Below are 64,068 nucleotides of genomic sequence, written 5' to 3'. Positions count from 1 at the left end.
ATCCACGATAATTGAGAATTTCAATAAGCATTTTTCTACAGCTGGCCATGCTTTCCACCTGGCTACCCCTACCCCAGTCAACAGCCCTGCACCTCCCCACAGCAACTTGCCCAAGCCTCCCCCATTTCCCCTTCACCCAAATCCTGATAGCTGATGTTCTGAAAGAGTTGCAAAATCTGGACCCCTTACAAATCAGCTGGGATAGACAATCTGGACCCTCTCTTTCTAAAATTATCCACCGCAATTGTTGCAACCCATATTACTAGCTTGTTCAACCTCTCTTTTGTATCGCCTGAGATCCCCAAAGATTGGAAAGCTGCCGCGGTCATCCCCCTCTTCAAAGGGGGAGACACTCTGGACCCAAACTCTTACAGATCTATCCTAACCTGCCTTTCTAAGGTCTTCGAAAGCCAAGTTAACAAACAGATCACCGGCCATTTCGAATCCCACCCTACCTTCTCCACTATGCAATCTGGTTTCCGAGCTGGTCATGGGTGCACCTCAGCCACGCTCAAGGTCCTAAATTATATCATAACCACCATCTATAAAAGACAATACTGTGCAGCCATATTCATCGACCTGGCCAAGGCTTTCGACTCTGTCAATCACCACATTCTTATCGGCAGACTCAATGTGATTGGTTGTGTTACATCATGCCCAGTAGTGAGAGCCTATCACAGGCAGTACTTGGTTTCTCAAATGACTGCCTCGACTGGTTCACCAACTACTTCTCAGGCAGAGTTCAGAATGTCAAATCAGAAAGCTTCCATAGGTGCGAAAAGAGACGAGTTGACCTCAACTTGTCTCTTTTCTATCCATGTCTGCATCTCAATAGACCCCAAATAGCATCCTCTCCCAGTTTCCTCTTTTAAATTTTTTTAATCTGCACTACATCTGTATTGAGGTGTATATGTTATATATTACACAAGCTGTGTGTAGGGAAAGTGAAACAAACTAGGAAAGGAAGCTATTTATGATTGAGACACATCCTTGGCAGAGGCAGGTCTCAACTCTGGGTGTGTCCAAATCTATGGTGAGATCGTAACAGAACTTCGACCCATGGGTGTCTCTCTCAGGCTACAGGTGACTGAAACTTTTTTTTATCTCGTAATGAAATACAGGACACTCGGGTTTGTTATATTATTATGCTGTTCCCATGTTTGTCCACCAGAGAGGAAGACATCTCAATGAATCACATTACGTATACTGCTGGCTTCAGCCAAACTCCTTTAGAGAAGGGTCAGAGCCATCCACTCTCTGTCTGTCTGTATTGCTCTCTCCCTCGTTTTCCCATCCCAATCTTTCTCCTCTTTTGTCTCACATCTCTCTCTCTAGGTGTGGAGATGAGTGCAGGGGAGCGTTGCTGTTCGTATGATGGTGATGCTGATCGTATTGTTTATTACTACTGTGACTCAGCAGGGAGATTTCACCTGCTAGACGGGAGACAAGATTGCCACCCTCATCAGCACATACCTCAAAGAACTGCTTACACAGGTATACACCCACGCACTCGCTATACTCACCTGTGATGCTTAAACATGCCCCTACATAACACACCAACTCCTCCTCATTCAGAAGTGTGCACACACTGACATGTTCCCCTGTGTGTGTTTTGATTTGCGCAGGCTGGTCTTGACCTACAAATAGCCGTGGTACAGACGGCATACGCTAACGGCATCTCTACACGCTACCTGGAAGACACCATGAAGGTGAGGACACACAAACACGCACACACCTTAGTCGCTCCAACACACATGCGATCAGTGCTGACCTCTCCTCCCTCCAGGTGATAGTGCGGTGTACCAAGACCGGAGTGAAACACCTTCACCATGCAGCCCAGGAGTTTGACATTGGTGTTTACTTCGAGGCCAACGCCCACGGGACTGTGAGTAGGAAACCGACTTGCACATGCTTACACACTGATCTGTGATGGGTAGATTGCTTGAACGTGCCCGCTCAGTGACGGCCTGTCTGTATGATTGCGGTCCTGTCTCAGGTCTTATTCAGTAAAGAAGCAGAAGAGAATATCCAGCAGCTAGCCCGGGACTCCAACACCAACGACGAGAGGGAAAACGCTGCACTGCTACTGCAGAACACGGTCAACCTCCTCAACCAGGTATGACCACACACGGCCATGGCAACACAATCAATCGTTTTTAGCAATAGTGACTACACACGTTCGTTGCAATTTAAGGGTCCAATCCTGTATGCATAACTGAAATTTTCTCTCGCTCTCACTGTAGACCGTAGGAGATGCTATCTCTGACATGCTACTGATTGAGGCGGTGTTAACCATCAGAGGGATGACCGTACAACAATGGGACGCCATCTACACAGACCTGCCCAACAGACAGCTCAAAGTCAAGGTGTGTGTTTGTGTGGGTGGTTGCATCGTATGTTACTTTAAATGCCTGCATAATAAGGAAATCTTGTATATATGTTTTAACACTGTTTATCCCAGTGCCTCAGTTGCAGTGTTGTTGTGTGGCCTGTAGGTGGCAGACCGGCGTGTGATTGACACTACAGATGCAGAGAGGAGAACAGTGAGTCCAGCAGGTCTGCAGGAGGCCATAGACAGCCTGGTGCATAAGCACAGACAGGCACGCTCCTTTGTCCGCCCCTCAGGTACTGAGGATGTGGTCCGAGTGTACGCCGAGGCAGACACACAGGTGGGACTTAGACGCTGACACTCAAACCTACTTGAACAGAAAAAAACACTGAGCGATAGGGATTCACTCAATTCACATTTCTTTGTTCACTCACTATGCCTTTACCTTTCTTTACTCTTTATTTTTCTGTTCTCTCACTGTCTGAGGGTGATGTGTGTTTCAGGAGAGTGCTGATGCCCTGGCACATGAAGTTAGCCTGGCAGTGTACCGCATCGTAGGAGGAGTGGGAGAGGAGCCCAAACCTTTATAAACAGGCATTATGCAATGTCTGTCGAACACATTTTTTTAATCGTGCATCTAATGACAACTTCCTCAACCCATGATTCTACGTCAAATTTGTAGTCTTTATCAGGTGCCAAATCATTTTATAATGTGCACTGCATTTAATACTGTGTTATCACTTTTCTACGAGTCTGAACAATTTGATTTGTCAATGTGAATGAAAGGGAATCACTGTATTGGACAATGAAGGGAAAATATGCTAAATAAGGTTAGACTTGTAATCCTCTTCTTTTTTTTACCCAACCTTAATCCTCTGTCAATGTAGTGGTACATGTTTACATTAGCAGTTATTGTAGATCAATTTTGTATTACTGTTTTATAGTGGAGTAATTGCACTGCTTTGAACGGACCTCAACTACAAAGACTGCTGCTATGACTGTCGGCGTTACTCTGGACCCTGATCTCTCTTTTGAAGAACATATCAAGAGCTTTTTCCATCTACGTAACATTGCAAAAATCAGAAACTTTCTGTCCAAACATGATGCAGGAAAATTAATCCATGCTTTTGTCACTTCTAGGTTAGACTACTGCAATGCTCTACTTTCCGGCTACCCGGATAAAGCACTACTTCAGTTAGTGCTAAATACGGCTGCTAGAATCCTGACTAGAACCAAGAAATCTGATCATATTACTACAGTGCTAGCCTCAAGGGCTGTTTTCAAGGTTTTACTGCTAACCTACAAAGCATTACATGGGCTTTCTCATACCTATCTCTCTGATTTGGTCCTGCCGTACATACCTACACGTACGCTACGGTCACAAGACACAGGCCTCCTAACTGTCCCTAGAATTTCTAAGCAAACAGCTGGAGACAGGGCTTTCTCCTATAGAGCTCCATTTTTATGGAATGGTCTGCCTACCCATGTGAGAGACGCAAACTCAGTCTCAACCTCAAGTCTTTACTGAAGACTCATCTCTTCAGTGGGTCATATGATTGAGTGTAGTCTGGCCCAGGAGTGTGAAGGTGAACGGAAGGGTTCTCATCTTTCCACAGGGATTCTCTGAATCGAACACTATTACAGGGGCTGAGTCACTGGCTTACTAGGGCTCTTTCATACCGTCCCTGGGAGGGGTGCGTCACTTGAGTGGGTTGAGTCACTGATGTGATTTTCCTGTCTGGGTTAAACCCCCCCCCCCCCCTTGGGTTGTGCCGTGGCAGAGATCTTTGTGGGCTATACTCGGCCTTGTCTCAGGATGGTAAGTTTGTGGTTGAAGACATCCCTCTAGTGGTGTGGAGGCTGTGCTTTGGCAAAGTGGGTGGGGTTATATCCTTCCTGTTTGGCCCTGTCCGGGGGTGTCATCGGATGGGGCCACAGTGTCTCCTGACCGCTCCTGTCTCAGCCTCTAGTATTTATGCTGCAGTAGTTTGTGTCGGGGGGCTAGGGTCAGTTTGTTATATCTGGAGTACTTCTCCTGTCCTATCCGGTGTCCTGTGCGAATTTAAGTATGCTCTCTCTAATTATTTATTTCTCTCTCTCGGAGGACCTGAGCCCTAGGACCATGTCTCAGGACTACCTGACATGATGACTCCTTGCTGTCCCCAGTCCACCTGGCCGTGCTGCTGCTCCAGTTTCAACTGTTCTGGCTGTGATTATTATAATTTGACCATGCTGGTCATTTATGAACATTTGAACATCTTGGCCATGGTTATAATCTCCACCCGGCACAGCCAGAAGAGGACTGGCCACCCCACATAGCCTGATTCCTCTCTAGGTTTCTACCTAGGTTTTGGCCTTTCTAGGGAGTTTTTCCTAGCCACCATGCTTCTACACCTGCATTGCTTGCTGTTTGGGGTTTTAGGCTGGGTTTCTGTACAGCACTTTGTACATCAGCTGATATCTCGAAGGGCTATACAAATACATTTGATTTGATGTAATTGTTGAACACCAGGAGTAAAAATAGGAAATCAAATTTGTCAAATTTTTGTATTTTTTTTTGACCTAAATATGTTTGGAAATTACCACATAGAGCGAAAAATACTATAATTGCTTTGCTGTTTTTTATTTTATTTGTTGCTTGTAGAGCGATATGGTTCTCAGACACACACACACACACAGGGAGTTAAAGGCTAACAGAAAGGCAATGTGAGGCTAAGAGGGAGTTTAGTGTAGGCAGAGACACAGAGAAGAGGACCATAGGGATTCTGAAGACCACTATCCTAGGGGGTTGGTGTGGGTTACATTTTTGGGGGCAAGGGTGGAAGGGCTGGGGCTTAGGTCTCAAGGGGTCTAACATTCATTCGGTGGTGTAGGAGTTAGGAGCATGGACTTCCATCTCTAGTCCTCGTCTGTGTCGTCAGCAGCTCCAGAGATGGTAATGGTGCATTACCATTACTGTGTGTCGCTCTCATACATGTCATCTGTCTTAACTGTTCTGAGAGAAAATGGGAAAGGGCAGGGAAAAAAGGGTTTGAAAACAACACTGGGTGACAAATATATTTTATACAAATATATAAAAATGTCCTCAATCACTTATTCAGGTGGCAAAACAGACTACCGGTATGCCATATTTTATCCACAGATTATTGGTAAGATTATCTCCCAGTACGGTTTAAATTATGACCCAGGCTTGCTTTACCTGATGAGAAGAGTCTTCCGCTCAGTCATCTCCACTGACTGTTCCTCGAAGCTCTCCGTCTGGCTCTCTGGTAATATCACCGCCCCGCCAGGGGCCTCTTTGGTGCCTTCGTATCCAATACCAGAGGCTCTGTATCCGCTGACAGAGGCGGCACTAACCGAGGCAGAGGTGGAGCTAGCGCTGATGGCCACACCTCCTCTTCCTCCACCCAGGGACATGCTCTGTACCATGGTGCTGAGACGGGTGTCCTCGCCTTCAATCAGCGCCCTGCCAAATTCACAACCACAGAGAAGACACGCAAAATCACAGATTTACACTTAGCAACCATAAAGTAGGCTGCATATCAAAAGAGTTGTGTTGCTGCATGCCTCCTCTTTTTCATCTCTACAGATTTGACAGACCCAGGATAGCTGAAAGCAATATGGAGGACACCTACTTGGTGCAATCTGCATTTACCTGTCCAGTTATTTTCTCTTCAATGGGAAATGAGGAGCAGAAAAGGCCTGTTTAGACTATAGGAGAGTTATGATTGTCACCTGTAGGTGGTGATCTCAATCTCCAGGGCCATCTTGACGTTGAGCAGCTCCTGGTACTCTCTCAGCAGCAGAGCTATCTTCTCCTTCATCACCATCAGCTCCATCTTCAGCCCCTCAATACGCTCCTGTGGGAAACACACACAAGCTTTTAGGTCATAGGGAGCCAATTGTGACCGGCTGTTAGAGTCCATTTGAAAGTACTCTCACTTATTGCCCACTTTGTAGAGCAAATATCCATTATGATCTCCCATGCTTCTTTCTACAGTAAAGGTGTGTCGTGAGAGTAGTACAACTCACACGCAGTGTCTCCTCTTCTTTCTTGTGTCTCGCCACAGCATCACGAATCTGAACCTCCAGAGACTCATTTCTCGTTTTCATAGACTCCAACTCACGCTCCAGGTTTAAGCTCTACACACAAGAGACAAACACACACACACACGTGTGTTTTCAATCTGTTGCCTACTGTTGTCAATAACAGTATTATCGATTATAAGAAAAGAGGGTCCCACTTACATCTTTCTTGTAACTTGCGATTTCCTCCCTCACACTTCGAACGCTTTGAACGTGTTTGGTTGTCACATTGTTCAGGTCCTGGAACTTTGACTTGTACCAAGCGTCCATCTCCTGAGGAAGACCAGAAACAAAATGGATTCAGTTTTCTGTGTAATTATGTAATCAAGTATGAAGTGATGTGTAATAATATCTGCAATTGGTACCTGTAGGTTTCTGGCAGCGATGCTGTCGTACTGGGACTGGATTTGTTTGAGGGCGGGGGAGAGGTCAGGAAGGGCAAAGGTCATGTCCACCTTCGCCACCGCCACATAGATCTGCTGCATCAGTTCCTCAATTTCCTGACCGGGGCAAATACAATGGAGACTACTCATTCCTTCTGTGAATTTCGCTTTCATTCTTATCTGTGGAAACCCTAACTTCCTAACTCAGCCCGCCATGCAGTTTTCACAGTTAGTCGATGACAGTTTTGTGATGCAAACTTTAATCACTAGGCCCATGATACAAACTCTCCCACTTTAACTCATATACTGTCATATGTAATGTGTGAATCCAGCTGCATGCCTGTGATGGCCACAAATCATACTAAACAGATGCTGCTACAGACACAGTATGTAAGATACAGTATGTTACACAGATAGAAAAGGACTACCTCAATCTGAAAATAGATACAAAGGTATGTTGCCCCTCTGTGAATCAAGATAGTGAAAGACACTTATACCTGTGAATACAGCTACCTTCCTCGTTGAGAAAACAGACGTAGACACAGATATAGACCCAGACGTGTTACCTCTTTGTGAACTCTGGTCAGGAAGGCCAGCTCCACCTCCAGGTTCTCCAGCTGTTTCTCCAGGCCGATACGGGCCGAGGTGGCTCTATCCACATCCTGCCAGAAAGGTTAGAGGATGAATTATTATTGAGTTTATACACAGGAATAACTGAGAAGACAGTCAATTGTTTCATGACAGCCTGGTAAATGAGGTAGGTGATTCTGTGTGTACACAATTTGAGTTCATGTTGACATTGTTTAATGGTTATGTCTGCATCTGTGTTTGACTCACGGGGCGGAAGGCTTCGATCTCCAACTCTGCATTCTTCCTGGCCTCCAGAGCCTCCTCATATTTGACCTTGAGCACCTCCACCTGTCCTGCCATGGCCCCCTTGGCCGCTACAGCCAGGTCCTTAGGGTGGAGGAAACACAGTCAAACCCAATACCTGTCTGTCTCATCCCAGTCCACCATTGTAAAAGTAAATATCATGCATAGGCTATAGGTGGGCCATATTGGTGGTCATAAAGCTCACCCTCTGTACTCTCATCTGCTCCGCGATCCGGTGGAGCTCTCTCAGCTGTCCCTCGTAGAGCTGTCTCAGCCCAGACGGCTTCATATAGCGGTTCTTCAGAGCATCAATCTCAGCCTCCAGCAGCTTGTTCTGCCCCTCCAGAGTACGCACCTGGGACAGAACATGGGTTTGTGAGTGAGAAAGAGCGCAGAAAAGATAGGTTTGCATGAAAGTGTGACTGGGTGTGGCATAGAGTTTGAGTGAGAGAGAGGAGAGTATGAGTGACAGAATGTGTGAGGTGAGGCGTGGTCTTGCCTTCTCGATGTAGATAGCCAGGCGGTCGTTGAGGGCCACCATCTCCTGCCTCTCACCGGTGCGGGTGCTCATGAATTCTTGGTTCTCCGCTGCAGCTGCATCCAGGTCCAGGCTGGGCCCCAGGCCCATGTTTATTCCGAAGCACAGGGCCCCCATACTCACACTGCTGTGGTAAGGACAGGAGTGGACAAGGCCAGTCATCAACCATCCACTATATTTGACTTGGTCTGATACTCAAAGTGAAATATATTTTATCAATAGAAATAAGTGTCCCATTAGGAATAAATTCAGTGAGTATTAGGCTAAGCCTACAATTATAAATGAGTCAGTATTGCTGTGAAAGAACAAATGGATAGTTAATGCTGGTATTGCATTAAAACCTAAACTGTAGCCTATAATGGTCCTATCCATAGAGAATACAACTTCAAGAGAGTTGTTTTACCTGGTCATATGTGATTTGCGGCTGCTGGAGGGGTTCCTCCTCCCCATGGTTCCACCGTTGTGACTGTAGCTGGCAGAACGGTGACGTACATCCTTTCGGGTCGGTGAAGGGCTCGAAACCCGCACCTGGTAGGAAGCAGAGGAGGAGGCAAGGGCGCCCTCGAAGTGACGGCGGTAAGAAGACATCCTTTCTGGGCTGCGACTCATGATGACGGCCTGTAACTTGTCTTTACCTTCACTCGATACTGGAAACTGTTCACACTTCGTTGGAATGGGACAGTGGTGATTTTATACCTGGGCTCTCTTCTTCAGCCCTTCCCAGTTTCCACCACCAGGGCAAGACGCACCAGCGGCGAGGAATTTAGAACCTCCCCATTCCGAAGGCTGACTGTCCCTGCAAAAATCTATCATGGTTCCGTGAAGAGACTACAGTGGTAAAAATAGAGGGTTGAATGAGTCTTAATGCAATGACTGTTATTACACTGGAATGTTTACACTGGAACAAATTACACTGGAATGTTTGGGAGTCCCATAGTGTCGGCGCACAATTGGCCCAGCGTCGTCCGGATTTGGCCGGTGTAGGCCGTCATTATAAGTAAGAATTTGTTCTTAACTGACTTGCCTAGTTAAATAAAGGTTAAATAAAAATGTTGTTTCTGTCTTTTTTTAGTGTGGCCTATCCACAGCTTGGTTATTTATCCATGTAAGTATCCCATCTAAAGTTCATATGGGTTAGTGAGGATGAATAACAATTATAGTCAATTATTGTATTAAAAACATAGACGTGACAAATATTTAACCTCATTTGCATTACTCATTACCAACCTATTCATGGATAAGGTCGTAAAAAGATGGGGTGTGGACGGCTTCCTGATACTGTCATCTCTCCAAGACTGGAATCATAGGATCACTGTGAGGCTGCATAGCGCCATTCTTTCGGGCTTGCATGCATGTGGCAGGTGCACAAAGTCATAGTCTATTGGAGGTGTGAACAGAAACAAAGTAATTGTGCTTGAACCCTGGGCTTCCCTGCCCATTGTCCTTGCCTTACCGTGTGTGTCTTAGGGTAGACATGGAATTATAATTCCTTAGTAATAGTTTATATACAGTGCATTTGGAAAGTATTCAGACCCCTTGACTTTTCCACATTTTGTTACGTTACAGCCTTATTCTAGAATGGATGAAAAAAAAATGTGTCCTCATCAATCTACACACAATACCCCATAATGACAAAGTGAAAACATGTTTTTAGATAAAAACATGTTTTAAACTAATTGCACCACCAACTAACCCTACACTTATTTACCACTATTTAAAAATATGAATATCTCTAAACATCTTATAACTTTACTGCAGTAAAATCTCGTACACACAGGTACTGCTCTGCAGCTGCCACCTACAATCATTAAAAACCGACTACCCCATTCCACTATTTTGACCCTATCTGTTCCTGCACCATGCCAACAGCCTGGGAGAACAGGACACCAACCCTTCAACACACCCTGTAACTCTTCTTAAGTCAAATCTTGTATACCCAAATACTTCTCTGCAGCTACCACCACATCTATTTTCTGTGATTTACATTCCGTTTCTGTGTTACAGTTGATAACCATTGCTATGAACACTAAGAAGCCAACCTTACTGAAGCGTAAATCACTCGTTGGCCTATCCCTCTGTGCTGGCACAGATCTACTACTCATTGGGATCCTCTCATGATCCCTACCCCTTGACCCATCCTCCTCTACTTTCTTCACTGCCTCAGCATATGACACCTTCTGCACTATTTTGACTCTGGCCACTTCAACCTGCCATAATGCAATAATAGTGTTTAACATTATTTTTTATGACTACCTCATCTCTGTACCCCACACATACAATTATATGTAAGGTCCCTCAGTTGAGCAGTGAATTTCAAAGACAGATTCAACCACAAAGACCAGGGAGGTTTTCCAATGCATCGCAAAGAAGGGCACCTACTGGTGGATGGGTAAAAAATAAAATAAAATACAGACATTGAATATCCCTTTGAGCATGGTGAAGTTATTAATTACATTTTGGATGATGTATCAATATACCCAGTCACTACAAAGATATAGGCGTCCTTCCTAACTCAGTTGCCGGAGAGGAAGGAAACGGCTCAGGGATTTCGCAGTGAGGCCAATGGTGACTTTAAAACAGTTACAGAGTTTAATGGTGTGATAGGAGAAAACTGAGGATGGATCAATAACATTATAGTTACTACACAGTACTAACCTAATTGACAAAGGGAAAATAAGGAAGCCTATACAATGCATACCATGCATCCTGTTTGCAACAAGGAACTAAAATGATGGTGCAAACAAATGTGGTAAAGCAATTAACTTCTTGTCCTGAATACAACGTTTTTGTTAGGGGCAAATTCAATACAAAACATTTCTGAGTACCACTCTCCATATTTTCAAACATAGTGGTGGCTGCATCATGTTATTAGGTATTCTTGTAATCGTTAAGGACTAGGGAGTTTTTCAGGATAAAATAGAAATAGAATGGAGCTAAGCACAGGCAAAATCCTAGAGGAAAAACTGGTTCAGTCTGCTTTCCACCAGACACTTGGAGCTTAATTCACCTTTCAGCAGGACAATAACCTAAAACACAAGGCCAAATCTACGCTGGAGTTGTTTACCAAGAAGACAGTGAATGTTCCTGAGTGGCCAAGTTACAGTTTGACTTAAATCTACTTGAAAATCTATGGCAAGACCTGAAAATGGTTGTCTAGCAATGATCAACAACCAATTTGACAGAACTTGAAGAATTTTGAATTGGAATAATGGGCAAATGTTGTACAATCCAGGTGTGGAATGATCTTAGAGACTCACAGCTGTAATTGTGCTTTACATGCCTTTTTTGATTACATAAATGCATCAAAATTCACAAAAAGTGATCTTACCTCATATAACAAAACGTATGAGCTCTCTTAAGTCTGTGTTTACCACAGACCTCATTTTTGGCCTTCATCCAAAAACGACTATTGCCATTACTATTGCTCTCTATAGAGACACCACCACCCGGTTAAAGCCCAGTCGAAACAGTTTGCGCATAATGAATAATTACAAAATGTTTGTTCGTTTTGGCTGTTTGTGAGCGCAACATGTTTTCTTGGGGCTGTGATTGGTCAACAGCACTACTCCTAGTAGCAGTGGGAACTATGAACCTGATTCTTCAATGAAGCGTTTGTCATTCATCGAGCGACCGCTACTTTTCAAGCACATTTTTCCACTTGAGAAATACTGCACAAAACCTCTTAATTAGATGTAAAATTGCGAGTTTAAGACCTCTTCGGTAAAAATGACAACATTTATAACATATTTCTTGATTTATCTTAGATTAATTCAGACTATTTTGAGGAAGTGTATAGACGGGTTTGCAGATAACGTCACGAAAATGATGTAGGCAAACTCATATATACACTTCCTCAAAACAGTAGAGGGTGGCCATAAGCCATGCTTTGTTAATTCTGAATGCTCAGATAGCTAGCAACAATGACAAGAATATGCCATGTGTGGAATCGTAGGTGGCTCATTTTAGTTAGTTGTATCTTCCTCTTGATACCATGTCTTGTTTTGAGGTGTTTCGACTTATTTCATGGCAATGCTAATATGGCAGAAGATTTAATAGCTAGCTAACTAAAAATTGTAATGATGTACAAAAATTGTAATATTTGCACAGTAAGCACAACAAGTGTAAACATTTGGAGACTAAATGTAGTTTACATGTTGTCAAGAATCTAAGCCAACCCGGTCTGTTTTGCCCCGTATTTGCGCACATCTCGGTTTTGTTGCTAAACTACCAACACGTCTTGTTGCTACGCTCAAGAGGGATAAACGGTAATATTGTCAAAAACGGGGAGGGGGTTGGAGAAACCTTTCAGCATGTCCGCTGCTCTTTAAATACCTGTACATTTGAGTAATTTACCAGACCCCACCAAACGGAGCAAACATATATCAAAGTTTGTTCAAGAATGTTGAAGAACATTTTCGGGAAACGTGCCATTCAGTACAAACTGTTACACAACATAGCAAATGTTGGGTGGGGTCATTTGGGAATTTAATGCAATTTAAACAATGAATCTGAATTGGTCACCCAAGAAGGCAAAGGCCCTCCCCCGCACTCCTTTCGGCTTGCTCCCCCCTTCATATAGGCCAGTGGTTCTCAAGCCTGGTCCTGGGGACCCAAAGGGGTGCACATTTTTGTTTTTGCCATAGCACTACACACCTGATTCAAATAAACAACTCCCTGACGAAGGCCATGCTGCCGAAACTCATCGGTTTAAAAAATAACTTTGTTTCTATTGAACATGCCATACTAATAAAGGCATTTCAATGAATTATATGAAGAGTGCCTTGGTCCTCCTTTCTTTTTGATGACCAATTTACCCCTTTTACCAAAGAGAACCTTCTATCTACGAAAATGTACTATTGTGTACCTTAATAGCGCTTCCCTTCCTCCTCTTTCAACTCTTCATCAGGCTTTGATGTTTTGAATCAGCAGTGTAATGCTTGGGCAAAAACAAAAATGTGCACCCCTTTGGGTCCCCAGGTCCAGGATTGAGAACCACTGCTATTGTCAGAAACTCAAACAGGAAGTTACCCATGCTAAGAACTATACAACGCTGGTCTGACTAATCGGAATCCAAGCTTCAGGATTGTTTTGATCACGTGGACTGGGATATGTTCCGGCTATCTTGCGAAAATAATCTAGACGCATGCACGGATACGGCGACTGAGTTTATAAGGAAGTGTATAGGAGGTGTAGTACCCACTATGACCATTAAAATCTACTAAAATCTACCCTAACCAGGAACCGTGGATAGATGGTAGCATTCGCGCAAAACTGAAAGCACGAACCACCACATTTTCACTCCACAAGGCAATCAAACAAACTAAATGTCAGTATAGAGAGTCGCAATTCAACGGCACGAGACCTATGTGGCAGGGACTACAGACAATCACGGGAATACAAAAGGAAAACCAGTCACAACGCCGAGACTGACTTGCTTCCAGACAGGCTAAACATATTTTTCGCAACCTTTGAAGGACTGTGGGTTCTCCGTGGCCGATGAGAGTAAAACATTTAAACATTTTAACCCTCGCAAGGCTGTCGGCCCAGACATCATCCCTAGCCGCGTTCTCAGAACATGCGCAGACCAGCTGTCTGGTGTGTTTATGGGCATATTCAATCTCTCCCTATCCCAGTCTACCTTCCCCGCATGCTTCAAGATGTCCACCATTTTTCCTGTACCCAAGAAGCCAAAGGTAACTGAACTTGATGACTATTGCCGCGTAGCACTCAATTCTGTCATCATAAAGTACTTTGAGAGACTAGTCAAGGATCACATCACATTTACCTTAACTGTCACCCTAGACACACTTCAATTTGCTTACCTCACCAATAGATCCACAGATGATGCAATTGCCATCACTGCCCTTTCCCATCTGGACAAGAGGAATACCTATGTAAGAATGCTGTTTATTGACTATAGCTCAGCATTCACCACCAAAGTACCCTACAAGTTCATCATTAAGCTTGAGGCTCTGGATCTGAACACCGCCCTGTGCAACTGGGTCCTGGACTTCCTGACGGGCCACCCCCAGGTGGTGAAGGTAGGAAATATCACCTCCACTCCGCTAATCCTCAACACTGGGCCCCACAAGGGTGCATGCTCAGCCCCGTCCTGTACTCCCTGTTCATCCATGACTGCGTGGCCAATCATGCCCCCAACTCAATCATCAAGTTTGCAGACGACGCAACAGTAGTAGACTTGAATACCAATGATGACGAGACCACCTACAGGGAGGAGGTGAGGAATCTGGGAGTATGGTGCCTGGAAAACAACCTGTCACTCAACATCAACAAAACAAAGGAGATGTTCGTGGACAACCCTCTATTTACATCGACGGGACCACAGTCCCGAGGTCAGTACAGGTGCGTCAAAGCTGGGACCGAGAGACTGAAAAACAGCTTCTATCTCAAGGCCATCAAACTGTTAAACAGCCATCACTAGCACATTAGAGGCTGCTGCCTATAAGCACAGACTCACTGTGATTCACTGGCCACTTTAAGGAATGGAACACTAGTCACTTGTCTGGCATTACTCATCTCATATGTACAGTTGAAGTCGGAAGTTTACATACACCTTAGCCAAATACATATAAACTCAGTTTTCACAATTCCTGACATTTAACCCTAATAATAATTCCCTGTCTTAGGTCAGTTAGGATCACAACTTTATTTTAAGAATGTGAAATGTCAGAATAATAGTAGAGAGAATTATTTACTTTACAGCTTTTATTTCTTTCATCACATTCCCAGTGGTCAGAAGTTTACATACACTCAATTAGTATTTGGTAGCATTGCCTTTAAATTGTTTATCTTAGGTCAAACGTTTCAGGTAGCTTCCCACAAGCTTCCCACAATAAGTTGGAGGAATTCTGGCCCATTCCTCCTGACAGAGCTGGTGTACCTGAGTCAGGTTTGTAGGCCTCTTCTCTCACACACGCTTTTTCAGTTCTGCCCACACATTTTCTATAGGATTGAGGTCAGGGCTTTGTGATGGCCACTCCAATACCTTGACTTTGTTGTCCTTAAGCCATTTTGCCACAACTTTGGAAGTATACTTGGGGTCATTGTCCATTTAGAAGACCCATTTGAGACCAAGCTTTGACTTCCTGACTGATGTCTTGAGATGTTGCTTCAATATATCCACATAATTTTCCTTCCTCATGACGCCATCTATTTTGTGAAGTGCACCAGTCCCTCCTGCAGCAATGCACCCCCACAACATTATGCTGCCACCCCCACAACATGATGCTGCCACCCCCGTGCTTTATGGTTGGGATGGTGTTCTTCGGCTTGCAAGCATCCCCCTTTTTCCTCCAAACATAACGATGGTCATTATGGCCAAACAGTTCTACTTTTGTTTCATCAGATCAGAGGACATTTCTCCAAAAAGTATGATCTTTGTCCACATGTGCAGTTGCAAACCGTAGTCTGGCTTTTTTATGGCGGTTTTGGAGCAGTGACTTCTTCCTTGCTGAGCGGCGTTTCAGGTTATGTTGATATAGGACTTGTTTTACTGTTTTACTTTTGTACCTGTTTCCTTCAGCATCTTCACAAGGTCCTTTGCTGTTATTCTGGGATTGATTTGCACTTTTCGCACCAAATACGTTCATCTCTAGGAGACAGAACGCATCTCCTTCCTGAGCGGTATGACGGCTGCGTGATCCCATGGTGTTCATACTTGCGTACTAATGTTTGTACAGATGAACATGGTACCTTCAGGCGTTTGGAAATTGCTCTCAAGGATGAACCAGACTTGTGGAGGTCTGCAATTTTTTTCCTGAGGTCTTAGCTGATTTCTTTTGGTTTTCCCATGATATCAAGCAAAGAGGCACAGAGTTTGAAGGTAGGCCTTGAAATACATCCACAGGTACACCTCCAATTGACTAAAATTATGTTAATTAGCGTATCAGAAGCTTCTAAAGCCATTATATTATTTTCTGGAATTTTCCAAGCTGTTAAAAGGCACAGTCAACTTAGTGTATGTAAACTTCTGACCCACTGGAATTTTAATACTGTGAATTATAAGTGATATAATCTGTCTGTAAACAATTGTTGGAAAAATTACTTGTCATGCACAAAGTAGATGTCCTAACCGACTTATCTATAGTTTGTTAACAAAACATTTGTGAAGTGGTTGAAAAACTAGTTTTAATGACTCCAACCTAAGTGTATGTAAACTTCCGACTTCAGCTGTATATGTTGTGTAATTTGTTTGATGTTACTTGTTAGATATTACTGCACTGTCAGAGCTAGAAGCACCAGCATTTCCTTACACCCTCAATAACATCTGCTCATCACGTGTTTGTGACCAATAAAATTAGATTTGATTTTAATAGTATTTTTGTCATGAGATGCTGGATTGTTCCCTTCCATACTGCAGTGTTTGATCTAATTCATTCCGGAATTTTCTTTCTTCTTCTGTTATTTAAATGAAGGGGAATATGAATTATTATAGACAACCCACAACATGATCTTACAATATTTCCAGACCACTGTAATTATTTGTAATTGTTTTAGGAGAATGAGTTTTAAAATGAAATCTTTCAACCTCATGCTGCATGGTATTGGTAGCCATACATGATTTCAGATTAAACATTGCTATGTTGATATGTACAATAAATAAGCAATTTGAATGACCTGTATATTGAATTTCATTTAATTAAATTATTTTTCCTTGAACTAAAATTCAATTAAAATTCTTATTTCTGTGGAGTGTGAATTCAAATGTTATTCAAATGTGAGAATTGAATTGGAATCAAAGAGAAATTTGCAACTCAATTCATAATCGACCCCAACCCTGATGGTTAGGCAACATCGATACTGTAACAATTGTATATTTACACGCAAAATTAGACAACAAGAGATGTGCGTTTCCCACCCATTTAGCAACCCAGACCCAGCTAAGTGGAACCCAAGCACATCACGCCCCAGTCGCCGTCAGAACAGCATTGAGTGTTACACTGCAAATTTATTAGCTGACCACTTTCTTCTCTATGTCCCGCATCATCTTTCAAAATAAAGAACATTTAAAATAACATTTTCTACCTCAACTCATAAGCCATGGCTGGGAACTTCTGGCAGAGCTCGCATTAGTAAGTATTCTGTCCGAACGTGATGTATTAGGACTATGAATGGGAAAGAAACCATTGATTTGGGGCCTAGCTAGAGTTAGCAAGCTACCTAACTTCAGCTTGTCCGCACACTCTAGTCTTATATTATGTCAGTATTAGTGTCCCGGACGAACATTTAGTGGTAATTTTTCTTAGTGTTAATTAGCTAGATATGAATGCTGAGATTTATTTGTAGAGCCAGCTAACTATTTTTTGTGCCTCTAGCGAGCTGGCTTGACAGCGTAGCCACACTGACATTAACTTTGTGCGCAGGTCATCAAGGCATTTTTGTGTTATTGTTTATTTCTGACGCACCGCTCTCAGATTTCCTATCAGCAGTTTTGTTGTTATGATACTGTGTGTATGAGAGGGCTCGTTGTGGTTGATTGTCTCTCTTTCACTAGTCTGCAGTGGGTCCTGGACAAGCAGGACCTGATGAAGGAGCGTCAGAAGGACATCAAGTTCATGTCTGAGGAAGACTACTGGAAACTGCAGATCTTCTTTGCCAATGGTATTTCATCAGACTCATATGCTATGATAAATCTGTTTTTGTGGGAGAATGGTTTTACTGTTAGGGAAATGGTACAATGTCGCAACATTAATTACCCTCAAATCTCATTTGACACTACTCCTAGCAATAACCGGCAACAATTGTCTATATTTACATTTGAGTCATTTAGCAGGAGCAATTAGGGTTAAGTGCCTTACTCAAGGGCACATGGACAGATTCACCTTTCGATTATGGGCCCAACGCTCTTAACCGCTAGGCTACCTCTTCATACACTACATGATCAAAAGCTTGTTGAACATCTCATTCCAAAATTATGGACATTAATATGGCATTGGTCCCCCCCTTTGCTGCTATAACAGCTTCCACTCTTCTGGGAAGGCTTTCCACTAGATGTTGGAATTAGAGGTCAACTGATTAATCGGAATGGCCGATTTAATTAGGGCCGTTTTCAAGTTTTTATAACAATTGGAAATCGGCATTTTTGGACACCGATTGAATTTTTAAAAAAATATTATTTTTTACACCTTTATTTAATCTTTATTTAACTAGGCAAGTCAGTTAAGAACACATTCTTATTTTCAACGACGGCCTAGGAACGGTGGGTTAACTGCCTCGTTCAGGGGCAGAACAACAGATTTTCACCTTGTCAGCTCGGGGGATTCAATCTTGCAACCTTACAGTTAACTAGTCCAATGCTCTAACCACCTGATTACATTGCACTCCACGAGGAGCCTGCCTGTTACTCGAATGCAGTAAGCCAAGGTAAGTTGCTAGCTAGCATTAAACTTATCTTATAAAAAAACAATCAATCAATCATAATCACTAGTTAACGGCACATGGTTGATGATATTACTAGTTTATCTAGTGTGTCCTGCGTTGCATATAATCGATGCGGTGCGTATCGGTGCTCCAATGTGTGCCTAACCATAAACACCAATGCCCTTCTTAAAATCAATACACAGAAGTATATATTTTTAAACCTGCATATTTAGCTAAAAGAAATCCAGGTTAGCAGGCAATATTAACCAGGTGAAATTGTGTCCCTTCTCTTGCGGTCATTGCACGCAGAGTCAGGGTATATGCAACAGTTTGGGCCGCCTAATTTGCCAGAATTTTACATAATTATGACATAACATTGAAGGTTGTGCAATGTAACAGGAATATTTAGATTAATGGATTCCACCCCTTAGATAAAATATGGAACGGTTCCGTATTTCGCTGAAAGAATAAACGTCTTGTTTTTGAGATGATAGTTTTCGGATTCAACCATATTAATGACCTACGGCTCATATTTCTGTGTGTTATGTTATAACTCAGTCTATGATTTGATAGAGCAGTCTGACTGAGCGGTGGTAGGCAGCAGCAGGCTCGTAAGCATTCATTCAAACAGCACTTTTGTGCGTTTTGCCAGCAGGTCTTTGTTGTGCGTCAAGCATTGCTCTGTTTATGACTTCAAGCCTATCAACTCCCGAGATTAGGCTCGTGAAACCATTGTGAAATGGCTAGCTAGTTAGCGGGGTGCGCGTTAATAGCGTTTCAAACTTCACTCGCTCTGAGACTTGGAGTGGTTGTTCCCCTTGCTCTGCATGGGTACCGCTGCTTCGAGGGTGGCTGTTGTCGTTGTGTTCCTGGTTCGAGCCCAGGGAAAGAGCGAGGAGAGTGACGGAAGCTATACTGTTAAACTGGCAATACTAAAGTGCCTATAAGAACATCTAATAGTCAAAGGTTAATGAAATACAAATGGTATAGAGAGAAATAGTCCTATAATTTCTATAATAACTACAACCTAAAACTTCTTACCTGGGAATATTGAAGACTCATGTTAAAAGGAACCACCAGCTTTCACATGTTCTCATGTTCTGAGCAAGGAACTTAAATGTTAGCTTTCTTACATGGAACATATTGCACTTTTACTTCTCCAACACTTGGTTTTTGCATTATTTAAACAAAATTGAACATGTTTCATTATTTATTTGAGGCTAAATTGATTTTATTGATGTATTATATTAAGTTAAAATAAGTGTTCATTCAGTATTGTTGTAAGTGTCATTATTACAAATAAATAAAACATTTGGGCGATTAATCTGTATAGGTTTTTTTTGGTCCTCCAATAACCGGTATCGGTATAGGCGTTGAAGAATCATAATCGGTCAACCTCTAGTTGGAACATTGCTGCGGGGACTCGCTTACATGCTTCCACAACAGCATTAGTGAGGTTGGGTACTGATGTTGGGTACTGATTAGGCCTGGCTAGCAGTTGGCGTTCCTATTCATCCCAAAGGTGTTCGATGGGGTTGAGGTCAGGGCTCTGTGCAGGCCAGTCAAGTTCTTCCACACCGATCTCGACAAACCATTTATGTATGGATCTCGCTTTGTGCACGGGGGCATTGTCATGCTGAAACAAAGTTTGAAGCACAGAATCATCTAGAATGTCATTGTATGCTGTAACATTAAGATTTCCCTTCACTGGAACTAAGGTTCCTAGCCCGAACCATGAAAAACAGCCCCAGACCATTATTCCTCTTCCACCAAACTTTACAGTTTGCACTGTGCATTCGTTGGACTGCCAAATGGTGAAGTGTGATTCATCACTCCAGAGAACAAGTTTCCTCTGCTCCAGAGTGTAATGGTGGTAACCTTTGCACCACTCCAGCCAGCGCTTGGCATTGCGCATGGTGATCTTTAGGCTTGTGTGCGGCTGCTCGGCCATGGAAACTCATTTCATGAAGCTTCTGACAAACAGTACAGATGTTGCTTCCAGAGGCAGTTTGGAACTCGGTAGTTCCCACATGCTTCAAGAGGGCCACCATTGTTCCTGTTCCCAAGAAAGCTAAGGTAACTGAGCTAAACGACTACCGCCCCGTAGCACTCACTTCCGTCATCATGAAGTGCTTTGAGAGACTAGTCAAGGACCATATCACCTCCACCCTACCTGACACCCTAGACCCACTCCAATTTGCTTACCGCCCAAATAGGTCCACAGACGATGCAATCTCAACCACACTGCACACTGCCCTAACCCATCTGGACAAGAGGAATACCTATGTGAGAATGCTGTTCATCGACTACAGCTCGGCATTTAACACCATAGTGCCCTCCAAGCTCGTCATCAAGCTCGAGACCCTGGGTCTCGACCCCGCCCTGTGCAACTGGGTACTGGACTTCCTGACGGGCCGCCCCCAGGTGGTGAGGGTAGGCAACAACATCTCACCCCACTGATCCTCAACACTGGGGCCCCACAAGGGTGCGTTCTGAGCCCTCTCCTGTACTCCCTGTTCACCCACGACTGCGTGGCCACGCACGCCTCCAACTCAATCATCAAGTTTGCGGACGACACAACAGTGGTAGGCTTGATTACCAACAACGACGAGACGGCCTACAGGGAGGAGGTGAGGGCCCTCGGAGTGTGGTGTCAGGAAAATAACCTCACGCTCAACGTCAACAAAACTAAGGAAATGATTGTGGACTTCAGGAAACAGCAGAGGGAACACCCCCCCTATCCACATCGATGGAACAGTAGTGGAGAGGGTAGTAAGTTTTAAGTTCCTTGGCGTACACATCACAGACAAACTGAATTGGTCCACCCACACAGACAGCGTCGTGAAGAAGGCGCAGCAGCGCCTCTTCAACCTCAGGAGGCTGAAGAAATTCAGCTTGTCACCAAAAGCACTCACAAACTTCTACAGATGCACAATCGAGAGCATCCTGTCGGGCTGTATCACCGCCTGGTACGGCAACTGCTCCGCCCACAATTGTAAGGCTCTCCAGAGGGTAGTGAAGTCTGCACAACGCATCACCGGGGGCAAACTACCTGCCCTCCAGGACACCTACACCACCCGATGTCACAGGAAGGCCATAAAGATCATCAAGGACAACAACCACCCGAGCCACTGCCTGTTCACCCCGCTATCATCCAGAAGGCGAGGTCAGTACAGGTGCATCAAAGCTGGGACCGAGAGACTGAAAAACAGCTTCTATCTCAAGGCCATCAGACTGTTAAACAGCCACCACTAACATTGAGTGGCTGCTGCCAACACACTGACTCAACTCCAGCCACTTTAATAATGGAAATTGATGGGAAATGATGTAAAATATATCACTAGCCACTTTAAACAATGCTACCTAATATAATGTTTACATACCCTACATTATTCATCTCATATGCATATACTGTACTCTATATCATCTACTGCATCTTTATGTAATACATGTATCACTAGCCACTTTAACTATGCCACTTTGTTTACATACTCATCTCATATGTATATACTGCACTCAATACCATCTACTGTATCTTGCCTATGCCGCTCTGTACCATCACTCATTCATATATCTTTATGTACATATTCTTTATCCCCTTACACTTGTGTCTATAAGGTAGTAGTTTTGGAATTGTTAGCTAGATTACTTGTTGGTTATTACTGCATTGTCGGAACTAGAAGCACAAGCATTTCGCTACACTCGCATTAACATCTGCTAACCATGTGTATGTGACAAATAAAATTTGATTTGATTTAGTGAGTGTTGCAATTGAAGACAGACAATTTTTACGCGCTTCAGCACTCAGCGGTCGCGTTCTGTGAGGTTTTGTGGCCTACCACTTTGTTGCTCCTGAAGGTTTCCACTTCACAATAACAGCACATAAAGTTGTGGGCAGCTCTAGCAGGGCAGAAATTTGACAAACTGACTTGTTGGAAAGGTGTCATCTTATGACGATGCCGCGTTGAAAGTCAATGAGCTCTTCAGTATGGCCATCCTACTGTCAATGTTTGTCTATGGAGATTGCATGGCTGTGTGCTCGATTTTATACATCTGTCAGAAATGTGTGTGGCTGAAATAGCCGAATTCACTCATTTGAAGGGATGTCCACATACTTTTGTATATACAGTGCATTCAGAAAGTATAAAGACCCCTTCACTTTTTACACATTTTGTTACGTTACAGCCTTATTCTAAAATGTATTAAATTGTTCTACATACAATACCACATAACGACTAAGCAAAAACATGTTTTCGGAAATGTTTGCAAGTTTTCATTCAAAAAAAAAAAAAACTGATGTCACATTGGTAGCGATTACAGCCTCAAGTCTTCTTGGGTATGATGCTACAAGCTTGGGAGTTTTCTCCCATTCTTCTTTGCAGATCCTCTCAAGCTCTGTCCAGTTGGATGGGGAGTGTCGTTGCCCAGCTATTTTCAGGTCTCTCCAGAGATGTTTGATCAGGTTCAAGTCCGGGCTCTGGCTGGGCCACTCAAGACATTCAGTGAATTGTCCTGAGGCCAGTCCTGCATTGTCTTGACTGTGTGTTTAGGGTCATTGTCCTGTTGGAAGGTGAACCTTCACCCCAGTCTGAGGTCCTGAGCGCTCTGGAGTAGGTTTTCATCAAGGATCTTTCTGTACTTTGCTCCATTCATCTTTCCCTCGATCCTGACTAGTCTCCCAGTCCCTGCCGCTGAAAAACATCCCCACAGCATGATGCTGCCACCACCATGTTTCACCGTAGGGATGGTGCCAGTTTTCTTCCAGACGTGATGCTTTGCATTCAGGACAATTAGTTAAATCTTGGCTTCATCAGACCAGAGAATCTTGTTTCTCCTGGTCTGAGGTGTCTTTTGGCAAACTCCAAGCGGTCTGTCATGTGCCTTTTACTGAGGAGTGGCTTCAGTCTTGCGACTCTACCATAAAAGCCTGAGTGCTGCAAGATGGTTGTCCTTCTGGAAGGTTCAACCATCTCCATGGAGGAACTCTGGAGCACTGTCAGAGTGACCATCGAGATCTTGGTCACCTCCCTGACCAAGGCCCTTCTCCCCCAATTGCTCAGTTTGGCCAGCTCTAGGAAATCTTGGTGGTTCCAAACTTATTTCATTTAAGAATGATGGAGGCCACTGTGTTCTTGGGGACCTTCAGTGCAGCAGATATTTTTTGGTACCATTCACCAAATCTGTGCCTTGACACAATCCTGTCTTGGAGTTCTATGGACAAATCTTTTGACCTAATGGCTTGGTTTTTGCTCTAACATGCACTGTCAATTGTGGGAACCTATATAGACAGGTGTGTGCCTTTCCAAATCATGTCCAAGCAATTGAATTTACCACAGATGGACTCCAATCAAGTTGTAGAAATGGCTCAAGGATTATCAATAGAAACAGGATGCACCTGAGCTCATAGCAAAGGGTCTGAATACTTATATAAATAAGGTATTTCTGTTTTTTTATTTTTAATACATTTGCTAAATAAATCTAAACCTGTTTTTGCTTCGTCATTGTGGGGTATTGTGTGTAGATTGATGAGGAAAATGTTTTATTTAATCTATTTATAATAAGGCTGTAATGTAACAATGTGGATAAAGTCGAGGGGTCTGAATACTTTCCGAGTGCACTGTACAGTGTCGATTGTCTTGTAAGGTTGCTGTTTGACGCAATTGAGGTTAGATGTGCTTTGTGTTCAATGTATTGTTCTGTTCCAGTGATCCAGGCACTGGGGGAACACCTGAAGCTCCGCCAGCAGGTCATTGCTACAGCAACCGTCTACTTCAAACGTTTCTATGCCAGGTGCTTATGCCATTTTCATAACAACAACACTGTGTTCTATTCATCAGCTAATTATAAATGGCACTAGGGGAGCATTGTATAATATCTACAGTGCCACCACATGCGCCTAAATATTTTGCTGTATGACCTGGAATTGTAATTTAGAAAAAAAATACCCAGATGATAATTGTTGGAATTATTATTTCACTGTACCGCAGCCCCTGAGTACCATGGAGAATACACTGAGCTCAGTTTTTCACCGTCATGCTTTCCCCATTACTACAAAGAAAACGACTTGTTACTTCAAATATTTTTAATTATGCTCCTACATTTTTCAACTTAGGCGCATACATTTTTATTTTTTTTAAACGGTCTCTGGAGCCCTGAGCTTTGGGCCTCTTCCAAATCACTTTCTATCTCTCCCCCTCTTTCTCGCTCTCTTTCTTATTTCTTCCTCTGCAGGTACTCCCTGAAGAGTATAGACCCAGTGCTCATGGCTCCTACATGTGTGTTCCTTGCCTCCAAAGTGGAGGTATATATGGCCTGATATCCCACTGCCTTTCCAGTTTTCATAGTCTGTGTGGGAGTAGGGATAGGGTTAACTGGTAGGGTTAACTGCTCTGTAACATAGTCTTTGATAGTGCAATTCACCCCCATCCTACTCCATGACAGCATCCTCAAAGCCCTTCTGTTACTGTCTCTTCCAGGAATTCGGTGTTGTTTCAAACACTCGTCTGATCTCTGCAGCTACGTCTGTGTGTAAGTAAGGAGACCCGAAGCGTTTCCATTTAGATATGATCTTATATTTAAGATGACAAATACAATCTTGCTGTGGTACAAAAGCTACATTCATTCTGATGGGTTGCGTTCATTTGATGTCAAATCTAACAAGTGTTTTTGTTTTGTACAGTAAAAACAAGATTTTCCTATGCCTTCCCAAAGGAGTTCCCTTACAGAATGAACCATGTACGTCTGACCTAACCTTGCTGTTGAAATCATTTAGGGTGTGATGTATGAACAGTTCTTAGGCTAAACCATGTAGTATTTATTATGAAGTTAAATGATTGAATATAATTCATTATTGTAGCTAGATGTTATGATCATGTTGCATTGTGGTGGGACCTATCTCTGACAACACACTCACTATATTGTGAAATATTTATACTTAAGCAATAAGGTGGTGTGGTATATGGCCAAAAAGGCTGTTCTTAAGCACGACACAACGCGGAGTGCCTGGATACAGCCCTTAGCCGTGGTTTATTGGCCATATACCACAAACCCTGGAGGTGCCTTACTGCTATTATAAACTGGTTACCAATGTAATTAGAACAGTAAAAAGTAATGTTTAGTTATACCCGTGTTATACGGTCTGATATACCTCTTTCACATATGTCTTTCAGCCAAACAGCATTGAGTGCTCGAACCACACAGTTTATACACCAGTAAGAGTCCTTTACGTTGTGTGTTGTAGTTAGGTATCAGTATGTTGGCATCTACGGAGACGCCACATTCCACAACTAGTGTTCGCAAGCCTATGGCAAAACTCCCATCGCCATGGGAGGTGATTTTGACCGTGGTCGGTTGCGTCTCCTCACCGGGGCGTATCTATCGCTGTGGCGCTAAGTGGAATACGATTGCAGCGCCGGTTATTTATCTACCGATTCCACGGAGTTACCAGGACCACGTTGGGGCTGTCCTAACACCTTGTAGACAATTATTGATTCTCTGATGGTGTGGCGCAATGAAGGAGGTGATTATTCACACGGTAGGGGTTCAGTTAGCAGAATGTTGTTATTCCCAGATACTGGAAATATTCCCAGATACTTCCCAGATAATAGAGAGAAAAGGGATACAAGTTGAGACTATGACACTGATATATTTATAAACTGAGTTTGCACTTCATTTGCTTTCCCCATTACAGGTATTAGAATGTGAGTTCTACCTACTAGAGCTCATGGTAAGTATAGAAGGTTTTTGTCTCTGTCACAATACATTCAATGCTAGATGTCATCCATTTGTTGGATGGATGGATTCATTAACTGATTTCATGCGTTTTCCAGGACTGCTGTTTGATAGTATATCACCCCTACAGACCCCTGCTGCAGTATGTGCAGGACATGGGGCAGGAGGACATGCTACTGCCATTGGCCTGGTATGTTTGTTTTTTTCTTTGTTTGCGGGAGCATGTATTGATTTGATATGAGAATATTGAAACACTGTCTTATTTCTCTACAGGAGAGTAGTGAATGACACGTATAGGACAGACCTCTGTTTGCTCTACCCTCCCTTCATGATCGCACTAGGTAAGACACCCCGTCAGGCCTCTCACATTTCCTACTAGTAGATTCAGCTCAATAAAATATAGGTGAGGTGTTACACACATTCTTCCCCCTGCATCCACAGCATGTCTGCATGTTGCCTGTGTGGTGCAGCAGAAAGACGCCAGGCAGTGGTTTGCTGAGCTCTCTGTCGACATGGAGAAGGTACGGCCACACAAAACAAATGGCATATTAAAACATCAATCGGAGGGGAAAGCTGATTGTCTGTGCGGTAACGTATATGCTCTGCTCAGATCCTGGAGATCATCCGAGTCATCCTGAAGCTGTACGACCAGTGGAAGAATTTTGACGACAGGAAGGAAATGGCTGCAGTGCTCAACAAGATGCCTAAACCCAAGCCGCCTCCCAACAGGTACAGAGATCTATCCTAATCTCACCTTAGTGTTCCACCTATATACTGTTAACATGACCCATTCACTTCCTGTCTCAACTAACTGTTTTCTGTTTTGTTTGTGCACCAGTGAGAATGACCAGAGCTCCAGTGGAAACCAGAATAACTCTTACATCCAGTCATAGGCAATGGGACGTCCACCTCGGCTCATGTATGATAACTCATCAGATGGCCACAGGAATGCTGGCATTAGCCAATTGGCGGCAGCAGTCCTGTGTTTCCATCCCTCAACAGTTAAAGGGCGCGTTCCTGTGCCCAGGTGTTGCTAACGCATGGCAGATCTTAAAACACCTGGATAGGTATTTTATGTATCAGCTAACCACATGTTATAGCAATATAGTGCCCAATCGGCACAGTCGATGACTGCAACCATTGGTTGATGCATTCAACGTCTGAGCAGGGGAACGCGACCAAAACCTTATGGACCCAACTGTGAGAAACAGGAGGATGTAGTGAGGGAGGGGGGGACTATGAGTTGTGATGATCCTGACTTCCTTGAAACACTCTCGGGGAACAATCATATAATATGGAGCTCCGTGGGGCCAGAGAACTTGATCATTAGTGATTGTGATGTGTGAGTTGCCCATTTGGCAGTGTCTTCATTCCTCAGGGAGAATAGTAGTCCTTTTTACTGGTATCGCTAAGATGACTGGACCCTGTACTGTTTGAGATGCGTTCTGAAAGGATGTAAGTCTGTTCGATTGTGTGACCCGATTGGATGTCCTGTTATCTAAGATCTACGTTGATTGGTTACAGAGCTTAGCAGGTGAAGTCATGGGGGAGAATGGAATTTCTGGGGGTATACCCGCTAGATTCAAGTGTCTTCATTACCTGTTACATCTCCAGCCTTTGTAAATAGCTTTACTCATGTCTTTCATTTCATTGTTTGTGTTTTACTTGATTGGGCAAATTTGCTTGGGTAGAAATCATGAAATGTATTTGCTGTCTGCTTTAAGTAAAACTGCTCAAATGTGTTTACTATCATGATGTAATTAGCCTGCAACAAAAACGTTTTATTTTTTATTCTGCTTTTTTTATGTGGAGAATTGTTAGGACCACATTTTTGGTGGGGAAGGCAGGTGGATATTTAGCTGTGTGTTCTTGATTGCATATTGAATCAGTCCTACACAAGCCAGGGTCCAATGTTTTCTGTCTGCATGTACCACATATTTAATCAAATTGAAGTGTCACAATACGTTTGTGTGCATATTTACTTGTAGATATTGATATATTTTCTGTACAGTAATACAGTGGGAGTTGTGTGTGTGAGAGGTTGTTTCTCTTGGTTTCTCTGATATGTACGTGTTCATCTGTGTCCAGAACTGGGTGCTTGAATTCCTTACAAAATAAGCTGTTTATCAAGGTAATAAGACTTACGAGCACACTGTCCTATTGCAGGGAAGTTATGTTTTTTGTTTGTTTTTAGGGGGGTGTATATATTAGTGGTCCCTTTGGGTGCATCCCAATAGTCCGAAGTGAATTCCTCTCCTTGTTATCGGTTGCTTCATATACACTGATGCGAAGTAAATCTAGATGAAATCAGGCTGTTGGTGGTTGTGCTCCATATTACTTTCACATACCGGCTGTTTGCAAGTCATGAAAGATAAAGGAGAGCGAGGATCCAGCTTTTAGACTATTGAGATACAGCCTTTTGCCCCCTTTACAGGCTCCATCATGTATCATATGTGTTTACTTGACTGACTGGGATTAGCCTACTAAGGTTTTCCCCCTGTCTCTATAGAAACACAACATGAATGTGTGGTTTATAAAGTATTGGCTATTACTTGAACTGTATTTCTTTTTGAAAATCTATTGTGGTAATAAAATGAATATTGCAGTAACCAAATGGGTTGATGCAGCTATAGCTCCTTCTTTGCACGACTGAATGTGTTATATTATTTGTGTTTCAGGGGCATTCAGCTGTTGCCTGACGCATGACCATCCTGACCGACCCGTTCTCGTTTCGCTTCACTTCACTCAAAATATTCAAATCAATGTTTATTTGGTCGGTACCCATATTTGCAAATATTATCGTGGGTGCAGCGTAATGCTTTCTAGCTCCAAAGTGAAGTAATGCCAAACAATACAGACATAATCCAAAAATAAATACATTAATTAATCGGTAAAGCGAAACCGACTATAAACTCGCGAGACTTCAGGATGGTTTTAGGCCTACGAGGCTAACTCAGTTGTATAGGCTACCCTACATTCTAGTGTTGCCTGGATTTAATTTTGTAATGGTCTAAAAGTTTCTAGAACTACTGATCATCTTGCAACAAATAAAAGTCATAGGCTACACCACCATACAATAGTTAGGCCTATATGACTTTAGTAGAGTAGCCTATGCTATTGCCATTGAGTAGCCTATGCTATTGCCCAACTGATCGCAAAAACAGAGTTTCAAAGGTACAGCTATCGTGACGTCACTTATCCGCGGCAGAGTGAGAGAGCGGCGACGATCGGCTGCGGAGGATACCGACCCCGCAGCGGGGACGGGACAACCGCCAGGCGAGATGGCCCCTATCCCTTTCTTCCTTGCATCCCGCATCGCAACGACCCCTTTGCACGCATGAAGCCCCCGTTGATGAAGCCAAAACCGGCCAAAGCAAGGCAGAAAAAGGCCACTGAGAGAGAGAATGTACTGGCGCGTCGGGTTCGCCTGGACGCGCTCGTTTGTGGTTGATCTTGGACGGAACCAGAACTTCTCCTTCGGCTTGTGCGGCTCCAATGAGCAGCTCTCGTTGTATGGGTACATCATCGCCTACCCTCTGCAGGACTACGGCGGGATCATGCCGCTCCTTGGGTCGGACTCGTGGTGGCGGAAAACGCTCTATCTGACCGGGGGCGCTCTGCTTGCCGCCGCTGCCTATCTACTGCACGAGCTGCTCGCCATCAGGTAGGCTTCCAAAATGAATGCAGCCTAACGGAGATTCCATGTTTGTCGCGTTATGGAAAGAAAATAAATTAACCAATGAATCACGCAAATGTTATTTATGCCTCTTCGTATTCCAGTGATTGTGGCTATTAGGACTAGATGTCAAATTAAAACCATCCATTGATTTGTTCATATGTAGCGTGAAGCCTGGTATTTGAGATATGTGTGTGTAAATACAATAAGATCATTTTCATTGCTGCAAAGGTTGACTCTTTTATTTATTTACGATTTCTCAAGGGCATGGGATGACAGGGCATGTGATATTGGCTAGATGGCTGTACCCAAGCCAAACATGTCTTCTCGTTTTCTGTCGAGTCGAGTCTTGCAGTATAGAAAAACATTGCGGTTGTGATAGAATGACCTTTACTAACCTCGCACTTGAGAGAAGTATACAGCTAAAATCCAGGCCCGGATATGTATTAGCTAACAGGAATTGACCATCTGTGACCGAAAACTGCAGCTTCGCAGTAGAATCCCTAGATTTTAGCTGAAATAACGTCTCGGGGAATTGAGTTTGGTCGCTGCGGTCCTTAAAAAAACATCTCGGGTTACCTGCAACGATAACCCCAAGGCCAACTCAGCTAGATAAACACACTCTTTCATAGATGGATGCGGGATTCGAGTTGAATTGACTTCACACCACACCAATAGAAATCATTGTGGCCTAAAGCTTGTTGTTGTATACACAGAAGGGCATTTTGATTGACTGTCTTGTTTTTTATTTTTATTATTATTATTATTATTTTACATGTGGCTAGCAATGTGTGTTTTCTCATAGCTCTTCTTTTTGCTCCGCCTGTACTCTATCTTAGAGACCCATTTTAAATCGATCTCTAAGTAGTTACTGTCTCATTTACTTTCCCTATATGTCATTACACCGAAGTGCTTTACATTCTATAGATAACTGGATCAATACGTTTGTTTTTTGATGTATGTGGGCATTTCAGCACCACTGCTAAATGGACAGCTCCTCAGTATTTCAGAACATGCGGTCCTAGTGTTTCAGCGCCTTCAAAGTAGTAGGCTACCTGTAAACAACTCCCTTTCAACTTTTTTCATTTAATAAGCCCCCTATTTGTGACTATGTTGGTCAGTACGAACGTGTAATAGGATCAGCTACAGTGACCATGATAATGTATTGCAATATTTCACTTGGCTGTGTCCTACTCGTTTTGACATTGTAGTGTCCCGGTGGCAATGGCGCCCTTGCCCGAGGAAAGTTTCAGCATGGGTATTGTGCAAAGCTCTCTATGATAGATAGCTGTAAAACGGGATCTACTGTAGCACCTGAGATTGTTATGTAAGATCTAAGAACATTTCCTTGATTATCTTCAAAGTACAATTTGATCATTAGCCTATAATCAACTCCAGATGTATGTAAAAGCGTGGAAGTGTCATGTGTGCACTATAGCCTACTAGGGGATCCAGATATCCAGAGATTTTAAAATAATGTACAGTGTGTTTGAATTGGGACATCAATTGCACTTCTACTTCGGAGTTGAGGGTTTGATTCCCACACATTTATTTTTTGATTTCCAATTAGTTCAAGACTGCAACTACCATCTCCCGTATGGACTCGGGAGAGGTGAAGTTCGAGAGCCATGTGTCCTCCAAAACACGACCTGCCAAGCCGCACTGCTTGCTTAACCCGGAAGCCAGCCGCACCAATGTGTCGTAGGAAATACCATACAGCTGGCGACCAAAGTGTGTCGCCAGCAAGGAGTTGCGCGATGGGTCAAGGACATCCCAGCTGGCCAAACCCTCCCCTAACCCAGACGACGCTGGGCCAGTTGCCTCATGGGTGTCGCAGTAGCGACACATCCCGGGATCGAACCCGGGTCTGTAGTGTCGCCTCTAGCCCTGTGATGTAGTGCCTTTGACCGCTGAGCCACTCGGGAGGCCTGCACACATATTTAATGAATATATGCACTAACCGTAAGTTGCTTTCAATAAAATGTATAAGAATGAGTGATTAGAATGTGGAGCTCAAACTGCCTTGCTCTGGCTGGTTCATAGGAAAGAACAGGAGCTGAACTCTAAAGATACCATCATCCTCCACCAGTTCTCCAGGCCAAAGAGTGGTGTCCCATCTCTCTCCCCCTTCTGCCTCAAGTTAGAGACCTACCTGCGCATGGTGGACCTGCCCTACCAGGTGTGTGTGTGTGTGTGTGTGTTTGTGTGTGAGAGAGAGATGGGGAGGGGGAGAGAGACAGAGAAAGAGAGAGTGATGTTTGGGTTGGTGCTTAGTTGAATTATTTGATGTAACTAACATGGTGTCATTTTCTATTGAAGAGTAACTGACCATTGAAATTCCTTCTTCCTCTTTCCTTTCTCTCTCTCCCTCTGTCATACAGAACTACTTTGATGGGAAGCTGTCTCCCCAGGGGAAGATGCCATGGATAGAGTACAACCAGGAGCAGGTGTCTGGTACAGAGTTTATCATCGACTTCCTGGAGGAGAAGCTGGGCGTGAGCCTCAACAAGAACCTCAGTCCCCCGGAGAAGGCTGTGTCCCAGGCTGTCACCAAGATGGTGGAGGAACACTTCTACTGGTGAGACACTTCCTGACACTACAGCAAGACATCCACTAGATGCTGCTCTGTTGGGAGACCTAATTTATTTGATACTGAGGGATAGGATGATAAACTAGTGAATGTGATTGGGTCGCAAACCATTACATCTGTCCCTTGAAACTCACAACCCTGGTGTTGCAAACTCCATGCTCCAACCAACTGTGCCATCGGGACCACACTTTATCAGCGTATGGATTTGAGATACTGTTGACCTAACGAACATCACGTCTGTGTGTGATGACAGGACCATAGCGTACTGTCAGTGGGTGGACAACCTGGAGGAGACCCAGAAGATGCTGGCAGTGAGTGGGCCACTGAGTGACCTACTCAAGTGGATCCTGAGTCGCCTGACTGGCAGCATCGTGAAGAGGGAGATGTACGGCCACGGGATTGGACGATTCACCAGGGAGGAGGTCTACGCTCTAATGGAGAAGGACATGCGGACGCTGGCCACCCTACTCGGTAGGGTGAGGGTATACTGTAGATAATCATTAAAATCACAATCCTACAGATCATCATCCCCATCTCATTTCACAAGGTACAGTCTGCAGCCTTACAAGCCTTGTAAATCTCATAACTAGGGCTAAGGCCAGCTGTAGGTTCCATTGTGATTTAATTAACTTACTTGGGTTTACAGTACTATGGCCAGTTTCAAGTGCTTAAAGGAGCATCCTTTTTATAACAAGATACATTGTCCAATTCTGTCCTCTTCTGGAGAAAGTAGGATACTACACCATGAGGACTAATTTCCAGTCAAAATTTTACCCCCATGTCCCTTGTTTCCATACAACATTCTTCTCGCCCCCTGATTCTTGGTGTTTTTCTGGGTAGGTGATAAGAAGTACCTGATGGGTCCTAAGCTGTCTATGGTGGATGCCACTGTGTTCAGCCATCTAGCCCCTGCCATGTGGACCCTGCCGGGCACAAGGCCAGAGCAACTCATCAAAGGTGAGTTTCACCAACAAGCCACATTGCGTGTCATGGTTAACATTACTCCCCAGAAAGGTCCTACATGGGTTCCAAAAAATAAGTTAGGGCAAGTTAGGGCAACAGTGAGGGAAATCACCCTACTTAAAAAGAAAGATAAGGAACCATTGTCATATGCAGATCTTACCGCCCAATATTCCTTTTGAATGTGGATTACAAAATCATTGCTAAAGTATTGGCTTTTGGCATACAAACAGTAATACAAAAGTTTATTCACTCAGATCAAACAATCTCTGCCATTTTTTTCAATATAATAAGTCAAACTAAAAACTTGAATGCTCCAAAAGTGTCAGTATCATTAGATGCTGAAAAAGCATTAGATAGGGTGGGATGGGCATATTTGGTGGCTGTCTTTAAAGTGTTTTGTTTTGGTCCGGCATTTATCTCCTGGATTGAGCTATTGTACAAATCCTCCAAAGCAGCGTGAAAGGGATGACCTTTGTCTAGTTATTTATTTTCTTTAGCCACAGAACCCCTAGCATGAATTTGAACTCATGGCTCAATCCGGGGAATAGAGATTGGTGGAGATCAACAGGTGATATCATTGTATGCAGATTACATTTGACTTTATTTATCTAAACCACAACATTCTCTGTCATTTATTTGACTTCTGTTAGACACATGTGTTGCTGTATCAGGATTCAAAGCGAATTTGGGAGAAAATTGAAATAATGCCCATTTCAAATTATGATTTCTCAAGCTTAGAAAGTACATTATTAAAATGAACAAAGATGCATATGACATACCTAGGTGTACTGATACCATGCAATCAGGAGGAGGCATGTCAAATCTAATATTTTATTTTACTAGATAAGATTGAGTCCAATGTTCAGAGACTGAGATCTCTCTCCACTTCTATGTTAGGTAGGGTCAACATAATCCAAAATGAATATATTACCAAGGTTGATGTATTTCAGGTCCTGCCATTTTCAATTCCATCCAACTTTTTAAATGAAATACATGGCCTGCTCTCCAACTTTATTTAAAATGGAAAGACCTCAAGAGTCAAATTGACTGTTTTACACTTACCCTATGCAGCTGGAGGTCTTGGACTACCTCATATGAAAATGCATTACTGGGCTGCACACCTGCCGTTCACTTAACAATGGACAGCAGACTATCCTGTGCATGGAGGAGTATCAAAGCCATAAATGTAATACCTTAGGATCTAAAATATATTCACTATTTCGGGTCCAAGAAAAAAACGGACAATCCAATGATTCTCCATTCAAAGACCCAATATTGCCAGGCGCCTTTATTTGGAACAACGTGTTTAATGACAACACCTTTAAGTCCTGGTTCCAAAGTGGCATCATGCATTTTGAACCTGTGTACTATGATGGATCTCTACTGTCTTTCAATCAACTGCAAGACAGATTTGGATTATCCAAGGCCGATTTCTTTAACTTCTTACAGAATAAATCGTATTCTGAAATCGTATTCAATTGCGTCAACAGAATCTGGATGTACCTAAGGCATCTAGCATAGAAGAAATATGCCAAAGAAGTTGATTTGCCAAGTTATGTGAAGGGTTGATTTGAAACTCTATATCTAAAGGATGAAATTGAGGAGAACCCTTGGTCACAGATATGTGCACATGCTAAAACCTGCTCCTACAACCTAAGACATAAACTACTGCAATTTAAGATAATTCATAGGACTTACTACACTCCTGCCGTAATGAATATAATGCACCCAGAAATGTCACATCTCTGTTGGATATGGAAAAAGCACAAAGGAACCCTATTGCCTATGCTGTGGTCTTCTGATAAAGTAATACCATTTTGGGATAATGCATGTTCTATCATTTCATTGTGTCTATGAATGTATATCCATCTATCTCTACGATTATGTCTGTTAGGAAATGTAAATATTGATGATCAATATCAGAGAAAGTTTTGTGATCTGTCCAATTGCTGCAAAAAAAAGTGGAACCCTCAATTGGAAGGCCTCATATTTACCTTCAATAACAAAGTGGAGGACTGAACAATCTAGCTACATAACGTTGGATTTTGTATATTATAACATTTAAAAAAAAAAACAGAAGTGTTTAAGGAAATTTGGAAATCATATGTTGATCACCTTGGGGAATGTGTTGTATAGTGGATGTTTTGTTTTTGTGTTGTTTGTGTGGTGATGTGGAAACACAAAATAACATTGTCAAATGTAAAAAAAAAAAACGGGAACAAACTGTGATGAGGAAGAAACCTTGACAGCAATCAGACTGGAATAGACTCCATCTTTATTGAATATAACACACCACATTTTGACCCATTCTCAGCTGAGCTTGTTGACCTTTGCCTTTGTGTTGACCTTTGACCCACCCTATCCGCTCCAGGCGAGCTGATTAACCTGGCCATTTACTGTGAGAGGATCCGCCGGCGCTTCTGGCCCGAGTGGTTCGTTGATCTGGAGGATTTCTGTTACGATGACACCACAGAGGACGACGACTCCCCGTCCAAACTCCAGGACCTGGGGCTCTACTCCCGTACAGACACCTTCCAGGACGAGGCCAGCCCTCCTCACACACACACAATCTCACCAGACAGTGACCTCACGGGCCACTCGCTCTGCGACTCGGACATGGACACAGAGTGCTCTGAGATGGAGCAGCTCAAGTGTTGACTGCCCTATGACACACACAAGACACACACACACCGCCTGGATGGGTCTCGTGCCCCCTCCCCCCCCCCCCCCCTCCCCCTCCCCCCAAACACAATGCCCTGTACCTGTTGAGCAGGGAATAACTACTGGGGTGCATTTCTGTTGCCAGAGGCTGTTGTTTGTGTTAATGAGTGATGGATTCAGAGATTCTACACACACAATGGACTGCAGGAATTGAAAGACTGAATAGAGATAGAGAAGTAGAGAAAAAAAACAGAGTAAAATAGGAATAGAGAGAAAAACAGCCAAAGAGTGATAGAAAGAGGTAAAGATAACCCGATGGAGAAAAGAGTTGAGAAAAAGAAAGATCAGGAGTTAATGACGGCTTCGCTGAGAAACTCCTCTACCTGGGTGACATCAACGCCTGTTGCCCAGTTTTGCATTGTCGAGTTGTTGTTACCACGGCAACAACGTGGTGTGTGTTACCTGTGTCCCCCAATTTGAGATGCATTGTGTGTTTGACGTACTGACCCCTGTGACTTGCGTCCTTGCAAAATATGAATCATTCTATTGATATTATATTGATATGTCAGACACTGTTCAGACAAGATGCAGATGAGTGCAGTTCCATATAAATATGTAATCAGATCCCAAATCTGATTTAATATGAGTATATATAGTATAGATAGCCTGCTAATTACATATATGATCCCAATGTCATATAATGCAAATATGTGGTTCTCCCATACAACATCTCAGTGCTTGTTAAATATGACCAAACTACCTGGTGACCCCCAACTGACACTTTTCATCTGCAGTCAGGCCATTGAATATTTCCTCAATCCTTTTTAGAATAGTCTGATGTTATGGAGGAGTTGCAGATACTGTAGATTGGGGACATCTCAAAAGTCTAAAGTGGCTTCCTTTCCTCATCTCCTCTCTATAATCTGCACAGATCTGAAAACATTGGATAGGTGAAAGCAATATGGTGGATGCCTACTTGTCCAATTCTTCTTCCACTTGTCCAATTATTTCATAGTAGATGAAGAAAAGAAGAGGAGGAGAGGAAACTACTGGAGATCCTTAGTTGTGTGTACTTTTAGCCATTGAGGGCGGATGAAACAATCATGTAGAAATAGACTAGATAGACATGGAGTTGCATGGCTGATAGGTGCCAATGAAAATCACACTTTACCCTGCTGGTTATCTGTTATCTACGTTTCTACGCTGGCCTGTCTTAATGTTTACTGTGATGCAGTGTGTCTGTGCATATGTATGTACCTCAGGCCTGAGAAAGAGCACGAAGATGCAATAGATGAAAAGAACACTTAGGCTTTTGCTCAGCATCTCAGTTTTCATCACATATAGCTGGTCTGTCCACCCCCCTTTAAGAATGAATCTTATCTAGAAATAGAAGGAAGAGAATGGTCATTGTTGCTTTAAGCATCAATTCACTCTGTGCTAAGTATGAACCCACTACTATAATCCGCAGTTTTGGTTGCTAGTCTTACTTAATAGTAGGCTGTGTGGAACAGTGAAACAGTCTATTCTAATTAGCCTATTTCTGGTGTGTGTGTGGGGTGTAGAGTCATCGTACGTCATGTGTTGATTTCGAGGCGTACAACTTACAGGCATTCAGGCTGGGTGTTCACAGCTGAGCGTGCACAGAAGTGTACATATATAGATACAGATACATATATAGATACAGATAAAGATACACATAGTTACAGATACATATATAGACAAAGACACAGATACAGATATAGACACAGTTACAGATACGGACACAGATACAGATATAGACACAGTTACAGATACGGACACAGATACAGATATAGACACAGTTACAGATATAGACACAGTTACAGATATAGACACAGTTACAGATAAAGATACAGATAGTTACGGACACAGATACATATATAGACAAAGACACAGACACAGATAAGGACACATATACAGATAGATACAAATATAGGCACAGATACTGATAGACACAGATACATATATAGACAAAAAGCCACAGATTAAAAATATAGACACAGATACAGATACTGATAGACACAGATACATATATAGACAAAGACACAGATACAGATACGGACACAGATTAAAGATATAGACACAGATACAGATACTGATAGATACAGATACAGCCACAAACATAGAGACAGACACAGATACTGATACAAATACAAATATAGACACAGATACATATACAGATACTGATATATACATATACAGACACAGTTACAGATAGATACAGATACAGTAACAAACACAGATACATGTACATATACAGATACATACAGTAACAAACACAGATAAATGTACATATACAGATACTGATAGATACATATACAGCCACAGTTACAGATAGATACAGTAACAAACACAGATAAATGTACATATACAGATACTGATAGATACATATACAGCCACAGTTACAGATAGATACAGTAACAAACACAGATACATGTACATAAACAAATACTGATAGATACACATGGCCACATTAGACGTTACAGGGATCTCAACTTGGCAGGGCTCTCAACTTGTCTAATGGCAGCAGAGAATAGTTGTGAAGTAGTGTGGCTAGATTGGGTTCTCTAAGGAGGGAGGAGTGGTTAGTAATGCAAAGATGATAATACTGATTGTAATGGTAACGATGGTGATGCTGATGATGATTAAGATCCTCTACAAACCTTATTGCAACGTTAATTCTCCTGCACAATGAAAGTGCTCAAACCACATGTCGCCACGTCTGAGTACAAAACAGAGTCCGCCTCCATATGGGGGTACCATGGTGTGAATTTACACAGTGATACATAAGCCTTTGTGTATAGATGATGTATACCAGTCTGTCACTGTCTGTGTCACTCCCTATACCCTGTCTGCATGTTTCTTGCCTTCACTTATAAGAGCCAGGGGAGAGACACAGCCTTGGTGTTGGCCGCTTAAGCCAGTGCCAGCATATTATTTATGTATTTATATGTAGTCTACATGATTTATTTTCTATTTATTTGTTTTCTATTTGTTTTGTGTATTTATGGAGGGGATGTTATGAGGCATTATTTTTGCACTAATGTAATGTAGCTATTTATTTTCTTATATATTTTTGTACGTTTGTTCTAATACTGCCAATTCGGTTTTTAGTTTTTTGTTCAGATTCTCTCCTATTTGAACACGGTAACGAGTTGTGTTTTCGTTGTACGTCTATGTTGTGTGCAGTTGTCTTATTCTACTGGAACTGGGTTGCCATTGGTTTGTCAAAACTATGACGTAATCTCAATTTCAACCGTGGAATCGTGACATGTTAAAATAATGTTTGATGATTATGATTTGTTCCAGTAGACGTGTCAAACCCCTACTACCAATGGGCATGCTTAATGATGTCCCTTATCTAGTACACATCTATTCTCAGAACAAACCAAAAAACGATTGTGTCATCCTCATCCTACCATACCTCATCGCTTAGCTTTGTGCCAAGTGGAACGTTACCATTGACATAGGCTTTCCAGGGTCCTCTTTAGGATACTAGATAGAAGTTGCCCATGGTCACATATCTTGGATCAGCTGTCCCTCCTCTAATCTATACCTTAACCATGAGGGCCATGCAAAACTAACCTTAGATCAGTGTCTATGGCCAACTTTGTTCCACTCCGTTACAGATAGCAAAGGTCAGGGGTCAGAGTTCAGTCCTATTGTTTCACTTCCTTGTTGAGATCTGTGCTATTAGACTACTAGAGCCATATTACATAGTCAGTCTGTGTTGTGTGTGCTGAAACATGTGTGGACTCTCATAGTGTATACTGGATATAGGTGAGCAGAAAAAGAAAATGTGTATATGAGCTAAAAGAAAAACTCTGTAACATAATAGATAAGAACTTCCTATGAATGTATCACCACTAGAGATGAGTGGCTGTATGAAAAATAATTACTCCTAATATTTCATTAAATATAGCTGTGTTCATTTTACCATGCGTGATTTTGAAAAGAAAATGGCATTGGATTTGACCTGTTTTTAGTTTGTTATTATTGTTTTTTGGGGGGGGTAACCTGTGTTTTGTTTTCTATTGTGTTCTACCTGTGTTTTTTTTTTTACTGTGGTTACCTGTGTTTTAGTTTGTATTGTGTTTTTGTTTCTATTGTGTTTTACCTTTGCATGATAGCAGATCTAGGATTGCTAACTCTGTCTATCAGTACTATACTGTCTGACTTTCTTTCTCTCTGTTGGTATCTCTCCCTCTCTCTCTTTCTCTCTCTCTGTCCCTCCCTCTCTGTTGGTCTCTCTCTATCTCTCTTTGCCCCCCTCTCTCTCTTTCCTTTTCTCTCTCTCTCTCTCTCTCTCTCTCCCTCTCTCTCTCTCTCTTAGTTCAGCATCTAGGGCTCAACGTCATACAACTCCATAGGTCCCCTAGACATATCTTATCATCACTTACTGTGATATACTGTGAGTATATCAATTTGTGTTATCACCCGCACATCTGTCTCAGTGTCCCTCTTAGTGTGCTAAGACAATACTAAGCCAAGCCAACAATATGAGAGGATTAGCCTGGTTGCCCATTTCTTTGTGTATGTATGTGTGAGGAGAGGGGGGTGCATGAGAGAAGGGTCTAAAACGGAGTGGGGAAAGACTGGGGGATGATGGGAAAGACCGAGATAGACAGGGAGAAAGGTAAAGACAGAGAGACAGACATACAGAAAGTTAAAGACAGAGAATAAGAGCTAAAGAATACAATTTGGAGGACTTTGGCTCATTTTCAGTCTGTGGCCGTATTGTGATTGAAATCCGTTAAGGGTCTCTCCACACAGACAGTGGGTAGCTCTCCTCTCTCATGTCTTGCCTCACTCTGTTTTGAAATGGGAAATCCAGTTCAGACAATGGCACTGGAGCAGCATCCTATTATTATAAAGCTCTGGTGAGTCAGAGATGGCAGACTACAGTGCTGGAGCCGGCGGCAGAGGACTCAGAGTGTGTGTGTGTGTGTGTGTGTGTGTGTAATGACATGAATAATGCAGAGAGTGCCTGTAGGAGCTTGAGGGCCGGGAGCAGGGCAGATGGTCGCCTGCTGATAGGACAGAATCGAGGCAGCAGGGTCCTCCAGAGAGCTGGGTTTACACACACACTCTCGCTCTCTCATTCCCCCTCTCTCTCCCACACACATAAATGGTGTTTTCTCTCTTTTTTAAAATGTTTTTTCCCTTTCTGTCTATTTCCTTTAAACACACACGCACACTTCTCTTTTCACTCTCTTTCTTGTGAACGCATGCATACAAACAGTATGGCCATATTCTGCACAACTGAAATACTGTATATTTCTTACATTTCATAATGAACTATGCTGTGTGTGAAGACATGAGGCTGCATTTCCCTTACTGTAACTTTAGTGTAGAGATCCCTGCAAACTGACATATATGTCCTATTGCCAATATCAAGGATCTGTTTATCCTCGCTGAGGGCAGTCTCTCTTTCTCTCTCTCTCTCTCTCTCTGTTCGACACAGGGTTTCTTCGACTGCAGATGACTTTGTATTAGATTATTACAAGGATATAAAAAGGAGAGTGAGCCAGAAGATGAGATCATCTCTTACAGAGATGTAAGTGCTCAGTGATAAAAACAGCACCAATAGGCTGTTTGAATCACAAGCCAAACCTGAAGCGATACACAGTACAGTCCACTAGATGGCACTCTGAGGCTGTTACAGAGGTTGACGGAGCAGCACCCCACCGTGTTTTCCTCCGAGGCAGCAGGACCACATAGACTGCAAAAGGACAGGACACCCTGAAGCAGAAATGGTAAGCTATTATACAGAAATCAGGAATGTTTTCGACGATAAACACTCCTATACAACCAACAACTATCCTACATCACAACATAATAATTTGCTGTTCATACATTCTCAAAATGTGGAATTAGCTTTAATTTATAGGCCCAAATAATACAATCCCACCGATGTTCCCGGTAAGCCTGTCTATAGCCACTTATGTCTTTCTCCTTTTCCAAAAAAGATGTCATTGGCATTTTGAAAGTGAAAGTTACCAAAAATGATAATTTACCAGTTTAAATATTTATTCAATAGCGCATTCATGTATTGGTAGTCGAGAATGTAGATTTTTTTTTTATTGACTGAATTTGAGAAATTATTAGTACTGGGCCTATATGTTCAAACATGACTGCTAGTTTAGAGTACGCTATCTGACCGTGTGTTGAGTCCTGGGCCCAAAGTTTGGTGCGTTTGTCTACACATAATAACCTGTAATAGCATATCGTTTTTCTGCGATTTTATTGCATTTCAGGTAAGAAATGTGGGTCTTTTTAGAAACACTGTAATCGTATATTCTCCATAAAGACGTCTAAAAGCAAATTGTTTTTATAACTGTCGCAATTGTTTTATTTTGTAGGCCTACACCTTTGCAACATGTAGAAAACGGTGACTCCAATAGTGGAAACAGAAATAACGTCGAAGTAAGAACAATATAATTTTTTGTATAAATGTTATTAACAGGCTACTTCTGTAACGACACGATTTCTTTTCCCAAGACAATATCTGTGCAAATCAGCGGTAATATACAGTTATCGGAAACCGCTGAAGGACATTTTGTGCAAGCAACCAAGACAGATTGATAAAATCCATAATTATAACGCAGGTTCGTGCGCTCAAGCCTGTTGCGACAGCGTTGTGCGTGACAGCCGTGATCCATTCGTCAGGCTCAAATAATATGAACAGAATACAAAAGGATTATAAAAAACAAATACATTTTAATGACAAAAAGCATAATATAGAAATTGTGCAATTTTTATTTTATTTTCCCCTTCTTTTGATCAGTCACAGGATCGGGGTCAATTCAGAATACGTATGAACTCACATCCAATCCAACCTTTTGAGTTGAATTTGAATTGTCAAGAAAATATATTTACATTTGAATGTGAATGACAGGAAATACAATTTAATTAAATTGAATTCCACAAATTCTTTGTATTGAATGTGTGGGCCTACTCAATTTGTATTTTCCTAGGGAGCCTTTTCACTAATTCAAGGCCTACTTGTGTCATAAAATAAGCCTATGTTACATTTTATTATGTAATTATCAGTGAAATATTAGACTAGTTTGACTGGTGTGTGTGTGTGTGTGTGTGGGGGGGGGGGGGGGGGGGGGGTATAGATTTGCTATACCAATGTAATCCATTTTTTGTCAGTAGCCTATGTGGAGAATTTCCCATTAATTTAATTCCATTTTCTGTCTTTCAATTTCAAATCCCGAATCAGCCTCCTCCTGACACCATTCAAATTCAAATCCAAGTTCTAGAAATAGCTTACACATTTGGACTATTGTCATTGGTTTTGAATTTAGTCCAGGAATTGCCAAAGTTGACCCCGACCCTGCATGCTGTCAGAGAGCCTACATATCACAAGTTGAGTGGCACAAGAGCAAGTGCACGTGTTTGTGCTTTGGCACTGGTCTACAAGAGGAAATTCAACAAACAAACAAACATACAAAGCCATACAAAAACAAATAAAGTTACATCCCACGAATAATTCTTCTTAGTGAATTAATCATTGTATAGATTAATTAGAGCCACTGAAGACAGAGCTGGTACATATATATTCCGTTATTTTCTTCTTACGAAACGAAGGCAAATGGCAGGCTTCAGTGATATGGTATGGGTCTTTACAGTCTCGGTCTTTCTGGTCACAGCATTTTGGAAACACATAAATAAATGTACTAATACAACACATAGCCTACTGTAAAAAGTCGCGCAGAACGGTCAAATGTACACGATGATGGACACGTCACGAAGTGTCAAGGGAAAATACAATGAATTCATTTTCATGGTTATTTTGACCCCGTGGTGTGTGCCTTGCCAAGGCATACACAAGCCACAATTATTATTACTGTATTATTATTGTTATTGTTATTATGATTATTATTTAGGCCTATTATATGACAGTTGAATTTTTATGAAGAAAATAGGTTTAGATTATTTGGATACAATCTGACCACATATATAACTGAGATATTGTCCCTTGGTAAATATGTTGTTGACAGTGTATTATCTACTGTGTTTACTATTTTGATGGTCATTAACCAACTGCAATTCAAATATAGGCTAGTTAGTCAAACTGAAACTAATTATGACAAATGTTTGATTAAAATTAACTTGATTAAATATTGATCATATTGATTTATTGATTAAATACATCTCAAAATACATCTCAATATATCCCATGTCCCTTCTCCCATGTATGCATGCCTTATGACTCTGGAAATACACCGTATAACCATGGTATATGCTTTGCCTTTGTGGTAGAAACATAATAATAATAATAATACATTGATAATAACAATACAAATAGGTTAAATAATATTACGCTGGTGATGACACTGGCTAGTATTAAATGGTTCAGCAGGTGTATTGAGCTTCGACCGTGTTAAACCCCTGTTGCTTTTGTTATGACTGAAAGATGGCGTTTATTTACCGACTGTCGGTTGCAACTTGTATGCCTGTTTCCCGCGGGTAGGCTCGTGCACACAGCCTATACTGTCTTTCTTTTTTACACGTCTTGGCCATAACATCGATTTGATGTCAATGATATTGAACCTTTTTTTTGGTTAGCACACACACCAAACACGGTCCATGTAGCCGTTATTGCGCGTAGCATCTCCACTGCATGAAAACTCCACATAGCTCTTGCTGTGTCTGGGGTGTAGTGCTTTAGTTCCAACACTCGGTATTCCCACTGTGTTCCATAGGTCCAAAATTAGCACTGGCGACAGTCCAATGCTAACTGGCCCGGCAGAGAAACATAAAGGTCATTCATATCCTTTAGGGATCCGTGTGTTTACTATAACGGCTTTCAGATCATTGTACAGGGGTTTGAGCGCCGTGGTGAGGTGGTGTGTCCCCATACATGTCCTCAGTTCCAGGTAACTGTCCTCCAATGGGCGTCATCCTCTTCTCTTTCTGCCGTCTGTTACAAAACCAAACCCTCACAACTTCTTTCTCCAGCTGCAGGCTGTCCGCTATGGAGGTGATCTCTGCGCCGCCGGGTTTGGGACTTTTGAGAAAATGGCTCTCCAAAGCCCCCTTGACGCCCACCTCGATGGAGGTTCTCTTTTTCCTCTTCCTCCCCTGCGCCGCGATTTTATCTAGGCTGGTGGGGCTCCCGGAGGTGGAATCCGCCTCCTCCAGCCACTTGTTAAGCAGTGGTTTGAGTTTACACATGTTTTTGAAGCTTAGTTGAAGCGCCTCGAACCTGCAGATAGTGGTCTGGGAAAATACATTTCCATACAGGGTCCCGAGCGCTAGCCCCACGTCAGCTTGGGTAAAGCCCAGTTTGATGCGCCGCTGCTTGAACTGCTTGGCAAACTGCTCCAGGTCGTCTGAAGTTGGCGTGTCCTCGTCCGAGTGGTCGGGGTGTCCCCCGTGCTGGTGGTGCGAGAGAGACGACTGGCCCCCACCTCCATGCTCGCTCAGGTGCGGGCTGTGGCTGTGGTGGTCTTCGTCCCGCAAGGAGTGGTGGTGCATCTGCTCTGCTCCCCCCAGGCCGAACCCAGACTGGGAATACACCAGGCTCTGGCCGTCAGACGTCGCCATACCGGGGATGTGCGTGGTGGCCGTGCTCGTTCGCCATGCCCTGGCGTCGTGATGCGCCTGGTGCGCTAGGTGAGGATGTCGCTGCTGCTGCTGTTGCTGTAGACTAGCGGAATTCTGCTGCTCCTCCCGGTCGCTCTGTAGAATTGGCTTCACGTCCTGCTCTCCGAGGGGACTCGACGGCCACGGAGCCCCGTCCCCGTGCGACAGAGCCGTTATCCACTGGTGCGCGTGGCTGAGGGGATGACCGCTGCCGGGTAGCGTGTAGTCGTTCTGGAGCAGGGTGTGCGCGTCCCTGTACGCCGCTGCCTGCTGCATGCTCCCGGACTCCGAGTGCGGCGGCGGCGCGCTGCTGGGGGTAGTCAGGACGCTGTAGTGGTTGGACGCTGCGGTCGCCATAACTCTCGGAGCCGAAGTGATAGCTCTCTTGTTAAAGAAGCTTCCTTTGACAGTTACTCTTTTCCGCCACGGGGCAGCTAGGATTCTCTCTCGTTCTCCCTGGCGCCGTGCCAAGGGGACGCAGAGGCGCGCACCTGAGGTCCGCCTCGCTCCGCTCTTTATTGGCCAAGAACGGTTGACAGATGTGGTTACCCCTGACAGCACCACGCTCATTGGTCACGGGAGGTTCTATAGAAGCCCCTATCACTCGCCCCAACAATACTGGCAGTCCTGCTGCAAACTACAAGGCAGAGTGAAAAGCTGGGGTTGACTGAGAAACACTGGATATACTCTTATCTCAGTGGAAAAAACGAGTCATTAAACTTTACCTTCGGATAAACTTTTATTAGTATGTTCGATTAATGTAATGTATCCTGAATAAGTAGGCTATTAATATTTTTTTGTGAGAAACATCCACAAACTGAATGCGTAAAAATCCATAAGAACCATGGGCTATATCATTTGTGCAAATGTTTATAATTTTTTGCTCAAATATTTTTATTTTATTTCACCTTTATTTAACTAGGTAGGCTAGCTGAGAACAAGTTCTCATTTACAACTGCGACCTGGCATAAATATAGCCTAGACCTATTCACCAAACAGTATAATATTTTTACATTTTCATTTTTTATAGAGTTGCATTTTGAGAAAATCCTTGTTTTGTGTAGACCTGTATTTATGGAGGCTTGCGCTCAGAGCAGTGGGATATTAACTGTCACGGAGCCTCCAGCTGCCTCTCGCGATGCTGTCCAAAGAGAAGAAGCGCATTTTTCCCGGCCCTCTGCCCCGTTGCCATAGCGAGCGCATTGAATGGAACAACAACGCCCACGTCACAGCTGCATTTGCCTCTTCTTTTCGTTCCATTCCAAAGGGCCCATTCGAGCAGCTTGCTCGGCCGACACAGCAAATAAAAGGAGGCAAGCGAAGAGTGCACCTCGGGGCCAAGGAGAGAGTGGTGAATAAATATCCTCTCTAACCCACTGGTGCCCACAGTGCCCCTATATTCTGTGCCTGTTTGGTAAACTTCGCAATTCATGCACCCACACTGGATCCCGGTACCAATACACGCCCCATACACAGTAGCCTACTAGGTAGTTCAATAGCTAGTTTGTATTATTTTAGCTAGTTTGTTTGTATACTTTTTGTTGTTGTATTGTTTCTATATGATTGTTTTTGACATTTGTGTGACTGTCGTTGTCTATCAGTGTTTTGTTGTTGTCTGTCAATGTTTAATTACTTGTCAGGTCGTTTGTTTTTTTGTGGACCCCAGAAAGAGTAGCTGCTGCTTCTGCAAAAGCTAATGTGGATCCAAATAGGTGGTGGGCCATATCAAGCTAGCTACCTGCTTTAGTTTTTGAGATGATCATCTCTGTCTAGGGAGGAGCTGGTTTTGACATATTGTGTATATGCATTTATTCTGAACACATTTCTGCTTGTTGGCAATGTCAATTCTTGCAATTTTCTAATTACTTATTTTTATGTTCTCTAGCTGGACAGGCAAATGCTGCCTAGTACTAAACTGTAAAACAATCACAACTTGTGTACTATCTGTGGTACTTTCTCTGCTCAACACCTCTGCTAATCAATGTATCAGTACCTAAGGCAGTAGACAGCTGGTGACAGCTCAAGAGAGATCTCCCTGACACACTATTATCGGGTAAAGTATTTATTTATTTGTAATCTAACTATTTAGCAAGCTGTAAAATTTCTCCCAATTTACAACCCAGCAACCATAGTAATGTAGCAGCTTTCTAGTTAGCGAGCGAGTTACAACAAGTAGATCTGTTGCTAGCTAGCAGGATTAGATAGCTTTATCACTAGCTAGCATGTCATTCCTGGACACGGATTGTTTTAGTTTTTAGTCTATTCCAAGTAATAATTTAAGAAAACAAAAATCTATTGGACAAGTTGTGTAAATATAACAGAGTCATAAAGGCAGGATCCACTAATTTCATTCATACTCACAAATAAGAAATGCCACATTATCCCTGTCTATAGTTGGAGTAGGATGATTGCAGAGAACCCCGCCTCAGACTGTCAGGATGTTCATTTTCAAGCTCACAAACTACATTCCTTTTACTGTGATGATTTATTGTATTCATTCTTGTCTCTCACTTTTTTTTTTTTGTCTCAGATGATCTATTCAGCTCTCCTGTGTCCCTCTCCCAGAGATCAACCAAGTGCTATTCACCAAGCATGGACCGATTCACTCACCTGTGAGGAAAACCATTCTACTGCAGTTTGAACTAGCCCTGCCGTCACTATTTAGACATTGGGACCACATATGCATTTGAATGTTGTCTTTTTTGAGGGGATTTTGTCTGCATAGTCTTGTGCATTTTAGAGTAGAAGAACACCCACTACAGATACACATGCTTGTTTGAGCATTTCAAAGACTAAATTCAATGTAGAATCAGTTTAACAGGTTACAGACAGATTATTTTACTATTGTAAAATGCAGTGGGGAGAATTCTATTGTCCCAATCAGGAGCTCAGACTTTTGCCATAGATGGTCGAGTTCTCGTCTCTGGACCACACACATTATGCTAAAGCACTTGTCTCTCTCAACATCGGTCAGCTACATTGGTGACCAGGGTGGGCTTATTTTGATATGCCTAACGGGTCTGGGCACTCAAATGCTCCTAGAGAGAAGGGAGGGGTACTGAAGCATGTGTTGTTGACAGTTCTACAGTCTACATCAGAAACCCAGACGTTTTGGCAGATGGTAAAGCTCTCATTTCTAGACTGCAACATTGTAAGATTGTGCCTTCCATGGCACCTGATATACATTGATTGGTTACACTATATTTAGATACTTCAAATACTGCCTGAGACTCCTTTACTATTTCTCTCCGTACTCAATAAATGGTGAAACACTATTTGGGATGGTGTTCTTTGTTCCAATGTATATGCATGAAACTAGGGCCGGCTCTAGCCATTTGGGGGCCCTAAGGAAGATTTGGTTGAGGGGCCCCCCACCTTGCAGCAAAACATTTTAGTGGCCCCGGGAGAGAACATTTTAATTTTTTAAAGTTAATTTCCTGCAATTCTATACATTTTTCCATGGTGTGGAGAGAAAATGTTGCAATTTTATAACAAATTGAATGCATTTCTAAAAAAATTGCCATGGGGGAGATACATTTTTGTTGTTGTTCCGTTTTACAGCTAATTTCCTGCAATTCTACACATTTTCCATGGGGTGGAAATACATCTTTGTAGTTTTAAACACCCACAGGAGTGGAATATTTTTTTTCCCAGCTGAAAGGTAATGCCCATATCATACCCATAACGTTGCACAATGATTTAAGTCAATAAGTAATTGTTTTAGTCAAAGTATGATATATTTGGGGTTGAAGTGGGAAATCCAGTGGTAACTTTGGATATTTTCTGTGTCAATGCCATATGTTTCACCTATGATATTACGTGCTAATACTTTTCACTCTACGTTTCTTTTCAGGGCTATTAAAAAAAAAATGTTACCACCCACCATCATGGCATTGTTTATTAATCAGAAACACCTGCAATGTTCTTCCTCTTTACAAGTCGTGACTGAGCTGGGCAATATAATAGATCATCTTTGGCTGATCCAAACAGCTTTTTGCCGTAGCCTACACTTGGCCATTTGAGCCATGCAGAAAATGAAAATAGGGTTTGCAAACTTGCATTTTTGCACCTCCACTTTTTACCAGCAAAGTATTATATTCTATTGGATAATTTGTGAATTTTCACTTATTTTTCAGCTAGTCTGTATTAAAAAATATATATATTTTATAAATGGTAAAATTGTGTGTGATATGATATCATTTTGAAACCTCGCTCCCCCCATCGCCATAAGATGAATGGTTTTGATTGGTGCAGCAAGAAATAACAAGTGTCTACTTGTTGTTAATTCTTGAATCCACGTGGAAATCACCACAACGTTCCCCACCCTAATTTGTGAATATGCATTAGCAGCTTGCGTCATTCTTTGGAGGTGGATCCTAAATAATTTATTTCCGCTATCGGACAGGAATTACGTAGAAATAGTGGCGGCATTGCCCTCTGGTGGGAGCCTTTAATGCTAAATTCCTGCAATTTTACACATTTTGCCATGATTTATGCCATGTTAATATGATATCTGAATGAGAATGACCAACAAAATCAATGGGAGCCTCCTGGAGGTCAGGGCTCCTGGGCATGTGCCCTGTGTGCCCAGTCAGTATTCAGCCATGATTACAACAAGTTTAGATAGTTAATCTAGCTATCAGTCAAACAATTGACATGGCTAATTGTCAGCTAATTGAGTGACTGACATAACAAGAGAAAAACTGCTGATGCATAGCCAAATATATAAATTGCACTTGGTGTATTTTACTAGTCTTATTCTCAATAATACATTTGTGTGTGTGTGTGTGTGTGTGTGTGTGTGTGTGTGGGGGGGTGGGGGGGTGTATATATTTTGATTCAGAGAGTTTGTTAGTCACATGCACAGGGGTGCAGATGTAAATGCAGGGTACAGTGGAAATCTTAAGTGCTGAGCTTCAACAGTGTAGGTGAAAGGGAATGAAACACTTCCCCTTTGTGGACGGTTGGAGACTCATAAGAGAAATCCATAGCTCGTAGTTAGTAAAATGATGGATGGATTAGCCAGATTTTGGCATCATCAACTTTTAGAAAGTTAGTAGGAAAGTTAATCATTTGAACCACCTAAATATACTCACATTCACTGAACTCAAACATTCATTTCCCTACTGCTTTTTCTATAATCCTACAGGCTTTATCATTCTCCATACCTTATATTCCAATGCATTCAACTTTATGCAGGCCCACCATGGTATTGGGCAGCAGCTATTTGAGAACTCATCTGGTTTAGAAATCAAACTCTGGTTATCTTATGGCAGAGTACATTGTACAACTGTTTTTAGAGAAGATTGTATTACAATTGGCAAAGTACGCTATATGTGTAGGCTATGCCGTATGTATTGGCTAATATGCATATGCAGCTGTCTAGCGTTCATGACACCTCTGCATGCTTTTATTCGGGTTTCTATGCAAAGTATATGATTGAATGATTCTTTAAGCCTGCAGCTAGTTACTTGAAATGAGACATAATCATGCCAAAACATGATAAAACATTTTTAATTCACAGACATATAGCTAATGAAACACAAACGGACATTTACAATAGCTGGCTAGGCTTGTCAAAACTGTAACATTGGCTAACTTTCAATAAATTGGCTAAATGGTAAATGGAGATACCTCTTCATACGATCAAGACCATTCGTATTGGATTCTGCATCAAGTGCACTCGAAAACAGATATTTCTCTTATTTCATTTTGGGAGCTAGCTAGCTATATCTGGTCCACTTCATCAGACAGCAGCTGGCATTTTTACATAGCTGTGTTTACATGGTAAATAGAAACAGGCCATTGGCTGCCTTCATCATGAGGGATATGTACGGGAGTTCTGATTGGTACCAAGTTTAGCAGTTCTGCATATTTGAAGGTGCCAACAAATGTTATAGTCATCATATGAATGTTTTATTGTAATTTACAAAAAAAATAATCTCTTCCCTCGTCAGGGATTGATCAACTTCACGTTTTTTGGCTTTGGCCCACCACCTAAAATAAATAAATAAAGATGAACATGAATAATTACAAATAATCAAAGGCAAATACACCTGTGCTCCATAGTTTTCATGAACACAGCAGGGGATAATGTAGTCTAGAACACAGGATGAAGGGCATTTGTTTTGTGATAATAATTAGGACTGATAATAAATATAGTTTTATATGCATAACATGAGAGAGAAGGCAAAACAGTGTTGGATATTATGTGACACTTATTATAAACGGTATAGGTGCCAACTATATAAATCATTTCAAATATTGAAATAAAGCCTACACTATTGTTTTGGGGAGATTTGTGAAATAATTTTGTAGTTACTTTCCACCAAAACTGAATTATTTGCAGGGATGTTAAATTTAATTTGTTCTATTTTGTTCAATGTTTGTTCTACCTCCAAGAACCAGAACTAGCAGGGAATCAGGAAGATGGTGCTGTTTGTAAACTGAAAATGCTGTCTGTCCTACCTACCACTCTGTGGCAATAGATTAAACAAGAAACTTGATAGGCATAACATTAAAAAAAATATCAAGGAATTGTATTCTGTCATTTCTTTGCCTATTACAGACTCATCATTGACAGGGCTATTTGATTGTGGAAAGTTTACGGAATGCAACTTTAAGATAATTTTGAGATCAAGTTACTTCAATGCAAGTTGCATACCATAGCTTAAAGAATTGGTTAAAAAGTCATGCACTTTTCCATATATAACATATAAATCAATGAATTGAAGAATCAAATAAAGTAGCCGATCTGGGCATCAATCAAGCCTATAATGAATCACCCAGATCGAAAGAACATTTGTGATGATTAGGTCATAATTCCGAGAATTACCGAACTTGTCACCGGGGGCCTCCAACGGTCATGGGCAGAGAGAAGCAAAACATATTACCCTAATGGTGTAATATGCAAACTACTGACCGCCCAATTACAAGACTTAATAACGCATAAACGATGTGTGTCCTGTTTTTAAGACGGACAGGCTACAATATGTGTTAATTCAGTCAAAGGACTGGCGCGGCTGTCAACACAGGCCAGTTAGAAAGGCTTTGTCTCTCTGTTTCAGGAGCCTCAGCTGACTATATATTCAAAAGACTGAGAGTTAATGACAGAGAATCTGAGTGTTAAATTAACAGTAATTATATGGCCTTCATGCTGTAAAGATTCAATTTCTCCAACTCTAATGGGGTAAGTGTCCCCACGCGCAGTGAGTTTCCGCTTTATGATATTTATAATACAGATAGTACACACTCTTGGCAAGGAGCAGGCTAATTGTGTGTATGTGTGTACAACGGGGTGACCACAGCATGGCCCTCCCCCTGTGGGAACCCTAAAGCAGGGGTGAGTGAGGCTGGGGGGTTTCCTTTATGCTGCTGGATACAGGGAGATAATGGCCATTCCTCCACAGCTGGCCCACATAATCAAAGGGAGAGGGGCTCGGAGGATTCCAGCTTTAACCAGGCCTTTGTGTCGACTAATTACATCTGAATGCAAGACCCCAAGAACCCACCTCCCCCATCTCGACCTGTGCAGAACACACCAAACAGCCCTTTAGACAGAGCGAGACACACACACACACACACACACACACACACACACACACGCACACGCACGCACACACCCACCCACCCCCAGTGAGTTTCTCTTCAAAGTTCCCCGTCTCCAACACATGTGGCACTCGGCATTAGATCAGGTCTCAGTGGGCTGGCTGCACTCAGGAGAGAAGAGGTTTGGAGGACTGCAGGAGAATGGAAAAGACTGAAGAGCCTTGGCCCTATTCCCCAACCTCAACCTCAATCTCTATACCTCAAACTCAATCTCTATACCCCAACCCCCACTCCTATCACCATAGCTCTCCTCTGAAGACTTGTATGCTCCAGTTTACACTTACACAAGCTTACGCGTCGTATTCGTATTTCCATGGTGAAAACAAATGTGTAATAGCATAATGTTTGAGATTGTAAAATTGTTTTGGGTGGGCTATTTAATAATGTATACTCTGTTTTATGTACAGGATATGATGTGTGTGCATGCGTGTTTGAGTCTTCCTTTTCCCAGTGCAAATACACCCAGTCCTGGTCGTATTGTTCTCCCTATAGTGCAGTGTGTTTGAGTCAGGGTTATGAGGTCTCTCTCTCTCTCTCCCTCTTCGTCCCTCCTTTTCTCTCTTCCTTCCTTCCTCCCTCCCTCCCTTCCTCTCTCTGGATATAATGTGCCTGTGTGTGTGTGTGCGCCTGTGTGTGAGTCAGGGTTAGGAGGTCTCGCTGGCGCTCAGTTTAGCATTGATTTATTCTCTTTCTCCAATTTATTTCCCCTCCGCCTGATCTGCCTCTGGGAGGACGAATGGAGGAGAAACGCCAAGCACACTCTCCGTCTCCCACACTACGTTCAGCACCCCACACACACATGCACCACACACACACACACACACACACACACACACACACACACACACACACACACAGTATAATAAACTCATATTCTGCCAATCACACACACAGAGACAGCACGAATATCAGGATGAGTGCAAATTCACACACAACCGCATGCACACACACACACGGATGGAACCACAGAATGTAGCATATGACCATCTAAAATGGACCCATAAAGAAACAAGGGAACATCTCCCACCACTCGGTGAGTGGTCATATTTCACTGGGGAGCATTCTAACAGTGACATATATTAATGAATCTTGTGTTACGCTGTATAATGTCCTGAACAAACCCAGGATAGAGGAGCTGTACATATGGTCATATTTAACAGTTTTACTGGAGGAGCATTGTAACGGTGTGTAATGTCCTGGAGAGAGGTATGTCTGTCACATCTGCTTCTGTACATGATAGTGAATCCCTTTTAGCCCCTCTCCTCCACTCCTCTTCTCCCCCACTTCTCCACTCGGATGAGTAACGGAAGAAGAGCAAGAAAGAAAGAGCGTAGAAACAGAGGAGAGGGGAAGGGGGTGTTAAACCCACTTGAAAGCTCCCCCCGATCGATAGTGACGGGCCAAGCACGGATTAAACCCAGGCTAAGTCCACTCTAATCAATACTGATGGCCAACTCAGGGGTTAAAACACAAGTCAATCTCGGTAGATCTATACAGACAATATAGCGCTGTGGCCCATAGCAGGATGCATCTACAGCCATCCGTACAAATGGACGCACCACGGGGTAACATTTGCACATATTCAGTATGGATGACTCCCACTACCACTAACAGTGGTAAATCTAGATGTATGGATGGGTCCGTTGTGGACTGTCAATCTTCACTTGTTATTGGAGATGGGCAGGTAAATCTATCCTAAATGCATTCGATGGAAGTGCTTGAGATATGATGCATTTGTGTGTGAGCATGTGTGTGTGTATGTGTGGTTTTGTCTGTTTCTGATATTGTAAGACAGAAAGGGAGAGAAAGAGAGAGAAGGGAAAAGGAGAGAAAGCAATTGGGTTCTCACTCATGATTGACTTTGTCAGACCACGCACAAGAGAGGTACGCTGGACTGCAGGACTGACCAAATTGATCCAGCAATCACACGCCAAAGTATCAATGACCAATAATGATCAATAAAGCCATTGATGGGTGACGATCCAAACTTCAAATCAAGGAAGCTTATGTGACAGTCTATAGTGGTCATCCTGGAGAACTATGACAGGTGCAGGTTTGAGTTCCAGCCCAGCAGTAACACACCTGATTTCACTAACCAATTATCAAGCTTGCTGGGTTGGAACAAAAGCCTGCACGCCCTGTAGCTCTCCGGGACTAGGCTTGGTGATCACTAAAACTTCACCATGTTGATCCTACACAAAATACTTTCTCCCTCTTTTCTCTACAATTATTCAATGTATGGGCTCCAGCTGTCTCTTCACTGTTCCCTCTTTCCCCATTTCTTGATTTCTCTTTCTGTGGCTTTAAAGATGGGAACGTGTATGGAGGACGACCATTCAGGGACCCTCTTATTTTTGTCCCCCCTTAAGGTAAATCTACACACTATGGAGACGGAAGGTACGGAGCGTAACGCTGTGTTGCAATGTCGTTTTTCCGTCACAAAATGGGCGGCCCCTTGTATTCAACGTACTGTATATTATAAAGATCAGTCCTTTCGGTGGCCCAGATCATTTATTTATAAATCCCATCATTGGATGGTTTGGTGGTTGGGTTTCCCAAGGGACTCCATATGCCATCATAGCTGACCTAAGTTGTACATTTTGAAAAAAATAGTTGCCTGGTAATGTGGATGTCTTTCAAATCTTGGAATGTTCTCAAACCATTATCGTCCATGATATCGGCAAGGGTACGTATTTCACATTTTGGACCATTGAGGGGATACAAAAGTCCGCTCTTCAGATCGCAAGGCATTATTGTGAAATATTGGAGTATGTGAATGCCATTTTGATTCCCAGTAACATTGTTTTTCAATTTTGAGACAAATAGAGATTTTTTAGCAATAATAGGACCGAAGTTTAGTTTACATTGTCTAAGGGATATATCAGTGAAAACCACCTCTTCCAGGGCAATAGGATACCATATTTCTCAATGCTCAGCCAGGGTGTGAAAGAATCATGTCTAAACCAATTTAGGATGGGACAAAATACAAGTGTCTGTAAATACAATTTAAAGTTTGGTACGGATAGTCCTCCTACATATTTCCCTCTTTGTAAGTATGTTCATTTTATCCGGGATCGCTTACCTTGCCATGTGGAAACCACACTATGGACTTTATCACAATAGTCAGAAGGGGGAGACAAGGGAAGAATTGACCTACAGAAATTCAGTCTTGGCGATATATTCATTTTGACAATAGACATTCTGCTGGTTCCTGGTCACAATTTTTTTTATAGAATTCGCTTAATTTCTGTTTATGTGACAAAATAAGCAAGTATAGTGTAGAGAATCATTGTACCATCTAAACGGCTGTGAAATGTATTTTCCATAACCAAAAATATTGTATTTTATACTTTTTGAAGCTGGTGTACAAAACCAAAAGTAAAAGAATGGGAAGCATAGAAATATACACATAGAACAGATCTACTGCTTCTTAGAATTGCTTTCAATAAGAATGACATCCATAATTCACAAATGTGAAAAAAAGTCACATATTGAAGCTTTAAGATTTAAAGCAGCTGGGATGTTAGTCCATCTAGTTGAGGTCGGATTAACTTAATTTGAGTGTTCTATTAACGTTTCTGGCAATCGTTTTATCTAAGGAAGGAAATAATATGTATTCCCAAATATGAATGGGAAATTATTGTGATTCCATAAGTAAAGATGGAGTCCTCCATCGGGGTCTTGAGAGGCAGTAGGGAAGATTTGGGGTGATTTCTTTTATAACTTGAGATGGAGCTGAATTTGTCTATGATCTTCAAAGCGTTTGGGAGGGATATAGATACATTGCCTAGATAAAGCAAGATATCATCAGCATATAATGAGATGATCTGTAGAATTGAGAGATACAGTGCCTTGCGAAAGTATTCGGCCCCCTTGAACTTTGCGACCTTTTGCCACATTTCAGGCTTCAAACATAAAGATATAAAACTGTATTTTTTTGTGAAGAATCAACAACAAGTGGGACACAATCATGAAGTGGAACGACATTTATTGGATATTTCAAACTTTTTTAACAAATCAAAAACTGAAAAATTGGGCGTGCAAAATTATTCAGCCCCCTTAAGTTAATACTTTGTAGCGCCACCTTTTGCTGCGATTACAGCTGTAAGTCGCTTGGGGTATGTCTCTATCAGTTTTGCACATCGAGAGACTGACATTTTTTCCCATTCCTCCTTGCAAAACAGCTCGAGCTCAGTGAGGTTGGATGGAGAGCATTTGTGAACAGCAGTTTTCAGTTCTTTCCACAGATTCTCGATTGGATTCAGGTCTGGACTTTGACTTGGCCATTCTAACACCTGGATATGTTTATTTTTGAACCATTTCATTGTAGATTGTGCTTTATGTTTTGGATCATTGTCTTGTTGGAAGACACATTTCCGTCCCAGTCTCAGGTCTTTTGCAGACTGCATCAGGTTTTCTTCCAGAATGGTCCTGTATTTGGCTCCATCCATCTTCCCATCAATTTTAACCATCTTCCCTGTCCCTGCTGAAGAAAAGCAGGCCCAAACCATGATGCTGCCACCACCATGTTTGACAGTGGGGATGGTGTGTTCAGCTGTGTTGCTTTTACGCCAAACATAACGTTTTGCATTGTTGCCAAAAAGTTCAATGTTGGTTTCATCTGACCAGAGCACCTTCTTCCACATGTTTGGTGTGTCTCCCAGGTGGCTTGTGGCAAACTTTAAACGACACTTTTTATGGATATCTTTAAGAAATGGCTTTCTTCTTGCCACTCTTCCATAAAGGCCAGATTTGTGCAATATACGACTGATTGTTGTCCTATGGACAGAGTCTCCCACCTCAGCTGTAGATCTCTGCAGTTCATCCAGAGTGATCATGGGCCTCTTGGCTGCATCTCTGATCAGTCTTCTCCTTGTATGAGCTGAAGTTTAGAGGGATGGCCAGGTCTTGGTAGATTTGCAGTGGTCTGATACTCCTTCCATTTCAATATTATCGCTTGCACAGTGCTCCTTGGATTGTTTAAAGCTTGGGAAATCTTTTTGTATCCAAATCCGGCTTTAAACTTCTTCACAACAGTATCTCGGACCTGCCTGGTGTGTTCCTTGTTCTTCATGATGCTCTCTTCGCTTTTGACGGACCTCTGAGACTATCACAGTGCAGGTGCATTTATACGGAGACTTGATTACACACAGGTGGATTGTATTTATCATCATTAGTCATTTAGGTCAACATTGGATCATTCAGAGATCCTCACTGAACTTCTGGAGAGAGTTTGCTGCACTGAAAGTAAAGGGGCTGAATAATTTTGCACGCCCAATTTTTCAGTTTTTGATTTGTTAAAAAAGTTTGAAATATCCAATAAATGTCGTTCCACTTCATGATTGTGTCCCACTTGTTGTTGATTCTTCACAAAAAAATACAATTTTATATCTTTATGTTTGAAGCCTGAAATGTGGCAAAAGGTCGCAAAGTTCAAGGGGGCCGAATACTTTCGCAAGGCACTGTATTAGGGTTGATTTCTTTCAATTGTCTAATTACCTGGGCCAATGGCTTCAAAGACAATAAAAATAGCGGAGGTGAGATGGGATCACCTTGTCTGCTACTTGTAGTTATTCTGAATGGAACAGAGCAGGTATTGCCTGTTATAACTTTGGCTGAGGGATTGGCATATAGTATTTTAATCATATTAATGAAATTGGAGCCATGCCCCATATGTTTCAAAATCGACCAAAGACATGACCATTCTATTCTATCAAAAGCTTTATCTGTGTCGAGAGATATAACTGCCCAATAAGCTTTAGTTTCTGATGAAGTATGTAAGATATGTAAAACAAATAATATATAATGTATTGGTCGGGTACACATATTTTGCAGATGTTATCACAGGTGCAGTGAAATACAGTGCAGTGATACCGAACAATACCAAACAATACAATACAACACACAAATCCCCAAAATGTAAAGACAGGAATTAAAAAATATCAGAACGAGCAATGTCAGAGTCCGGAATATAGATTACAGTGCCTTCATAAAGTATTCATACCCCTTAACTTTTTCCACATTTTGTTGTGTTACAGTTTGAATTCAAAATGGATTAAATTGTTTTTATGATTTCACCCATCTACACACAATACCCCATAATGACAAAGTGAAAACATGTTTTTAGTGATGTTTGCTAATTTATTGAAAATGAAATACAGAAACATCTTATTTACATAAGTATTCATACCTCTGAGTCAATATGTTAGAATCACCTATGGCAGCGATTACACCTTTCTGGGAAAGTCTCTAAAAGCGTTGCACACCTGGATTGTACAATATTTGCACATTATTATTTATAAAACTCTTCAAGCTCTGTAAAGTTGGTTGTTGATCATTGATAGACAGCCATTTTCAAGTCAATTTAATTAAAACCTGCAACTTTCAATGTCGTCTTGGTAAGCAACTCATGTATATTTGGTCTCGTGTTTTAGGTTATTGTCCTGCTGAAAGGTTCATTTGTTTCCCAGTGTCTGTTGGAAAGCAGACTGAACCAGGTTTTCCTCTAGGATTTTGCCTGTGCTTAGTTCTATTCCGTTTATCTTTATCCTAAAAAACTCCATAGTCCTTGTCGATGAAAAACATACCCATAACAGGATGCAGCCAACACAATGCTTGAAATTTTGAATACTCAGTGATTTTGTTGTGTTGGATTTGCCCCAAAGTTAATTTCTTTGCCACATTTGTTTTGTTTTTGTTTGTTTTACTTTAGTGCCTTATTGCTAACAGGATACATGTTTTGTAATATTTATATTCTGTACAGGCTTCCTTCTTTTCACTCTGCCATTTAAGTTAGTATTGTGGAGTAACTACAATGTTATTGATCCATACTCAGTTTTCTCCTATGACAGCCCTTAAACTCTGTAAATGTTTTAAAGTCCCTGAGCAGTTTCCTTTCTCTCCAGCAAATGAGTTAGGAAGGATGCCTGTATCTTTGTAGTGACTAGGTGTATTGATGCACCATCCAAAGTGTAATCAATTACTTCACCATGTCTGCTATTCTCTCTTTTGACCCATCTACCAATATGTGCCCTTCTTTGTGAGGCATTGGAAAACCTCCCTGGGACCTTACAGATAATTGTATGTGTGGGGTACAGATATGAGCTAGTCATTCGAAAATCATGTTAAACACTATTTTTGAAAACAGAGTGAGTCCATGCAACTCATTGTGTGACTCGTTAAGCACATTTTTACTCCTTAACCTATTTAGTCTTGTCATAACAAAGGGTTTGAATGCTTATTGACTCAAGACATTTCAGCTTTTCATTTTTTATTAATTTGTAAGAATTTCTAAAAACACATTTCCACTTTTACATTATAATGGTGTGTATGGACACTATGTGAATAGAAAAGGTGTGTACAGCAGTAGTTATACAGGATGAGCCTTGACTAGAATACAGTATATACATATAAAGTCGGTAAAACAGTATGTAAACATTATTCAAGTGACCAGTGTTCAATGAGGCGGCAGGTAGCCTAGTGGTCAGAGTGTTGGACTAATAACCAGAAGGTTGCAAGATTGAATCCCTGAGCTGACAAGGTAAACATCTGTTGTTCTGCCCCTGAACAAGGCAGTTAACCCACTGTTCCTAGGCTGTTATTGAAAATAAGAATTTGTTCTTAACTGACTTGCCTAGTTAAGTAAAGGTACAAAAACAACAACAAAAAATGACTCTAACATGTAGGGTTGAGTACTGGGTGGTAGCTGGCTAGTAACAGCAACTAAGTTCAGGACAGGAGCCTGGCTAGTGGTGACTATTTAACAGTCGGATGGCCTCAGTTTCTCGGTCCCAGCTTTGATGCACCTTTACTGTCTCCGCCTTCTAGATGGTAGCGGGGTGAACAAGTCATCAAGGACCTCAGGTGGCTGATCTTCATTGGCCTTCCTGTGACTCCGGGTGCTGAAAGACGTCCTGGAGGACAGGCAGTGTGCCCCCTGTGATGGATTGGGCTGAGCTCACCCACCTCTCGAGACCCCAGTGGTTGTGGATGGTGCAATTGCCGTACATTTTAAAAGTATAATTTTTATTTTACATACAGTCAGTGCATTCGGAAACTATTCACAACCCTTGACTTTTTCCACGTTGTTATGTTTAAAATGGAGTAAATTGTTTTTTCCCCTCACCAATTTGCACATAATACCCCATAATGACAAAGCAAAAACAGGTTTTTAGAAATGTTTGCAAACGCTACGCTTGGCACACCTGTATTTGGAGAGTTTCTCCCATTCTTCTCTGCAGATCCTCCCAAGCTTTGTCAGGTTGGATGGGGAGCATTGCTGCACAGCTATTTTCAGGTCTTTTCAGACATGTTCGATCGGGTTCAAGTCCAAGCTCTGATTTTCCACTCAAGGAAATTCAGAGACTTGTGTCAAAGCCACTCCTGCGTTGTCTTGGCTGTGTGCTTAGGGTCGTTGTCCTGTTGGAAGGTGAACCTTCACCCCAGTCTGAGGTCCTGAGCGCTCTGGAGCAGGTTTTCATCAAGGATCTCTCTTTAGTTTGTTCCGATCACCTTTGCGTTGATCCTGACTAGTCTCCCACTCCCTGCTACTGAATAACATCCACACAGTATGATGCTGCCCCCACCATGCTTCATCATAGGGACGTTGCCAGGTTTCCTCCAGATATGATGCTTGGCATTCAGGCAAAAGAGTTCAATCTTGGTTTCATCAGGCCAGAGAATTTAGTTTCTTATGGATTGAGAGTCTTTAGGTGCCTTTTGGCACCTTTTTTTTTTACTGAGGAGTGGCTTCCATCTGGCCACTCTACCATAAAGGGCTGTGTAACGAGTGCGTTGAGAGTTGGGAAGCAAGTTCAGGGAGTGAGTGTTTTAATAAATGAAAGAAACAATGAACACGAAACACAAACAACGCATCGACATGAACAGAGTCAGAAACAATAAAACCTGGGGAAGGAACAAAAGGAAGTGACATATCTAGGGAAGGTAATCAGGGAAGTCATGGAGTCCAGGTGAGTCTGATGATGTGCAGGTACGTGTAACCATGGTGACAGGTGTGCATCATAATGAGCAGCCTGGTGACCTAGAGGCTGGAGATGGAGCACATGTGACAACCTGATTGGTGGAGTGCTGCAGAGATGGTTGTCCTTCTGGAAGGTTCTCCCATCTTCACAGAGGAACACTAGAGCTCTGTCAGAGTGACCATCGGGATCTTGGTCACCTCCCTGACCAAGGCCCTTCTCCCCCGATTGCTCAGTTGGCCGAGCGACCAGCTCTAGGAAGAGTATTGGTGGTTCCACACTTCTTCCCTTTCAGAATGATGGAGGCCACTGTGTTCTTGTGGACCTTCAATGGTGCAGACATTTTTTGGTATCCTCCCCCAGATATGTGCCTCGGCACAGTCCTGTCTCAGGGCTCTATGGACAATTCCTTCAACCTCATGTTTTGGTGTTTTTTCTGACATGCACTGTCAACTGTGGGACCTTATATAGACAGGTGTGTGCCTTTCCAAATCATGTCCAATCAATAGAACTTTAACAAGGTGGACTCCAATCAAGTTGTAGAAACATTTCAAGGATGATCAATGGAAACAGGATGCACCTGAGCTAATTTCAAGCCTCATAGCAAAGGGTCTGAATGCTTATGTAAATAAGGTATTTCTGTTTTCGCTTTGTCATTATGGGGTATAGCGTGTAGATTGCAGAGGACTTTTGACATTTTTAAAATCCATTTTAGAATAAAGCAGTAACGTAAAAAAAAGTAAAAAAATTCAAGGGGTCTGAATAGTTCCGAAGGCAATGCACATAGAAAAAACAATAGACTTAACATTAACGTACATTTCCACAAAAATGTTTGACTACATGTTCCCACCGTAGCCACACCCAATGTTGTTTCTAATGCTTGTAAGACTTTATATTGTGTTATGTTGTTTCTGTCTGTAGACAGATTTTTTTTCAGTATTTAAATGATAAAGCATTTGATTATTCTATTGTCCTAACGTTGGGGGATATCGTTTGACTTCCAGTATTTAAGTAATGAGGGAAAATGAAAGAAAATGAAAAGAAAGATATGACAGATATGCAAGCCTAGTGCCTAAACCGTCAGAAATAGGATAGCTGTAGAACCAATAGCACTTAATCCATTATCTTCATTTATTAAAAATGACCTTATACCTACATTTGCCCTCTTTCAAGTGCTCTATGCTATGTACAACAAAAGAAGAGGGTGTGAGTAACAAGTGGAGTCTTTACTCTAGATCTTCTATAATAATCCATCATTGTCTGTAGGGCAAGTCCTCCCTGGGAGATACATTCTGTAACCTAACCAGCTGGGGACAGGAATCAACAGGAAGAAAAGACTCAAATCAATTGTGAGGTAGTATCTCATACGGGACTGGCCATCTCTCCTTGCCAGTAGCAAAAAAATGAATACAAAATGAATGAAAAATTAGTATGGGGATAGCTATCAACTTATATGGTCATATTTAGTCTAAATTGATTCAATGCGCTGTACCCACTCAAGAAACAGTCACAGTACTAATGACACAGCCATATATTGTCCATTGTTCATTAATTGGTGTGGTGTCATCACTGTGTAAATGTCCTGGAACATAGGCAATATAATTACGACAAGTTCAATGCTCAGCAATAATAGCAACATCGTTCCTTGTAACCAAAC

At 42.2% G+C, this 64,068-nt stretch overlaps 5 protein-coding genes across 5 annotated transcripts; 3 read left to right on the top strand and 2 right to left on the bottom strand.

Moving 5' to 3' along the window:
* Window positions 1-1,616: 1,616 nt before the first annotated feature.
* LOC110531082 (phosphoacetylglucosamine mutase-like) lies at window positions 1,617-3,432 on the top strand. Its single transcript, XM_036986843.1, has 5 exons — window positions 1,617-1,709; window positions 1,787-1,885; window positions 1,997-2,116; window positions 2,244-2,366; window positions 2,496-3,432. The coding sequence occupies exons 1-5, from the start codon at window positions 1,704-1,706 to the stop codon at window positions 2,685-2,687; spliced, it is 540 nt and encodes a 179-aa protein (XP_036842738.1). The 5' UTR covers window positions 1,617-1,703; the 3' UTR covers window positions 2,688-3,432.
* Window positions 3,433-4,928: 1,496 nt separating this feature from the next.
* Window positions 4,929-8,891, bottom strand: ngs (notochord granular surface). Its single transcript, XM_021612148.2, has 11 exons — window positions 8,613-8,891; window positions 8,171-8,336; window positions 7,877-8,026; window positions 7,636-7,755; window positions 7,365-7,460; window positions 6,781-6,915; window positions 6,578-6,688; window positions 6,362-6,472; window positions 6,065-6,189; window positions 5,529-5,795; window positions 4,929-5,324 (listed from the first exon to the last, which is right to left on the bottom strand). The coding sequence occupies exons 1-11, from the start codon at window positions 8,816-8,818 to the stop codon at window positions 5,282-5,284; spliced, it is 1,530 nt and encodes a 509-aa protein (XP_021467823.2). The 5' UTR covers window positions 8,819-8,891; the 3' UTR covers window positions 4,929-5,281.
* Window positions 8,892-17,095: 8,204 nt separating this feature from the next.
* LOC110529700 (cyclin-C) lies at window positions 17,096-28,956 on the top strand. The gene is made up of 12 exons (XM_021612146.2): window positions 17,096-17,301; window positions 17,724-17,830; window positions 24,295-24,379; window positions 24,821-24,890; window positions 25,066-25,117; window positions 25,269-25,324; window positions 26,280-26,315; window positions 26,419-26,510; window positions 26,594-26,661; window positions 26,762-26,841; window positions 26,931-27,049; window positions 27,159-28,956. The coding sequence occupies exons 1-12, from the start codon at window positions 17,270-17,272 to the stop codon at window positions 27,211-27,213; spliced, it is 852 nt and encodes a 283-aa protein (XP_021467821.1). The 5' UTR covers window positions 17,096-17,269; the 3' UTR covers window positions 27,214-28,956.
* Window positions 28,957-29,287: 331 nt separating this feature from the next.
* On the top strand, window positions 29,288-36,451 carry LOC110529220 (failed axon connections homolog). The gene is made up of 6 exons (XM_036985177.1): window positions 29,288-29,984; window positions 32,040-32,175; window positions 32,378-32,574; window positions 32,840-33,057; window positions 33,427-33,543; window positions 35,921-36,451. The coding sequence occupies exons 1-6, from the start codon at window positions 29,725-29,727 to the stop codon at window positions 36,205-36,207; spliced, it is 1,215 nt and encodes a 404-aa protein (XP_036841072.1). The 5' UTR covers window positions 29,288-29,724; the 3' UTR covers window positions 36,208-36,451.
* A 6,475-nt stretch (window positions 36,452-42,926) lies between these two features.
* On the bottom strand, window positions 42,927-46,400 carry LOC110529699 (POU domain, class 3, transcription factor 2-like). Its single transcript, XM_021612145.2, has one exon. It carries the CDS (start codon window positions 46,393-46,395, stop codon window positions 45,052-45,054), a length of 1,344 nt encoding a protein of 447 aa, XP_021467820.1. The 5' UTR covers window positions 46,396-46,400; the 3' UTR covers window positions 42,927-45,051.
* Window positions 46,401-64,068: the final 17,668 nt, after the last annotated feature.

This window comes from Oncorhynchus mykiss, chromosome 8 (genome assembly GCF_013265735.2).
Source record: "Oncorhynchus mykiss isolate Arlee chromosome 8, USDA_OmykA_1.1, whole genome shotgun sequence".
Taxonomy (NCBI): Eukaryota; Metazoa; Chordata; class Actinopteri; order Salmoniformes; family Salmonidae; genus Oncorhynchus; species Oncorhynchus mykiss.
This window is presented reverse-complemented; position numbering and strand designations above follow the sequence as displayed.

Excerpts from the sequence above, each read along its gene's own strand:
- LOC110531082 (XM_036986843.1), top strand. Across the intron at positions 1,886-1,996 it reads AGGCCAACGCCCACGGGACT|GTCTTATTCAGTAAAGAAGC; the intron begins GTGAGTAGGAAA and ends GTCCTGTCTCAG. Across the intron at positions 2,367-2,495 it reads ACAGACAGCTCAAAGTCAAG|GTGGCAGACCGGCGTGTGAT; the intron begins GTGTGTGTTTGT and ends TGTGGCCTGTAG.
- ngs (XM_021612148.2), bottom strand. The coding sequence starts at position 8,818 with ATGAGTCGCAGCCCAGAAAGGATGTCTTCTTACCGCCGTCACTTCGAG. Across the intron at positions 8,027-8,170 it reads TGGCTATCTACATCGAGAAG|GTGCGTACTCTGGAGGGGCA; the intron begins GCAAGACCACGC and ends GTTCTGTCCCAG. Across the intron at positions 6,689-6,780 it reads TCGCTGCCAGAAACCTACAG|GAGATGGACGCTTGGTACAA; the intron begins GTACCAATTGCA and ends GGTCTTCCTCAG.
- LOC110529700 (XM_021612146.2), top strand. The coding sequence starts at position 17,270 with ATGGCTGGGAACTTCTGGCAGAGCTCGCATTA. Across the intron at positions 26,511-26,593 it reads ATGCTACTGCCATTGGCCTG|GAGAGTAGTGAATGACACGT; the intron begins GTATGTTTGTTT and ends ATTTCTCTACAG. Across the intron at positions 27,050-27,158 it reads CCCAAGCCGCCTCCCAACAG|TGAGAATGACCAGAGCTCCA; the intron begins GTACAGAGATCT and ends TTTGTGCACCAG.
- LOC110529220 (XM_036985177.1), top strand. The coding sequence starts at position 29,725 with ATGTACTGGCGCGTCGGGTTCGCCTGGACGCGCTCGTTTGTGGTTGAT. Across the intron at positions 29,985-32,039 it reads CACGAGCTGCTCGCCATCAG|GAAAGAACAGGAGCTGAACT; the intron begins GTAGGCTTCCAA and ends GCTGGTTCATAG. Across the intron at positions 33,058-33,426 it reads GACGCTGGCCACCCTACTCG|GTGATAAGAAGTACCTGATG; the intron begins GTAGGGTGAGGG and ends TTTTCTGGGTAG.
- LOC110529699 (XM_021612145.2), bottom strand. The coding sequence starts at position 46,395 with ATGAGCGTGGTGCTGTCAGGGGTAACCACATCTGTCAACCGTTCTTGG.